The 64,005-nt window shown below is 58.3% G+C and overlaps 3 protein-coding genes across 3 annotated transcripts in view; 1 reads left to right on the plus strand and 2 right to left on the minus strand.

Moving 5' to 3' along the window:
- Positions 1-277: 277 nt before the first annotated feature.
- Positions 278-15,307, minus strand: SHE (Src homology 2 domain containing E). Its single transcript, XM_080824415.1, has 6 exons — positions 14,674-15,307; positions 12,111-12,237; positions 5,255-5,539; positions 4,217-4,373; positions 3,511-3,630; positions 278-2,282 (listed from the first exon to the last, which is right to left on the minus strand). The coding sequence occupies exons 1-6, from the start codon at positions 15,136-15,138 to the stop codon at positions 2,096-2,098; spliced, it is 1,341 nt and encodes a 446-aa protein (XP_080680541.1). The 5' UTR covers positions 15,139-15,307; the 3' UTR covers positions 278-2,095.
- Positions 15,308-49,547: 34,240 nt separating this feature from the next.
- UBE2Q1 (ubiquitin conjugating enzyme E2 Q1) lies at positions 49,548-56,954 on the minus strand. Its single transcript, XM_080823759.1, has 13 exons — positions 56,485-56,954; positions 54,251-54,355; positions 53,825-53,929; positions 53,369-53,419; positions 51,934-52,074; positions 51,678-51,762; positions 51,404-51,464; positions 51,168-51,258; positions 51,001-51,059; positions 50,858-50,906; positions 50,661-50,756; positions 50,424-50,490; positions 49,548-50,034 (listed from the first exon to the last, which is right to left on the minus strand). Exons 1-13 carry the CDS (start codon positions 56,809-56,811, stop codon positions 50,003-50,005), a joined length of 1,269 nt encoding a protein of 422 aa, XP_080679885.1. The 5' UTR covers positions 56,812-56,954; the 3' UTR covers positions 49,548-50,002.
- A 6,741-nt stretch (positions 56,955-63,695) lies between these two features.
- The window catches only part of CHRNB2 (cholinergic receptor nicotinic beta 2 subunit), a gene marked incomplete at both ends in the record, with an annotated part of 8,030 nt that continues 7,720 nt past the window's right edge, over positions 63,696-64,005 (plus strand). The window contains one exon of the mRNA XM_080825039.1: positions 63,696-63,759. Coding sequence (XP_080681165.1) covers positions 63,696-63,759 — 64 coding nt within the window. The remainder of the gene's footprint in view (positions 63,760-64,005) is intronic.

The following is a 64,005-nucleotide window of genomic DNA, read 5'->3' on the forward strand; positions in this document are numbered from 1 at the left end:
CTTTCATCTCCACAAAGAACAGGACACAATGTCACGGGAAAACAGTGCAGGGAAAGCACACGACGGAAGCTTCATGAACATGTAACGCGTCAGGTCTGCCTTCAAGACGCCGTCTCATTCTACGTTCATCACGGCTGCTGGGCGTCTGCCGAAAACCATCGAGCGCGCACAGAGAAAGGCTGCAGAGCTTTTTGGCACCAAGATTAGGATAACTGCTATATTTTGTAGAATAGGTTTTTTTTTGTTTTTTTGTTTTTTATTTTATTTATTTACTTGACAGACAGCACAGGTAGGCAGAAAGGCAGGCAGAGATGGGGGGAAAGCAGGCTCCCCGCCCGAGCAGAGAGCCCGATGCAGGACTCGATCCCAGGATTCTGGGATCACGACCTGAGCCAAAGGCAGGAGCCCAACCCACTGAGCCACCCAGGTGCCCATGTAGAATAGGTTTCAGTAAAAAATCAGGTTTCACTTCTAGAATGCTGAACTAAAAATAAGTTTAATAAATGAATTATTTGTATATGGAAGATAATAAATATTTGTTGAATGGAATTGGAACTATAGGTGCTAAAAATGCTTTTGAAAAAAATCTTATAATAAGATGTCACACATGAACCAATGCACATTTAAAAAATTCTATCAGAATTTAAAAAAGACACTCTATTAATAAAATCATTGAGATTCAGTAGGAAAAGTTTCCCCTCCCATTTTTTAAATCAAAGATCACATGACCATCTGGCTACAACCTTAACAGAGAAGCAAGTGTCTACTAATGTGTAAATCGTAACAGCAGAACGGTGGCTAAGAGCCGGAAGGACAGGCTTTCCTAAAATTGAACCAAATCAACCTTTTGTGCGTCTGTAGCAGAGGCGACAACAGTGAATCCTTCAGGGATCTTGTGGTCCAGGCCTGGAGGCCACCGGCAAGGCCAGACCACAGACGCCGCTGCTTGGGGGACTGTCAGCCGCTCACCGGGCGGGGGCCCCTCCCGGAACGCCATTCTCATGGGTTCTTACTTATTTTTTTCACAGTAGGTAAACTGGCAACCAAAGTTCACAATAAACCATAAAGAGAACGCTACTATAACTATTAGTGTAATATGTGAAGCAGAAACCACCTCTTTAAGACGGTTTTGTGCGGTGAGAACGGGTCTGATCGGCACAGGACAGGCTGCAGATCTGAGCCCCAGTTCGGGCACTCAGCTGCGAGGGGCAGGGATGTATGTACTAAAAATTAACCCCAAAAATACAAAGCAAATCTAACCGGGGGCACAAGTTAAAACTCGTTCCCTAGCCACAGGAATGCCTGAAGGTGAACCCTGAGGACGTCCGAAGTTCCGAATGATTGTCCTGGAAGGAAACGGCTGCTGAGCTTCGCACATTTTTCAGATTTTTAAAAAAATCAGAAATGAAATCATTATTTTATTCTATAATTCAGAATTATAATGATGCCGATGTTTAATTTCTGTTGCTGATTCTTAAACTGGGGGCATCTTCCTTCCTGTTTACGTATATAGTAAAGATGATGGAAAAGTCCCCAGAGATTGAGAAAACAAAACTTTCTCTGAAGGCTGACCACCCAAATATTCTCGTCAGAGCTGTGAATTTTCGTGGACCTCGGAGCTGAACCAGGACGCCTTCCCCGAGTCCTCCATATCCACGTGTTTTCCACTATTCGTCCTTGTCCCCAGGAAGGGGTCCGTGGTGCACGCTCTTCTGGTCCATGTGATCAAGTTTTATTGCCCCGCATAAAGCCAGCTGCATTGTTTGTGGGTTTGCTTAGCGCCTGGGTGTCCCAGGGAAACCTTAATATTCTGGACTCCTGACTTACCTTTCCTGAAAGTCCCCCCGCAAACAGAACGCCTACTCCAGAGAGCAGAGGCAGCTGGTGAATTAGGATTTCTTATTGTAGAAAAGCAACAGGTCAGTAACCAAGTGTCGCGGAACGGCTGTCAGGCCAAAGATTTTTGCCTTCTAGGTCGAGACTCCCGCTTCCCACCGATCCCCGTGAGGAAGTCCAGCCCTGTCCCCCGGTGCCGGTTGGGGCTGACGCCCTGCTCAGGAGGAGGGGCCTGGCCAGGGCTCTTGCTGGCTGGACCTTAGTGCCCCTTGCTGTGCACGGGGTAGAGCAAGGTCATGTGTTCTGCCCCCTTGAAGGGCAGCTTCTCGTTGGAGTAATAGTGCACCACCTCGGGGATGCTGTCGAAGACGGCGCTCGTCTGGTCCAGCGTGTACTTGTTGTCTTTGGTCTGGGCCACTATGATGTGGACGCACCCTTGACTAGTCCTGAAACAGAACGGGATGGAGGACACAGGAGTGAGTGAGCGGGGGTCCCCGCCCCCGACAGCACGCCCAGCCAGAGTGACAGGCAGGCAAATTCCTGCCCGCCCCGGAACTGCTCCAAACTCCGCTCTCCAGGGGCTCTCAGAGGCCCCGAAGCCCTTGGTTCAGTGTGGGTCATCCTTGGGGTGTTTGTCCCTAAAACACACAAGTCATCAGGTCCTGGACAAGAAAGAACCAAAAAAAAGAAAAGAAAAGAAAAAGCCCAATTTCCCATCTCCTGTCTCCTAGATCACCAACTAGCGCTTACGCCGTGAATGAGAACACTGGGGTGCGGTTTAAACTCCCCCCTCGTCACGGGACAAGGACATATGGAAGGTTTCCTCTTTCTTTCCTCCCCAAAGAATGTATTAATAATAATAATACTACCCCTGGTTTCCTCCTTCCTCCCGCCCCACCCCCCAAGCCGTGAAGCCTGCTCCCGCTGTGGATAACGACAGCCGGCCGCGGGGGCCCGGGATCCCAGCGGCCCGGCTGTCCGGGCGCCGCGCATCTGGTGGCCGGCCCGGCCTTCCGAGCCACGTTGCTCAGACACCCCCAGCCTCTCCTCCCCTCCAGCCTGATTGTTTTAGCTGCTGGGGCCCGGCTTCCTCAGGAAGGAAACGCTGCCTGGGCCTGACAATGACCCTCCATCGTGGCTCCCCGGAGCCCGCGGAGCAGCGGAGCAGCGAGAATTTCCATGATACAAGCCCCACCAGGCCCACCGGGCAAAACGAATGTTCTGGCAGAATCAGGAGGGGGAGGGACAGCGAGTCTTCTCCTTCCCCAGGAGAAGCTGGTGTCCAAGGTGCGGTGGCATTTTGACATCAAGGGATCAGACTTAACTAAAGTCCCAAACACTAGGGAACAAGAGAGTCACCGAATTGTCCCGCTGGAAATTCTCCCTTTTGTCCGGGATTACGTCTGTGCTGGGCCTCGCAGAGGGCCTGGGCTAGGTCAGGTCACGGGCGGCACGCACTGAGTCACGCGGGAGGAGAGAGGCCCTCCGCGTCACAGGAGACCGGGCGTCTACCAGGACCGGCCCTGCATTTGGATCCGAGCCTCTCACATCCTGTGGTCCGAGCGAAAGCACCCTACCTTCCGGCAATGCGTACCCCGCGGGCCACCCTGAGATCAGCTCTTTTCAGACCCGTCCTCCACCCCTGGGGGAGAGCCCACGGGCTCTGGTACTCACTTCAGGGCGATGGAGTATTTGCTGTTCCCCGACTCACTATTTCGGACCAGATAAGCAGCTTCTTTGCAGGGCTGGAGTCGGCTCTCGGCCTCTGCGCGGGTGATGGCGCCGTGATACCAACTGTGGGGGGTTGATACCAACTGTGAGGGAGGCGCCCACGTCAAAACACAAACCCAGGTGGGGCCTCGCGTGGCGGGGAGCAGGCTGTCCTCCAAGCAGAGAGCCCGATGCGGGGCTTGATCCCGGGACCCTGGGATTGTGACCTGAGCTGAAGGCAGACGCTTAACCCACTGAGCCACCCAGGAGCCCCTGGATGGTTCTTTTCAACGCACTTCTCCCGGAAGGTCAGTGGCCTGATCCAGACCCTGCCTCACGCTCAGGAGAGACGGGGACAGACACGGGTAATCTGGATCACCGAATCTGTCAGTCCTACAAGCGGGCGTTAACATGACTAGGGTCCTTGAAAAGTTTTCAGTCGGTGCAGGAGAATGTAAAATCAGGCTCGTGGGCGGCAGCGTGCTTTCTATTCCGCACAAACGCAACGGGCTTTGAACATGGGTTTTCATTAATAAGCCCCACCCAGACAAGAATTCATGAACAAAGATAATCATGCAAAATGGGTGAGCGCCCCCCCGCCCCCCTTCAACAGGCTCCTAGTCACTGTCTGTTGTGCGAGGACGCAACAGAGGACGCGGACGGAACTCACGGCTGCTTCCCCAGCGGCAGGCCCGGGTCCACCTTGTCGCCCTCGCCGTGGTCCGGGCCGGCCGGCTTCAGGACCTTCTGGGTCCAGCTCTTCTGCCGCTGGTGCTGCTTCGCCACGTCCTCCTTGACGGAAGGCCGGTCCGAGCCTTCAAACTGAACTGGAAAGAAGGCTCGTCGGGCCCAGAGCCCACGGGGCCACCTGCCGGCCTCACACCCACCTCCCCGCTGGCTTCACGACAGGGAGGGTGCCTGCCCGACCCCGGACGGCGGGCGGCACTGCAAGGGTCCCCGACGACCGCTCTCCTGGGAGACGCTCCTCTGTGCCCAGTCGTGTCGGAATGGGCCCGTTTACTGTGACTTCTAAAAACTGGGAGTTTCAGTGTATTTAGAATAAACGATGCAAGAGCGTATCATTCTACGAAACCAAATAAGCTGTTTCCACCAGGAAATGATAAAACAGAGAAGTGCGCTTGGAGACAGAAACTCCTGGGCGGTAGGCGGCACCCGGGCTGGACAAACTCAGATGTTCAGAGCCGGCCCGAGAACGGACCCGGGGGTTTGCGGTCACGCACCTCACCCTGTCCGCCCAGCCCTGACACGGCCGGCACTGCCCCTCGCCAACCTGCTTTACTGGTGGGGGAGAGACCCCCGACGTCTTTAATTTGAAGGAAGAGGGGCTTCTGGCTCAGCCAGGCCACAAACTAGGTGCCGGATGCCCTTCCCATCTCCCGCCCCCCTGAGTCCCTCCGCGCATTAAAAGGGCGGATTCCTGGGGGAGGGTGACCGGCAGAACCGCCCACTGGCTCCCCCCAGGCCTCCCGGGCACCCCTGTCTGCCAGGCGCCGGGCCGGAGCTGCCGGCGGACTCACGGGGCCTTCCACAGGCGGGAGCGGCCTTGGTCCCGCTGCCCGGCCCGGCAGCCCGAGTGACTGCGCAGGGAGGCCGCGGCCGGACCGGGATTCTTCAGCAGCGCCGTGTCAGGGCCTCAGCCGGGGACCCCGCGCACGGGGGTCCCCAGGAGCCCCGGCCGGGCCCTCACCTGACAGCGCCCGCGCGATCTGCTCCTTCTTCCACTCCCACGGCTGCTCGTACTCGGCGGCCGGCCGCTCGTCCTCCGCGGGCAGCCGCGCCCTCCGCTCGGGGGCCCCGTCGGGGGGCTCGTAGGGCGTGTCGTACAGCTGGGGGGGTTTCCCCACCAGCTCCTTGGAGCCCCGTCTCTTGGCCACTGTCTCCGCTTTCGTGCTGTTCTCGCCCGACTCGCAGGGACCATCGAGCAGCTGAAGAGCCTTCACCAGGGGATCCTTGGAGCCTCGGCGCCGGATTTCTGGAAGACGCGCGCGGACAGGAGCTGGAGCGCAGCGGGCCCCGGACGCCCCTCCCTGCCCGGCCGGGCCTCTGGCGGGCTGCACGGGCGCCGCAGGGAACCTGCTTGTCCCACAAGCCCGACGGGCGGGGAGTCCCTGAAGACCCGTTCCACAGTCTGTGGAAAGCCACGAGGCCACGGGCACCTGCTCCCCCGCCCCCAGGCGGCGTGGTTTTCACCTGCCCCGTTTCTACACGTTGGTGGAAGGCTCAGACCCCAGGACGCTCAGGGCCGCCGACGGACGGCTCACTCTGTCCCCAGCGCCGGCTGCACACGCGGCGGGACTCTACGGCCGCTGGACGGAGTTCGGGGCTTCAGGCATTTCCAGACCGAGGAGGCCAGACACGGTCACAGCTAACCCTGCCGGCCGCCGGCTGCGGCACCGACGCCAGCAGCCAGCACCCCCAGCGGCACCGGCTGTGGCCCCAGAGCCCTCCTGCGAGGCTGTGCCGCTCCTTCCCTAATTTACAGAAGGGAGGGCTGAGGCAGACGGTGAAGGACACCGTCCTCACCCTGGCAGGCACCCTGGCAGGGAGCCAGGCTCCTGAGGCCGGGCTCCACACGGCTGCCCCTGGCCGGACTACAAGTGGCAGAGAAGTGGGAGATGGCGTCCCCCTGACACGGGTCCCTTCCAGCATAGGAAGCTGAGCAAGTGCAGTGCACGGGGGACCACAGAGGGCTTGTTCCCATAAGGGGGAGTGAGAGGTGAGTTCAAAGGTCAGAGGCCAGGAGGGGCGGGGGTGGGGGCTGGAGCGTGGGCACACTGGGCTCCAAGGCAGGGCCACACGGGCCACACTCGTGGGCGTGCGATGCGGCTGGGCTAACAGGTCCCACCGACCGCAGCCCTGCTTCCCCGGGAGTTAAGGGGCCCGAAGGCACCAGCAGCGGAAAGGAGCTGGCAGCCTGGGACCCACCAGAGGTCTTGGTGGGGGGCGTCTGTCCCTGCTGTGGCCCTTCTAGAGGCCCTCCGGGAAGCCCTCAAGCCCCCGGACACAGTCAAGAACCCTTCGAGCACAAGCATCTCAGGGCACCACCCAAGCCCACGAGCCCCCCAGGGTCTCCGCATGGCCTGGGACGCCCGCCATGCCCAGACCGCCTCTCTCTTCCAATTTATTCTCTTCACACCAGCCCGTCTCACCCCCCTCAAAATCCACTTCCTGACTCCAGGCAGGTGGCACTGCGGACGTTCTCCGTTCATGCTGCCCTGCCCTGTGTCCCGGGGACGCCCGTGGAAGTCTCGTCCTGGGCTCCTCGACTCTCCGGACCAACCCCCTTCCATGGCCACACGTGCCCGTGGCTCTGGGCCTGCCCTTCTCTGGGCGCACACACTGACCACGGCTATGTCTGCCCCTCCAGCACGGTGGGACTGTCACGTCTTACCTGGGGAGGTCACGCTGTCGCACTAAGGAGGAGGGAGGGGAGGAGGCCCCCGGCAGTGGGGATGTGGGCTCAGAGATGAAGGTCGCAGGGGCGCCATGGAGCTACTCCCAAATCAGTGAAGGGTTAGGGTGTGAAATGAAAAGTGACCAAGAGAAACGGAGAGGGTCAAAGGCAGAGTGGCGCTGCTTGAGCTCTAGGCGGGCGGATGGGGGCCAGGGGAGCCGGAGGGGGGGGGCGGAAGGGCACAGTGTCAGTAACGTACAACGGCACGGTGACACTCGGGTGCAGAGCAGCTGACTTCTGTCACCAGGAGCAGCGGGCAAAACACTCAAGGGAAAGTGGGAAAATCAGGACACTAAATTAAAAAGAGTGAGATCGTATGAGGCCCCGACCGTAGCTCCAGCCCTGCGCCCTGCGTCAATGGTGTCGGAGGCGCCCACTGCCCGGTCCCGGCGCCACGGGCGAGCTAGCCGGTCTGGGGCACGGGATTCTCACGGGACGTGAAGGCTGAGAAGCCCTTGCACACTCCCTAGTCCCCAGGGCCCCCGTCTGAGATCCTCCTGTCCCCACAGCCTTCCCGTCACTGCTAGCTCCCGGGCAAGGAGAGGGGTTCTCCCCTGGTCTGAACCCCCACATTGAAGGGTGGGAGGTCCCGCCCCGGGGCCAGGCTGGTGCCGGGGGCCGTGTGAGGTCCTGCGGGGCTGCCTGTCCGTCCATACCCCTCCTTTATGTTATTCTAGACGGGGTTACGGGGAACGAGAAACACAACCTGCTCCTGGCTCGGGAAGACAGGGCTGGAACTTAACAAGAGCGTCTCTGTAGAGCTAAGAGGAAGGAAAGAGAGGACACAGGGGGCTTCCGAGGGTGAACTTAGAAACTAAGTTTCTGATCAAAACCTCAGGGTGCCCTCAGTTTGGGTGGCCTGGCGCAGGCAGGGTCCGTTTTCCCATGGTCCTGCCCTCAACTCTGTCCCAGCGGACTGAAACTGAGGGTCGATTCCAACCTTTAGATGTAGGAGTCCTGCTCACAAGGAAAGTTCCAGGTTTGTGTTGTAATAAGTACAATAACGAGGGTCCGGAGTCCTTACCATGCGTGTCTGTGGGAGGCAAGGGCCCGTCCCCCCGGGACTGGGTGGGGGAGACCCGGGGAGCGGGCAGGCAGCCGGCCTCAGGTAGCCCCTCTCAACAATGTGTTGTCGGGGGAAACCAGGGCTTGCGCGGCCCTCCGCCCCCCCCCGGCCCCCTCCTGCCCCCCACCTGGGGCGCTGTGGACGCAGGAACAATTGGGAGCCAGGAGCCGGCCTCACTGGGGGAGAGCCGCCCGGGACGTGCAGGGCCGGCCCCGGGAGGAAACGGCAGAGGAGGAGGAAGCAGAGAGGAAGCTACGCCCCGGCCCTGCCGACAGAGGCCATTTACTGCGGGGACAACAGAGTGCAGACAAACGCCACCGCCCGCCGCCGGAGCCCGCGCAGGACAGAGCCGGTCCCTCACTAAGCCGGCTGTCGTCGCAGATGCGGGTCCTCTGCGCTCGTCCGGAATTCCCTTGGAAGACACAAGGCTCCCTGCAGCGTCTGAACAATGGCTAAATGCACGGGGCACGCGTGCACGAGGCGTGTTACACCAGTGTCAGGCACGGAACACGCGTGATCCCATTTTCACAGGTGACTAAACCGAGGCTGGGCACAGTGGGGGCCCTTGGAGGCCCTGACGCCCGCGGTTCACGCAGAGCGTTGGTCACCAGGCTGCTAAAACCATCAGCCCACTTAGAGGCTGTTTCTCCGTCAGAATCAGAAAAGGGCTGTTCCTGGTCACATCTTTTATTCCTACTCTCACTTTTGATTTAAAATGACGAACGGGGCACCTGGGCGGCTAAGCATCCGGCTCCTGATTCTCGGCTCCAGTCGTGGTCTTGGCTCAGGTGATCTCAGGGTCGTGAGATCGAGCCCTGTGTCGGGCTCCAAGCTCGGGGGGAGTCTGCTTGAGATTCTCTCCCTCTGCCGCCTCCCCTGACCTCTAAAAAATAAGTGAAATGACTTGAATATTTTCGTATTGAATAAATCTAAATACCTGAACAAAAGCAGATATAACTCAGGAGCCTGAAATCTAAGTTTTACCAGAAAGTAAAGACTAATTACATAAGTCAGAAATCTTCTGTATTTTTCCATAATGGTTTCTTTAAATGGGCGTCCCAACACTGAGGTTCTCCTTTGGATCTATTTGAACAAGTCAACAAAACCATCTGCAGGCAAAAATAAAACTGAAACCCCCCCGAGACAGGATATGGACCAGTATAAGTGGACGTGGAAGGACCCAGCATTTCTGCTGTCCACGCGGACACGGCCCGGAGCGGTTCCGGACTTGGGTGCCCTCGCTGCGGGCCGGGCGCTTCTAACACCCCCGCACGGGGCCACGGGGCTCAGGCAGGGGGCCGGTGGGCCTGGCGCCGACTTACAGGGTGCCAGCCTTGGAAACGGGTCTCCCACCGAATGACGTGGTCTCGGAGCCGCCGAAGACCCTTCCCCTGGGGCTCTGGACGCTCCATTAGGTACACTTTCTGCTAATGATTCCGCTAAAATGTTCCTGCTAGTTCAGCAGAACTGAGAGGTTTACGCTAATACTGCCTGTATTCGTAACCCTATCCTCCTGTAAACGATCCTTTGGGTAAACCTAAGGGAGAATTTATTTATAAACTTAGCAATTCCTAGCTTTCAAGGTTAAGAGTAAGGTTTCGGAGGGATCCCTCCAGTGACTGGGCCATCGGAGAGGAAGTAGTGCCTTTTCCGTTTCTTCCTCTGTTCTGATCCTGACTTCACGGCACTCACTGCACTTTCCAAGGACCCATTTTCTGGTCTCTCGGTGTTAGGTCTGTTTGCCTCTTGGGTTGTAAGAGGCACGTCGGTTCTCCTGTCGGTCCATGAGGACACGGGTCAGGTGGGTCTGGTTTTCCGGATGCCGGAGCCCAGCACAGGGCCTGGCACCCGGTGAATGAATGCCCGAGGAGCGTCTGCTGGACGGTGCAAAACAACACCGCCAGCGGCGTTCAGTCAGCTGGGCCACCCCACCCTGCAGGGACCAGCGGGGCCGGACAGGGCCCGGGGTTCCCTAGCGCCTCATCATCTCCTGAAAAATGCAGAAAATAAAGAAAAATCCCTAATATTTTCAAGAAACAAACATTTCTGAAGTGGGACATGACCACCAAGCATACAAGGAGCCAACTGAACAAAAAATGTAGAAGGTTTAAAACAAAAACAAAAACAAAAACAAAATGAAACTCCAGTAGCAAATCTCTTATTTCCAGCTTCCGATCACCTCACTTCCCGCCACTCTGTCCAGCTGCGGGCTACGGAGAGGGTCAGGGGTGTGGTCCCTGCACTGCTCAAGAAGGTGCTTTTTGGCAGAGGTTTTAAGAGTCTTTAAAATTCGTGGATTTTCTTAAGACAAAATAAGCTATCAATTTTTTAAAAGTTTAATAAATTTGAATTTAATCTCCAATTGAATTAATCTTATATTCCTAAACAACTGTATTCACGTAAACTGTAAGCAGAGGCTCACACTTAATAAACCCTCAAATATCAAACACTATTATTATCATCGCGTTTATTTCATGTTGGACAATTCTGATTTTTCAACACTACCCTCTTTGCGGGTCTGCGTGGAAAGACGCCTTACTCAATAAAGTGCCTTTGCACCCATCGTTTCAAAGGGGTCCATCCAATCTGGAGGGGGAGATCCTGGGTCTACTTTTTGCTGTTTCTTAAAAAGTCTATGAGCACAGACAAGTCCGGGTCTCTGTGATTTTGTACCAAGAGGAGAGGACTGGAGTCCATGAGGCCACAGTCTTGTGAGGAGTTTATGGGGGGGAAAGCAGAGCCTTTCCCCCCTATTATCAGTGAGGCCCCACGAATAAACAGCTGGGACGGTGTAGATAAATTACTTATTCCGGTTAATGAGAAAGAGAAGAATAAAAATTAAAGGACAAAAGAAAGATAAAGATAAGTCAAAATTATCTTTTTTTTTTTTAAAGAATATCTTTTTCCTCAACTTTAGGTAAAAGTAAATCTTTCCCCCTATTTCTTACATGCCTCTGATATTTTTTAAAATTCTGACTAAGTTCATTTTCACTTCCTTTCATTCACAGATTTCGTTAGAGGTCACAGTCCAGTGACCTTCAGGGTCACAGCCTGGCCAGGGTACACCCTCCCCAGCCTTATCTCTGCGCGCAGGGAAGCAGGACACAGCGCCCCTTTCCTGCTGTAGCTCATGTTCATTCTGAAGCCTGTCCTGACCCTTCCAGGATGCTGAGTCCCCTGTGCTCGCCTCCTCTGAGACCAAGCCCGCGGGGCCTGTGCCTGACGGCTTTTCAATCTGTTTCCAAACAGGGGACAGTCCGGAACGTGTGGCCAACGAGTGCCTCCCCAGGCACGGAATGCTCAGACAAGGGTGCCGTGGGTCAGTGCTCAGAAACACGTTTTTTCATTATGGATTAAAGAACATTAAAAAAATTGGGTGAATAAATTACTCTAAGTTTCCCAAATAAATCTAAATAACTTAGTTCATGATATTTTTAAGTATCGTTTATAAGAACTTAAGAGAATTACGAATAAAAGGGGAAAACTGGACACTGAAAACCATAGAGCGAGTGCTTTGCTCACGTTAGAACTTCGGTTTTAGGCGGTGTGCGGGGCCCGGGCTGGCTGGGACCAGAGCGGCCGTCCCTGGTTTTGGTACCGGAGAGCTCCCTGCACCGTAACACAGAGGATCTCGTCATGGGCACACCTGCTGACCACGTGAAGGCCCTGGCTAGAGATTCACGACTCCCCTTACCAACGTCAAAGCTTTCAAAGCAGCCAAGAAACGCACATGACCAGTCTCCACCCTGAAGGTCACGTCTGCAAACTCACAAGCGTCGTTTCGCACAGAATTAGGAAAACACTGAAGACCCTGCAGATTCTCACACCGAAGGATATAGAACCAGAAAGGAAGTTCACTGGGTATTCTGATCCTGCTTTGGGTCTGATTTGTTTCTTCCCGTCAGCATGGCCTGATTCAGCCCGTCATTTCTCTCCCGCACGCGCGCTGGTCAGGACCGCGCCCCGGCAGAGCGTGAGGCTCCGCCCCCTCGCGCCCCCCACCCGGCCCCCCCTTGCACACACCTGTTATCATCTGCTGCGCATCGTAGGGTTCCATGTAGCCGTCATTCTCTCCTGCCCTCTCTGCGTCCCTTTGGCCTTTCGTCCTTTTGGCGTCATAAGGGTCAGCATAGTCTTCTAAAATGATGACCTTGAAAGAACCAGAGAGGGGAGCGGCCAGGGTTAGCACACCCGGATGGCCACGGTGTCAGAATGGCTACGAATCATCTCAGACTGACGTCGCGGTCCCCCCAGTTCTGGAGCGTTTGCTCGGGCTCACATCACCGCCCACGTCACCGGGGGACAAACTTCTGATCGGTCTTGGCGGCGTAACCGACCGGCAACGGTTCACCCACACACTCTTGCCCATCCCCCAGCACTGCGCGGTAGTGCGTTCGGGGTGCGGGGGGGGCCCCTGTGGCAGGACGGGGGTGGGTGGTGGGACGTGGAGGGTGGCGATCACTGCAGAGCAGAACAAAATCAACGCTCCACCCCCTTCCCTGGGATGTTGATCTTTCTAAGGCCAGCCTGGTGGGCCACACGGACCTAAGTCAGTCGGTCCCCCCGTGACACCGAGCGTCCACCAGCGCTGCTGAGACACCGTGATGGGGTCACTGGAAGACCAAGGCTGCCTTTGGTCCTCCGGGGATCTGTGACGCCCTCGGAGGGGAGGGCTTCAGAAGAAGCCTAAGGGATAGCCCCAGACAGGACTGGGGGGTTCTGGGTTCCGGAACTCCCGGGGCTACAGTCAGAGTTCTGGTCGGTATCCGCGGCAGAAAGCATTGACTCTTCAAGAAGAGAAAGGGGCCCGAACGGTGGTGCGTGTGGTCGGTTCTGCTCTGCGGCTGCTGGCTGACAACGGAGGCCCCGCGGCTGAGCCCGACAGGCTCTTCTCAGGGGCGACAGTTTTGTGGGAACTGTATGGGGACAGAAAGCACACACTTCCCGATAGCAGTGTGCCCCCATAATATACACTCTTTACTCCAGCTGAAGAGGGAGACGGGGGTAAGAGCCAACGAGCAAAGAAAGGTGAACCAGATTCAAGGCAGGAAGCGCCCGGTCCGGCTCGGGTCTCCAGAGTTTCCGGAGAAGCAGAGAAGCATCAGCAGCACCGGCAGGAAGAAAATGAACAGAGAGACACGGGGGGAGGCAGCCTGAGGAAGGGTGGACCTCCACAAGTGATGCCCCAGCAGCCTCCGCAGAGCGCCCCCCGCTCCGTTCTCACTGCCCCCCCGGTCCCCCCCTCGGGAGCCGCACTCCCAGGACAGAGAGGATCGCCGGGTGCGGCACTCAGCCTGATCTGTGTAGACGGGGTCAGTCAGGGAGACCACTGGCTAGTACCTGGGCCAGCTGGGTGGTTGCGCGTCCCCCCCGCCCCCCGGCCGGGGGCCAGCACGGCACAGGCGTGCTGTCAGTACGGGTGCGAAGGACGAGGGGGATGAGCAGAAGGGCCCGGTGCAGACACACACGGCGGGGGCTGCGGGCTCCCCATGGCACGCAGGGAGACGGTGTGTGGGAGCCTGAGCAAGAGAAAGATGGAATTCCCGCGACAGGCAGGGGCGGCCTGGGCCGGGGCCTGGAAGCTCTGTCTGAGCTCTGCTCTCCCCTCCTCACCCAGAAGAGTGAGTTTGAGAAACAAGCCCTCGGGACGCCTGGGGGCTCGGTCAGTGAGCGTCTGCTTTCCGGCCAGGTCGTGGTCCCAGGATCATCGGGCTCCCTGCTGCTCCCCGCCTCCCGCCCCTCCACCTGACGCGTGACGTCTCTCTCTCAAATGAGTCAACAAAATCTTAGAAAAAAGAAACCAAGCAAACAAACCCCAGCTCATCTCTCTAAGGATGGAGAGGGTCTCCTCCCAGAGTCTCGCTCCTTTCCTCAAGTGCCTCGCACTGGACGGCGCCCAGAAAACCTCTGGGGTGTGAGAGGCAGGGATCACCTTCTCTCCTGCTCTGGGATTTCCTTCAGGGCACTTCCATGTCCCATTCCGTACCCACTGCAGCCCATGGAGCCCGGCTCGGCTTCTCCCCGTGCTGCTGCCCAGCCGACGTTCACCGATGGGACTCGGGCTGCTGGTACCTCGGCGAGGGGGCACCGGCCGGGGCAACCATGCCTGGACTCCCACGCTAGCAGGGGAGGGGCCGGGTGTGTGCCCTCCTCCTGGTCCCCAGGGCTCTGAAATCCTCGCTTCCCTTCTGCTCAAGAAGCATAAACGTATACACAGATCTGGTTTTGCAATCCCCCTGGATTTCAAATTAAAATAAACCACATTCATAAGGAGGTCAAGTTTCACAAAGCAGGAACGTCTCACTCACTCACTCTTTCTAAAGGGCTGACAAAATTAAATGCATGGTACATTTCCGAAAAGTCCCCCACACTCAGAGTAAGGATTTTCCAAGATGAAAACAAAAACAAAAACAAAAACCAACAACAAATGTCACGGCGTGACACGGTCCCTTAATTGTCGCCAGAAGTCGGAGGGAGGCCCACCCTCCGCTCCCCCCCCCCCAGAGAAGCCCGGGCCGAGCGCTCCGGCTCCGCGCGCTCCCCGCCGGCCCCTCCGACGGGCGGCCCCAGGGGGCTGCGCGCTCACCGTGTCCGGCGGCTTCCCGGCCTTGCCCTTGTCCAGTTCGGGGCCCAGCGAGGCGGGGGAGGAGGACGCGGAGGAGCAGCTGCTGCTGCTGGTGCTGCTGCCGTTCCTCTCCTGAGAGTCCACCTTGATGAGCCTGCTGATGTAGGTGCCGCAGCCCGCGCTCCTGGCCGCGCCCCGCGGCGGCTCGTCCTCCGCGGCCCGCGAGTTCTTGCGGCCCTTGCCCGCCGCGGCCTGGATCAGGCCCTGCAGGCTGTCCCGGGGCGGCCGGCTGTCCCTGGGGGCGCCGACGCCGGCCCTGCCGCTCCCCAGCTCGGCCGCCGAGTTCTTGCGGCCCTTGCCCGGGGCCGGCCCGGCGCCGCCCGCCTCCGAGTTCTTGCGCAGTCGGCCGCCGCCGCCACCGGGCCGGGCGCGCTCGGACGCCGTCTTCAGGTTCAGCGGGAACTCCTTGAACCACCGGGCCGCCATGGGGGGGGCCCGCGGGGCAGGCGGGCGAGGGGCGCGGCGCACACGCGGAGGGGCGCCAGGGGCCGCGGCCGCCGCATTCCCCGGGGCTGCTCCGCGTCCCCGGCCCGCCCGCGCGCAGCTCGGCGGGGTGGGGCCCGGGGCCGGGCTCTGCGGGGCGGCGGGCGCGGGGCGTCCCTGCTCTTCCCCCCGAAGCGGGACAGCCCTGCCCGCCCTCGCCGGGGAGACACGGGACGGCGCCGCGACGGACCGGGGACCGACGGCGGGCCGCCCACCCTCGGCGCGCCCCTCCCTCGGCGGCTGGCGCCTCCCGCCCAGATCCGCCGGGGTCGGCGCCTCCGCCCGGGGCGCGGGGGGTGGGGGTGGGGTGGGGGGCGGAGACCAGCGGCCGCCGCACGGGCTGGCCCGGGGCCCCCGCGGTCGCGCAGCCCCCCGCGCCCTCGCCGAGCGGCCCCCAGCTTCGCCACGAGCCCCGCGCGCCGCGTCCTCTCCCCGCGCTCGCGGCGGACGGCCGCCCCGGGGGTGCGGGCTACGGAGAGGGGCGCTCCCCGGCGCCGGTGCCGACCCCCTCCCTTCCGGCGCCCCGCCGGCCCCGCAGGCCGCGGGGAGGCGGAGCGCGCAGCCCGGGCGCGGGGCTCGGCGAGGCGGCGGCAGGTGGGTGCGCGCGGCCCGGGCCGGTAGGGCGCGGCCGTTCCAGGCCGCAGGCTTCGGGCCAGGGCGGAGAGACCCGGGCGCTGGGAGGCCGCTGGGGAGGCCGCACCCCCATTTCCACCCCGGGGCGGCGGGGCGCGCGGTTACCCCCGGGGCAGACGCTTGCTCGCGGTCTGGTGCGTCCGCGAAAGTCTGGGTGGGGACGGTGGGTGGGAGCGGACCCCAGAGACCGGCCCTCTGGGGAGCTGGGGGCGTTTTACCTTGAAGAGGCCTCTGCCACCGCCCTCCCGTGGCGAAGCCATTACAGATTTTTTTAGCTTAAAAAATGTAAACGCTCCGCGGGGGGCTGGCGCGCTCCGTCCGAGCCGCGGGCGCTGGTGATCCCGCTTCTCCGTGTGCGCCAGCCGTGCCCGGCGGTGGCGGAAGGAACGTGTGCTTGCGGCCATTCAAGATCGGAAACACTCTTGACTTATTTTTTAAAAAAGCTTTACTGAGATGTAATTGACGCACCATAAAACTCACCTGCTCTGAGCGTCCAGCTCGGAGGTATTTAGTATATGAGGGTTCAGCGGGCACAATCTAATTTTGGAACATTTCCACCACCCCAGAAGGAAACCTTGTGCTCATTAACAATCATCCCCATCGCCCGCAGCCACTAATCTACTTTCTGTCTCTACAACTGTGTCTGTTCTGGACTCTTCGTGTAAGGGGAACCGCAGAGTCTGTGGCCTTTTGTGTCTGGCTTCTTTTCCTTAGCGTCATGGATTTTGTTTGTTTTTAAGATTTTATTCATTTGAGAGACAGAGAGAGAGAATAACAGCACAGAGCGGAGGGGAGAGGCAGAGGGAGAGGGAGGAGCAGACTGCTGAGCAGGGAGCCAGACTCGGGCTCAGGATGGCGGGATCAGGAGGACCTGAGCCCAAGGCAGACGCTTAACCCCCTGAGCCCCCGCAGGCGCCCCAGAGGGAGACAGTCACGCAGACTGGGCACGGAGCTGGGCTCCCCGCTGGGGCTCCCACGACCCTGAGATCATGACCTGAGTCCAGACCAACCAAGAGTCGGCTGCTCAACTGACGACACCACCCTGGCACCCCGTTTACCCACTTTTTAAATAGTTCATTGTCTTCTTTTTATTGCGTTGCATAAGTTCTTTGTAAATTCTTTGTCTTCTGGAAACACAAATAGGGTGCTGCTCCCGACCAAGCATTGGAACGGAAGCTCACAACTTTGAGGTTCTAAGACCTAGATTCGAACACAGGCTTCTCCGAGTCTGAGCAGAGATGGCCTGACCTTGGCCCCTTGCCAGGCCGTCATCTCCGAGCTCCAAGGCCTCACCGGCCCCGCGAGCAGTGTCGCTTAGCTCTGAGTTTCCATGAGGACTGTATGAGACCACTAGGGTTCACAGCTTGGAGAAGCCCCTGCAGACCTTTAAAGGCCTCTCTGAAGACTTAGGGCGCCTTTGCTTGGGAGGGGTGGATGCCAGCCCTCTTCCGGCCCACAGGCTTGTCCGGGGATGACTCGGAAGCTGGTCCTCACGCCGCAGCCCCGGTTCTGCCATGAACCTCTGTCCACCCGTACCGCATCTCCTGCTCGCCATAAGGACCCGGGGCTCCGTTTCCGTGCAGTTGCCGCCAAGCCTGCACTTTCTCCCATGGCTGGGAGCGATTTACAGGAATTACCGTTTTCTTTCAAAATTTAATGTTTTAATTTATGTTTCTCCTAATTAAATAAAACTTTAAAAATGACTTTGACAGCCTCGTTCTCTGTAGGAAAAGGACCTAGTCTTTCCAGTCACAGACCCGGTTACCTCAGGCTCTTATAACGAGCAAATCGTGTGCTGTCCTTGAGGTTTGCCTCTTCCAGCTGCCAGATGGGGAAACCGTCCGCCCCGAGGCCACGGGAACGTGCCCAGGAAGTCCGCAGACGCACAGTGACTGCTCCGAACCGCGGCAGGTGCTTCGAGCGCCATCTCTCAGGCCCTCGGGACCTCCGGCGTGGGAGGTCGGATTCCTGTGGCCGGGCGTGGGGTCTGCTAAGCCGGAGGGCCCGGGGCTGCGGCTCCGCGGTTCCGTGGTTCCGTGGGCCGCCGTGCCCAGCGGACTGTGGTTTCAGAGCTGCTCAGGGGTTTCCACTTGCTGCCGTAGCAAATAACCTCTTCTTTAGTAGTTTCAGCAGCACAAGTGACACATCTGTTGTTCTGAACTCTGACACGGGTCTTGGGGAAAATCGATGGTCGCGATGGCCTTGCCTTTCCAGCTCCCGGAGGGGCAGGACCGCGCCCTTCTCAGCCACACCTCATCACTGTCCAGCCCCAGTGACCCGCTAGGCCCACCCGATGAGATCAGCTGATAAATGACTCGATTGCCGCTTGTCATGTGACCAAACATATCCGTGATGTGATATTGTGGTTTATAGTAAGAAATACATATTTGGTCTTCATCCTCCTGCGGGCACAGAGCTCCTAAAATCTATGGAATTTCCTGTGATAAGAGCCCTAAAGCTGTCCTTTGTTATGCTAATGAGGCGGCGCGGAAGGCCCGTAGGTCCCCTAAGGATGGAGGCGAGGCCGGTGGCCAGGGCCCCAGCCCCGTGATTGGAGCCCCCCCACCTCCAGGGAGGGGAGAGGGGCTGGAGGTCAAACACCTCCCCAGTGGCCGATGACTTTATCAGTCATGCCTGTGTAAGGAACCCTCCATAAAAACCCCAAAAGACGGGCGCCCGGAGGAGGGCCGGGTGCTCTCCGCTCCCTCCGCACGTGTCCACCCTCTGTGTCTCTTCCGCCTGCTCCTGAGTTCTGTCCTGTCCTAATAGGCCAGCAGCCCCTAAGGACACTGCTTCTCTGCCAGCCGGGAGTCGCTGTAGCCAATTACCTGCACCCACGGAGGGGGTGGTGGGACCCTCCAGTCTGCACCTGGTCAGCCAGAGGCACAGGGGACAAGCCGGGCTTGCAGCTGGTGTCTGAAGGTGCGGAGGCCGTCGTGTGGGACCGAGCGCGGCGTCTGTGGGATCTGACGCTGTCTCCGGGGAGGTGGTGCCGGAATGGAGCGGGAGGGTAGGCCACCAAGCTGGGGGTCTGGAGAATTGCTCGCGGTGCGAGCACGCTTCTCCCCAGACTGGAGTGGTTGACTGGACGCCTTACTATCTCCCAGAGGTTAGGACATGGGCCATTTTGTAGGGGGGCTCTTCTGCCAGCCCCACGACCCGTGCAGTAGTGATGAGACCGTGAATTGCCCTGGCCTGTCCCACCGGCTTTGGGGGAGAGCCTGCTGGAAGAAGCCACAGCACCTGCGGTGCCTCCTTTGTTGATAAGCAGTCCTTTTTCTACCCCACACCTTGGCTTTCCCACGCCTGCCTCACTGTGCTGGAGCTTCGGGGTCACCCAGCCTTTCCCTCAATGTGCTGTAACTGTGGGCGACAGGAACGCTCAGTGGGGGGCTTCCTGGCTTGGAACTTGGTCTGGCAGGAGGAAGGGGCGTAGAGGCTCATGGAGGGTCTGGGCTGGGGGTATGGAAGCCTCGCTCCCATCCTGGGACTGGGACTCTGTATCTGTTCGGGCCTGAGACGTGGGATCTTCGGCTTCTGCCCCCACCCGCAGCTGATTTACCGCGGCACCGGGCCCCCGCCGCGGCCCCGGAGCAGACCCCCGGCACCGGGCGCCTGCTCCTGGCTCGGTGCTTCTCCCGCGCTCTTCCCTCCTGCCCCCCTGCCACCCTCCGGTGTCTCCGGCGCGGTCTTCCTCAAGCCTGGCAGGCTGGTGTGGCCTCCCTGGTTGGAGCCTTTGAGCACAGGCAGAGCTGGCGGTGAGCGCGATGGGACAGCCTGGGGCTTCCTGGCTCGGCCCCGCCTGCCCGTCCTGCTTCCTCTCGCCACGGCCCACGTGCGACACGTGCGACACGCAGCGTCCTCAACCCGCCTTCGCAGGCGCCTCTGCCTGGGTCTTCAGCCTCCCTCCCGCACCGCGCCCTTCCTTCCCTCTTCCTCACGTTAGCTCCGAAACGCGCTGCGGTCCTGAAACCCGTCCTAGTGATGCAGGAAAGGCGTTAGGGCTTGAAGCCGACGGCCGGGAAAAAATCCTTGAAACGTCTTTGGTGCAAAAAGGTGGTTTTAGTGAAGCACGGGGACAGGACCTATGGACGGGGAGATCTGCACCGGGGTCGCGCAGAGGGGCCCATTATGTACTTTCAAGTCGGGAGGGGCTTAGGGAGAGGGTAAGTCTGTAAGGAATTTGGAAGCAAGGTTTCCAGGGGCGCGCGGCTGTCGGGAGAAGCCATTTAGTACCATCTAATAAAACCTGAGTCACGAGACCCCTCAGATGTCCATCGGTGCGCATGTGCTTGGGGGATGATTGCCAGACATATCTTGTGGGATTTAGAGATAAAGGAAGTTTCCAAAGGAAATTTTATATGTTAAAATAGACTTAACCGGATCCTGGGGCGGGGAGGGCGAGGCTAGGATTGCCTTTTGCCCTCAGCGAAGTGTTAGCCTCGGGGCCGCTGAGTCCCTCAAGGAAGGTTCCTCTGCCTGTTTCAAGAACTTGTCAATGGGCCGTGGGTCGTTAGGAGATTCCATCATTCTTCTGCCGTTGTTGCCCACGTCACTCAGACGTCGCCGGGAGCGCTGGGTCGCTGGCGTGCTCCGACCCCCAGCCTTGCCCATCCGCTGGAAGGCCGTGGTGTCCCCCGCGGCGCTCGGCGCCCAGCTGCTCCCCGGACTTGGCCAGGTGTCTGCCCAGTGGTCAAGCACGGCATAGCGGTACTGTTCCCAGGGGAGGACTGTTTGGGGGTGTTCCCACTGAAACGTGTCACTTACACACGCTCTGACCCTCCGAAGCCCCTGGCCTTACTCCTCTAGACGCTGTTTCCCTTCTTGGGCCCCAGGGAAAGAGGGAGCGAGGTGCGCGTCGGCGGCTGGACGGCTGCGGGGCTCGGCTGCGGGGCTCGGCTGCGGACAGCTGCCCTCGCTGCTCGCCCCCACATGGCTCATTAGGAACTGGCCAGTAACTTGATGTCACCAGATTTAAAAGCTGTTTGAGACGACGTCGCTGGTTGGCGACGAGGCTCACAAATCCCTCCAGGTCTGCCCCGGACTCCGCCGGTTTGGGGCCGAAGGTCCCGTGTCCCGCCCCGTCCCACGTAAAGCTGGGTGGGGGCCGCCCTCCCTGTTGCTTTGGGCGGAGGGGCCTTGTGGGGTGCAACGGCCCGGCCTCAGGTTGGGGGGGGTTGCGTTTCAGCCAGAACACCGCCCCTGTTTCGTATTGGAGCGAACAAGTTCCGAGGGTCGGCCGCGGCTCGGAGAACAGTGCAGCTGTGGTCTTCGACCCCCGGGTCTTCCTGTCTGTGCAGGAGGCCAGACCGCGGAACCCGCAAAGGCCGCAGAGCAGCGCAAGTGCCCGGGATTTGTAGTAAGTGCGTCCGAGGTGCGGAAGGATGGAAAACCGGTGTCACCTCCTGAGTTAACCTGCCTGTGACCGTCTTTTTGAGCATTTTTATTTTGCACAGGGTCTCAGCCTGCTTATGACAAATAACCTGATTCTCGCCCCCAAGTCCCAAGTTCAGTCTGGGAGGTAGGATAAGAGGAGGCTTCGCAGGGCCCCGGCTGCCGGCCAAACCTTTGTCAAGAATTTGCTGGTCTCGGCACCCGGTGGCCAAGTGCTCCGCCGGGGGGCACTCGGTTCCTCCGGCGCCGCTCACTGTGCCGTCCCGCCCGCTCCAGGAGACGGGCCCGTCGCTGCAGTGCTGTTCCTGAAGTCCTGTGACGGCCCTGGGGTGGCTGGTGTCCCCGTCACGGGGATGAGGCAGCCAGAGGCTGAATCCTCAGCCAAGGGTTGATGCCTGTCCCGTTGCCCCCCAGTACCAAAGCACATGACCAGTGGGTTGGCCAAGTACAGGGTGGACCTGTCGTGGCTTCGTCTGACGAAGACGGACGCGGCACAGAGCACGAAGTGATTCGTGACATCACACTCAAAGGTGTGGCTTGGGGGACTCTCAGCACCTGATCAAGTGCTGGGCTGGTTCCTCCTCCCTTCTGCTCAGGCTGGGACCACCTGTTACTTGACAGCGAGAGTGGACGGAGCCCCTGTGGCATCTGTGTCTGGGTGGGGGCCCCTCCGGGCGTCCTGGTTCAAGACCTGGCTCCCGGGCCTCGCTAGGCCCTGCAGTCCCACATGGCGGCCTAGGGGACCTGTGGTCTTCGTTGCCTCACAGGAAGGGAGCGGCCTTCCGCACAGAGCTTGCCGCTGACCGGCGAGCACAGAGCGGCCGCACCATTTTACTTTTATTTATTCATCTTGGTCATCTCTGCAGCCAACGCAGGGCTCGAACTCGCAACCCCGAGATCAAGAGTCTCACACTCCACCACCTGAACCAGCCAGGCGCCCCCAAAGCCGTAGGATTTTATTTATTTATTTTTAAAGATTTTATTTGTTTATTTAACAGAGAGAGAGTGAACACAAGCAGGGGAGCAGCAGAGGGAGAGGGAGAAGCAGGCTTCCTGCCCAGCAGGGACCCCTACACGTGGCTTGATCCCAGGACTCCGAAGGCAGACGCTTGACTGAGCCCCGCTGGAGCCCCGGAATCGCATTTTCTTAACAACAGAGCATCCTCTCTACTTGCTGACCCAAGAGAACCTCCTCTTCAGGCCATCGCTCTGGCCTCACGGGTTTGTCTGTTCATCACCGACTGGGGAGAGTTCGTGTACTTTTGGGCGCGAGTTTCTCACCAGACCTGCGGCCACGGACCTTCCGGGCGGTTGTGTGTTCACAGCCTTCGTCGCTGCTCCGCGGCGCGAGACTGTTCAGTTCTGACCGATTCTGGCCTTTCTGTGTCTTCCTCAGGGGCTCGTTCGTCAGGCGTCCTGTCCACAGTCTGTTGCCTAACCCGAGATCACCGAGGTTACTCTTCTTTTTCCTTTTTTTTTTAAGAGATGGAGGAATTTTTTAAAGATTTTATTTATTTATTTATTTGACAGACAGAGACCACAAGTAGGCAGAGAGGCAGGCAGAGAGAGAGGGGGAAGCAGGCTCCCCGCTGAGCAGAGAGCCCGATGCGGGGCTCGATCCCAGGACCCCGAGACCATGACCTGAGCCGAAGGTAGAGGCTTTAACCCACTGAGCCACCCAGGCGCCCCACCATCCGTGAGTTTTAACCAGACACGGTCATTCGTATTTTCGGAGCTCGAGTGCCCCGTCTTCATCTCGTGCGGCCTCCTCTGCGCTAATTCTTGAGTCTTTATTTTATCTGGAAACTTTCAAACATATACAGCAAATAGTAAGACAAACCCTACCTCCCCGTTCTCAACGTGGGCAATTCTTGTGGGCATCCCACGTTTGCCTACACCCTCCCACCCCCGGGCCATCCTGAAACAAAGCCCCGGGCCCCACACCACTTCCTGTGCCACGTTTTGGTTCCCAGCTCCGGGGACAAGCATCCTGCCACCATCTCAGCCTCCCGTCCTTCCCGTGAGGCCCAAAGCTTTCTAGCCACTGCAACAGCTCCAGGCCCCAAGTCAGCCGTTTCTGTGAGAAGGCCTGTCTCCCCGCAGGGGACACGCTGTTGCAGAGGGCACCAGCCGGGAGACAGAGACATCCGAAGGTTTTTAGCCTGTTTTGCATCATGCGTGCCCCCGTATTCTCAGCAAGGAGAGACTCAGAAAACCAGGGAGGGTAGGAAGCTCGCCCGTGGTTACTCGAGCAAGTGGTGATCAGTTCCAAAGCTCACTGAGAAGGCACAGTTACCAGAAGCTCACTCGAGGACAGACGTCTAGATCAACGGAACAGAACGACAGCCCGGAAATAAACTGCTACGATGATGGTCATTTTTGACAATGGTGCCAAGGAAGTTCCATGAAAAGTTCCATGAAAAGTTCCTGCCCCCGTGTAGGAGAAAGACGTTGGCCCCCACCTCACACCACACACAGGAGCAGATTCAGAAAAAAAGTCATAGGCCTAAATATAAGTGCTAGATCTATCAAAACTCTTGGGGAGCCTGGGGGCTCGGTCGGTTGAGCATTAACTCCTGCTTTCAGCTCTGGTCATGAGATCAAGCCCTGCATGGGGCTCCATGGGGAGTCTGCTTGACATTCTCCCTCCCTCTCCCCTCCTCCTGCTCGTGCTCACTTGCGCACGCTCTCTCTCTCTAAAATAAATGAAGTCTTTAAAAAAATACAACTATAAAACTCTTAGAAGAAAATATAAGTAGGGGTGCCTGGGTGGCTCAGTGGGGTAAGCCTCTGCCTTCGGCTCAGGTCATGATCCTGGGATCCTGGGATCGAGCCCCACGTCGGGCTCTCCGCTCCACGGGGAGCCTGCTTCCCCCTCTCTCTGCCTGCCTCTCTGCTACTTGTGATCTCTGTCTGTCGAATAAATAAATAAATATTTTAAAAAACAAAAAACAAAGCAAAACAAAACTCACAGATGGTAACAAAGCAGTAATTTGTAATGACACCTAAAGAAACGGAAGGAGGTAAAGTTCACTGGCCGTGATTGGAAGTGGAGGAAAATAGTGTATTAATGTTAAACTTGGTAATTATAGGGGAAAAATAAGGATCCTGGTTTTCCAACACAAATGCTATTTTAAGCCAAACTCTAGCTCATAAATGCAGAAACCAAAGGGTTAGAAAACCCTCGTCTTGTGAACCGTAACAGAATCTGTGTTTCCGACAGCGGCCGCCAGAGCACGGTGAACTCGGGTAAAATACTGATGGCGGCTTCACAAGGAGGGGCCGGGCTGTTGCCCTCCAAACCTGCTGATTAATTTAGTGTCGCTCAAAGCGAGACCAGGTGTAAGCCCCCCCGCGGAGTGGTGCGGTGTTCCTGAGATCACACTGTCCGTACAGTATTCCAGCCAAAAGGTCACCCGTGTCCAGAGCTGTGTGGTTACTGTCCAGTCTAACGGGAAGAGGGGCCCTGGACATTGGGGTAAATGTCGCCAGTGGGCCACGGCGCTCTGTATGGGATGGCGAGCCAGTCTCGAAGCAGAGTCACTGTCACGGAGAAATCTGATGTAGATTCAGAGACGAAGAGAAATGACAGCCAAATACAATGAGTCGACTTTTGGACAAAACCAGGAAAAGGTATTTGTCTTTTTTTTTTTTTTTAGAGAGAGAACATTCGAGCAGGGAGGGGAGGGGCAGAGGGAGAGGATCCTCAGCAGACTCCCTGCTGCTGAGCGCGGAGCCGGATGTGGGGCTCGATCTTGTGACCCTGAGATCATGACCTGAGCTGAGATCAAGATTTAATTTTTAAAAATTGAGATTATCTATTTATTTATTTGAGAGAGAGAGCACAAGCAGGGGGAGAAGCAGACTCCCTGCTGAGCAGGGACCCCGATGGGGACTCGATCCCAGGACCCTGGGATCACGGCCTGAGCCGAAGGCAGACGTCCAACCGACTGAGCCCCTCAGGCGCCCTGAAATTTTTTAAAAATAAACTGCGGGACAGAAAAAAATGTCAATCAGAAGGGCCTGCCTTCTGATTTGAGGAGCTCCTAGTGGTCCTGTCAGTGTGAACAGCTTCGGCGGACGGGCTGACCTCGCTGGTGACATTAGCTGGAGTCCCACAGGTGGAAAGGTGTCGTTGGGCTTTCTTCTGGGGGGGTGAGTAGTGCTGATGGCGGTTCTTCCCTCCTCCCTCCCTCCAGCACGTCTCCTGGAAACCAGAGTTTCCTGAATCTACGTGACACCACGGAACAGTAGCTTTGACCTTGGCTGCATATGAAAACCGCCTGGGGAGCTTTTGAAAAACATCGATGCTTCAAGACCGGCCCCAGAGACTCTGCTTCTGTCCATCTGGGCCAGGCCGGGCACCGCAGTTTAGAGAGGAGTGAAAAAGTAACTTTTCCGCTGCGTCTCCTTTGCCGCCAGAAGCGAGCGCCACGGCCTCAGAGCCAGGTCTGCCGAGCGCTTTCCGTGACGGCTCCGGGGCGAGCATTTCGCGCGTGGCCGGCCGCGTGGCTCCCGCAGACCCTCGCGCCTGAGCCCGTTCCGCGGCCACAGAGGCGAGGAAACGGCGGCCTGTGACTGCGCTTCAGGAGGACTGGATCGCGGAAGGCCCGTGGGCTGGGCTTGGCCCAAGCCTGTGGTTTCCTGACGCCGGCTACAGAAGAGATAAAAACGCCAGTTTCCTGTTTTATTTAATAATGGTACAGCCTCACGAGAGGCACGCTGTGGTCGTGCACGGTACGACGAAGAGAAGGTAGGATTTGAAGTTAGAAGCTCTGAATTCAGATCCTGCTCTACATTTGCTGTGGAATCTGAGGGAGGTCGCTTAACCTCTCTGATCCTTATGCTTCTGGGAGAGGACGTTCGTGGTGTGAGCCCCACAGGCTGGTTTTAAAGATCGAACGGAATACGGCGCGCGCGTGGGCTTTGTGAGTGGCGGGCGCCGGACTCGCACCGCCTGCTCTCTCAAACTGCTTGTTGCGCGGCAGCTTATAAATTTGTGTGTAATAAACATTAAATATTTAAAAGGAAAGCAAATTAGAAAATTTGAATTTAAATGTCACATAAACATGAAGACTGAGGGAAATGAGTTCTACATCATGCATTTCTATTTTCTTAAGCCAGCAAAGTGATTTAGATTGGTAAAGACTGCTTTTAAAAGAAGATGGCGTAAATATATATTTTTCCAAAATGGAATTTTCTAGGGAAAATTGGTTTTCATCATGGCGGGGAAATCTACAACTGTAATGTGCCGGTCGGAAGGTGGGTAGGGGAAGCGGAGGGCACAGGGAGGAGCCGGGAGGAGGTCCAGGAAAAGCCTCACGGAGGGCACTCTGACATTCGAACTCCGGGGAAGCCTTTTTGGGAGGGCGGGAACAGAAGCCGGACTCGGGAGGGAGTGGGCCGAGAGGAAACGGGCCACTAGGCAGGGCAGCCCTTTCTACAAGTTTGGCACAAAAGAGGAAAAAATAGGGTGTAGCCTCAAAGGGCATCAGGGCGGTGTAGACATTATGTCAAAGCAGGGAGGGCGGTGTGTGCAGGGTGGGAAGTGGTGGGACCAGGGACCTGGGATGCGGGCAGCCTGGGGGCAGCCGGGCAGAGTCCAGCGGGCAGGCGGCCCGCGCCCTGGGCAGTAGAGGCAGGAGGGGTGCAGTGGGGACGTGGGGAGGGCAGCCTGCCAGAGGCAACGTCTGCTTCCCTCCCCGCCCTCCCGTCACCCCTTCCCTCCAGAGCACAGGAGATCGGCAGTGTGTCCCCACGGAGCCGAGCCGCCAGCTCCCGGAAGCCAGGCCTGTGTGCAGGTTGGGCCCGGCCGTTGTGTGACGCTTCGCGGGAGGCCTGTGCGTGTGCTGGGGCCGCCAAGGCGGGAGGCTTCAGCGAGGGTTAAAACCAGCCTCCCGCCCACCTGGAGATGAAAGGGACTCAGCCCACATTCCTCCTGCATTACAAGCTGCCTCCTCCTGGGAGCCTGTCCTGACTACCTCCTCTCCCTCCACATCTGGGTCAGCCTCGCGCACTGCTCCCTCCGCCCGTCAGCCCTGCGTGGCCTGCGTGGCCTGTGCGGCCACTGGCCGGCTGTGCTCCCAGGAGGGCTGGGCTGGGTCTCTGCCAGCCGCATCGCACGCGGGAATTCCCAGTAAGCGCGAGTTCAGGAGCTTACAGAGCGGCCGGCCGAGGACCTGAGAGCTCAGCGACGGGCCGTGAGTCCTTGTGCGGACGCTGCCACATGGGGGGCGGCGGGAGCCTCCTGAGGCACTTCGGCCCCTCGGGGTCCACGGACTCTAGAGCTGCGGCCGGAGCCGTGGCCGCCCTCGCCTTCTCTCCTCGGGACGCACCTCCTCGCCTCCCTCTTTGTCGGTTTGCCGACGCCCCGATGGCCCCTCGGCCCCCCCTCGGCCGCCGCCGCCCCAGCTTGGCAGGGGGACCTTGGGGAGCCTTCCTTGGCAGCTCGCGCCGTCTGGTCCGCACGGCCTGGCCTCAGGGGTCCGGAGACCTGGGTTTGTTTTGGGGGAAGTCCTCGCTCCGTGTTCTTCCAGGACATCCCCCTGCCTTGGTGGCCCCAGAAGACGACCCATTCACTTTTCCCCTTTCCCGTTTTCAGAGCAGTAAAGGTGCTTTGAACTTTTGGGGAGCGCGGTGCGAAGGACGTCAGGGCTGTGGCCGCAGGGAATAGGCAACCGGGCCAGGGCTTGTCTGCTGCTCCCCCGACGCCCGGCGGCCGGGGTCTGGATGTCAGGGCGGCCCCCTCGAGGCCTTGGAGCGGCCCCTCTGCCGTCCCCCCCCGCCGACCGCCTGAGGCGTGAACCCCAGGCCGCCGGCCAGGCTGGTGCCCCCCGCCGCGCCCGCTTCTCTGGCCTCGCTCCTTCCTTCGCAGCTCTGGTCTGGAGACCCGGGCTCCCCACGGAAAGTGGCGCTCGCTGTCCGGGAGCTGAGCGGGAAGCGCGTCTCCAGAGGGAAGCCGATGTGGACCCGAAGGAAAGTTCTCCCAAGAGGACCGCTGACGTGGCCGTCTGTGCTGTGGGCCGGGGGACTCCGTGTTCGCTCCTGTCCTCCCGCTGCCGTCCGCGCCCGCGTGGAGAAGGCAGGGGCTCGGGTGGGATGAGGGAGCCTGGGCGACCTCTCACAGGAGCCAGGTCAGGTACAGAAAACTCAGGATTTTTCCCTAAAGGGAAGCCTGTCTTTTCGGCAAGGACCAGAAGTGCCGTCGGGCAGTTGGTCGTGGGCGATGGAAGTCAAGGGTTCTGCTGTTCCGTGTAGCGCTGCCTGTCGCCGGCGTGAGTCCCGTCAGGTCTTTCCTGACAGGAAGCCCAGCAGCGCCAGAACTGCATGGGGTGGGGCTGGGGAGCTGCCTCCGCGGACAGAGCCGGGAGCCCCGCCGCCCACCTCCCCTCGGGTGAGGTGGGCCTGTCCGCAGCAGGTCGGGGTGACCTGGCCACGGAGGACCCCACACGAGAGCGGGGACTGTCAGGGCCCAGCTGGGCCTTGTCTGCGAGGAAGTCACAGGATGACCTCAACCGGCTCGCGGTCTGTGCTGGCGGAGTGGGGGGTGACAAGGCAAGGAGTCCACGGCCGGCTGGGAACTCCGCGATGGTCTCAGGGTCCGGGGGGAAGATGGCAGAGGCAGAGGAAAGGGCCTTGGTGCTCACGCAAGGTGCTCTCAGAAGCTGGGACCGAGATCGGGCTTCTGTGCTGTTGGAGAGACTGGCCGCCCAGGGTCTTAAACGCAAGGAGGCTGGAGAGGGGGGCGTCACGGGCTCCTGGCTGCCAGCTGGGGCCGCTGGCCAGGCGGGAGAGGGTGTGCGGGCCGTGACGCTGCAGAGGGGCACCGAGGGGCCGTGGGCCACCACCTAGGACGGTGGTCAGCTGTGGCCTCTGGCCTCTTCCAAACTGGTTTTCTCCTTTTCTCTTTAAAGTCGGCGCTTAGGGACGGCGGCTGTCAGGTCGGCCTCGCTGGCCTGTCTGGTCGTAGCAGCCGCCTTCCCCATGGCTCAGCTCTTCCCTTCGAGTGGGCTGCCCCTCTCATCTGTGGCCGCTCACATTCAGTGGCCACGTGGACAACCTGCCCTTATCTTGTAGACCACTGCCCCCTTCAGCCCCCTGCCCTCCCTTCAGCCAGTGTCCCATTCCCCTGGCTGGGTCTCAGGGCCTGCTGGTGGCTCTGCGAACCGTCTGTGCAACGTCCCTGCCAGCGGTGACGCATACTGGGTCCAAGTCCGCCACCCCCACACTTTCATCCCTACCCGACCCCCTCGACCTGCTCAGTCCCTTGTTAGCTCAGGTGCCGTCGTCGTAACCACCTTAGTTCAAACACCTGTAACTCACTAGGGCCTGGCGAACCCCAGCCCTCTGCCCGGTCCAAAGTGGCCCTCGGAGCGCCTGAAGACATGCACACGGCCTTGCCACGTGGTCTTGACCTCTGCCTGGCTGCAGCTTCCCCACTCGTCCCGCTGACCTGGCTGGGGCTTCTGGGCTCGTAGGGGAGGATCTCAGGGCGCTAACCAAGGTCTCCCGACTCGGGCTGGGTTGGAGGTGCATTGCGTCTCCAGCACACCAGCGGCCCTCCCCCGCGGGACCTCTCGGGACCTGCCCTGGACAGGGGCCGCTTGGGGTTTGGCTGAGGACCCAAGGGCCTCACCTGAGGGGAGCCGCCAGACTTCAGGGACTTTTCTGTGGCTCCTTCCTGTCCGGCACCCCGTCCACAGATTCCTGGCACCTGAACTGTCATCCGTGTTTACCTCTTTAGTCCACGCCACACATGTGGAAAAACACATCCCGGAGTCAACAACCATGGCTCACAGAGGAGGTCACGGCAGGAATGTAAAACTCCGGCGAACTGAGCAGCGAGGAGGACCTTCGCCGTCCGGGGGTTTGGGTCTGTCCGAGAGGGACGGCGGGGCAGAAGCTGAGAGTGGATTAGAGAGAGAGATAAAAAGTAAAAATAAACCCAAATAGACAACAGACACAAACTTTAAAAGCAAAATTTTTCTAAAATTTAAAATTTTCTACACGGAACTGTAGCTGTGTGCATCCTACCCCCACGAAGCCGGGCGTGGGACAGAGGAGATCCGTGAAGCCGCAAGGTCATTCTTTGAAGAGATGAAGGAAATGGAAAAAACTTCCGCGCGACTAACCGAGAAGCAAAGGACGAAAAAAGAGATCCTCACTGCAGATGCTGCAGGTAAAATGTAAGATCTTGTAAAACGCTTGGAAACTGAGAAGAAATATACATACTTCTTAAAGTGTATCATTTTCAAAACTAATATGAGGGGCTTCTGGGTGGCTCTGTTGGTTGAGCGCCTGCCTTCTCAGCTCAGGTCATGATCTCGGGGTCCTGGGATCGAGTCCCGAGTCGGGCTCCCCGCTCAGTGGGGAGCCTCCTTCGCCCTCTGCCCCTCACCCCGCTCATGCTCTCTTGCTCTCTCTCAAACAAAATCTTAAAAAAAAAGACGCTTCTTTCTGAAAAGGAAGGTGGGAGGCCGCGCCGTACAAGAAGATGCGGTATTAGCCTAGAATAGAGGGTTGGACCAGTGAAGGAGAACAGCGAGCCTGGCAGGCGCTCACACAAGCGCAGACGCTTCTCACTCTCGCCGAGTCGCGGGGGCCTGGTGAACGGGCGAGCGCGTCAGTTGTTGAGCGGGGACAGCTGAGTTTGCAAGTAGAAAAATAAGAGATTATATCCTACTTGACTTCCGCATGAAAATACGCTAGATTGACTAGAGACTTAATAGGAAAGGCAAAACTCTGAAACTCTCAGAAAATGACATAGAAGAATGTGGCCTCAGAGTAGGGTAAGATTTGTTAAAGCGTGAAGAGTTGCTGAAGAAGAAAAGTTCGTGAATGAGAATGAAGAGCTGGTCTTCTGAAAGGTCACATAAAGGAAGATAAATTCAAGCCCGAAGCTGGGAGCACATATTCGCGAAAGCGTGACCCGCGGAGGAGGGGAAGGAGGTCTGCCAACGTCACTGCCCGGCCCAGTCCTTACGTGGCCGGCAAGCTAAGAAGGCTTCTCTTTCTTTTGGGTAAACCTTTTAGTTTTTCACTTTTTCTTTCTTTCTTCTTCTTCTTTTTTTTTTTTTTGAGATAACTGTAGATTCACATGCAGGTGTAAGAAACAGTACAGAGGAAAAGAGAAAGGTGACCGGTCCCTTCCAGTGGTAACATCTCGTGAAACAGTATCAGCCCCAGGACGCTGAGTGGATGCAGCGAAGGTTACCAAGCCCGAGCCCCGGCCCCGCAGGGCTGCCCCCTGCTGCCTTTCTAAACACACACCCCCTCCTCCCTCCTGTCCCCTTCCCCACCCTGACCCCAGGCAGCACTAATCTGCTCTCCATTTGTCTAATATCATCACGTCAGGAATGTTATATGGATGACCGCCTACAGTATGTAGCCTTTCGGGATGGGCTCTTTTCACGCCGCATCATTTTTTTTAGAGTCGTCCCAGTTGTGGCAAAAGCAATGATAACTCCTGCTGATTGCAGAGTCGCAGTCCACGGTGCAGGCGGACCGCAGTTCCCGGCCATGCCCCCCACCGAAGGGCGTCCAGACGGTTTCCAGCTTCGGGCTATACAAGAAAAGCTGCCACGAACGTTGAACGTTGAACGTTCGTGTAGAGTTTGTGTGTTTCTCTGCTGCAAATGCCCCGAAGTGTATTTGCTGACGGTCGTTGAATGTTTACTTTTTTAAGAAACAGCCAAACTGCTCGGGGTGGCTGCAGCGTTCTCCATCCCTGCTGGGATGAGGGCTGCGTCCGCCGTCGCTGTTGTCCCTGGGTTTTATTCCGGCCGTTCGGACGGTGTGCGGTGATACCTTCCTGCACTCTTCCTCGGCACTGCCCTGGTGCCGCTGGGGTTGAACGTCTTTTCGTGCGCTTATTTGCCGTCTGTATGGGCGTCCTCCTTGACAAAGTAGCTCTTTGTTTCTTCTGATCACTTGCTAATTGGATTGTTTTCTGTTGCTGAGTTTTGAGAGTTCGTTATATATTCTGGATTTATATTTATTTTTATAAATATATATATTTATAAATATACGTATTTATAAATGTATTTATATTTATTTATATATTCGGATTCTTTTTTTTCAAGATTTTTTTATTTTTATTTTTTTCACAGACAGAGATCACAAGTAGGCAGAGAGGCAGACAGTGAGAAGGGGAAGCAGGCTCTCCGCTGAGCAGAGAGCCCGATGCGGGGCTCGATCCCAGGACCCTGAGATCACGACCTGAGCCGAAGGCAGAGGCTTTAACCCACTGAGCCACCCAGGCGCCCCTGTATTCTGGATTCTTTGTTGGATAGGTGGTTTGCAGATATTTCTCTCCCACTCTATAGCTCATTTTTCATCCTCCTAACAGGGTTGGTCGGTTGGTTAGTTTACAAATGGAAGGTTTTAATTTTAACGAAGTCCAAGTCGCTTTTTTCCTATTATCAATGGTGCTTTCATTGGCAAAACTAAGAACCTTTTGGCCAGCTCTAGATCCTAAAGAGTCTGTTATTTTTCTCTAGAACTTATGCTGTTTTATATTTTTTTAAGCCCACAATCCATTTTGAGTTAATCTTTGTACAAGCCGTGAAACTTGGGGTGAATTCCTGCCTGCCTGCCTCCCTCCTCCCCTCTGCCCCTCCCTCCCTCCCCCTCTTTCCGTCTGTCTGTCTGTTCATCTGTCTGTCTGTGGTCTCTAGATGCCCAGCCGCTCTAGCGCTGTTATTGATTGTATTTCCTCCGTGAAGTTGTTTTCCAGCTGCGTCACGAATCCGGCGGCACGGCTGGGGGGCGTCTGCCCGTCGCACTGACCTGCGGATCCGCGCCTTCAGCAAAACCACAGACGTTCGGTTGCTGCGGTCGTTTGAAAGTGTTGGAATTGGGAAGACTGATTCCTCGCACTCTCTTTTTCTTTTTCAAAATTGCCTTGGCTGTTCTAGTTCCTTTGCCATGCCTACAAAGTTTTAGAATAACCTTGTCCTCTGCCTACGGAAATGTGGCTGGAATTTGGACAGGAATTGTGTTAAACCTGTGTGTCAGTTTCCCTTCCTTCCTTCCTATCTAGGTTTGGTTACTCTAGGGCTGGGGCATGGGGGGCAGAGGGTGAAGGAGAGAGGCAGACTCCCCGCTGAGCACAGAGCCCAACGTGGGGCTTGATCTCAAGACCGTGACTTGAGGGGAAAGCAGGAGTTGGCCGCTCAGCCGACTGAGCCCCCGGCGCCCCTGTGTGGCGGCTCCTCTATGTGGACGATCACATCATCCCGTCGCTGGTAAATCGGCCAGGGTGAGGGTTTCCTCTCTGATCTGTCTGCCTCCTGCTGGGGACTCACTCGGGGCTCTGTGCCCGAGGGCAGCGGTGAGCGTGGGCGCCCCGATCTCTCCTCCCGGGCGCGGCCGGTCCCTCACCACGCGTAGTTTCGGTTGACGTTCTTTATCAAGTTGCAGAAATTCCTCTCCGTGCTTGTTTTCCAGAGGTTTTTGTTTGTTTGTTTGTTTGTTTTTAAAGTCACAAATGTAGTTTTTACTTGTTTCTTAGGACTGCTATTTAAAAAATCACCGAGAGGGGCGCCCGGGCGGCTCAGCCGATTGAGCGTCTGCCTTCGGGTCAGGTCATGATCCCAGGGTTCTGGGATCGAGCCCCACATGGGGCTCCCTGCCTGGTGGAAAGTAGGCTCCTCCCTCTCCCTGTGCCCCTTCCCCTGCGTGTGCTCTGTCTTGTGTGAATCTCTCTCTCTTTCACTCACATAAATAAATCTTAAAAAAAAAATACCACCAACTGGGCGGCGTAGAACAGAAATGGATCCTCACGGTTCTGCAGGTTGTAAGTCCAAAATCAAGGCGTCAGCAAGTCGCGCGTTCCCCCTGCAGCCGTGCGGGAGTCATTCCTTCCCGCTCCCTGGCTGCCGGCCACCGGGCCACCCGGGAGCGGTCTCCAGGGCTCCTCGTGTATGGGGCGTCGTTCTAGTCGAGTTCCACGTGGAATCTCATTTGTCTTCACGTCGTCTCCCCTCTCCGTGTCTCTGTCCACATTTCCTCTTTTCGTAAGGACGTAGTCATGCTGGATTAGGACCTACCCTAGTGACTTTGTTTTAACTTGATCACCTCTGTCAAGACACTCTTTCCAATGAAGGTCACATTCCAATGTGCCTGGGGGTTAGGGCTGCAACGTATCCTTTTGGGAGGACATAATGCAACCTATAACGGATGTTGAATTTTGTCAAATGCTTTTTGTGAATTGAGTGATATGATCATGTGATTTCTCTTCTTCAGCTGGTTAATATGGTGGATTACAGTGGTTGCTTTTTCAAATATGGAAACTGCTTTGTATTCCTGAAATAAACCCCACTTGGTCATGCTGTATAATTATTTTTATATATTGCTAAATTCCCTTGGTTAAGAATTTTTAATTCCAATACTTTGTTAAGGATTTTTGCATTTTTTTTCATGAAGGATATTGATCTATAGTTTTTTTGTTTTGTCTTGTACTGTTTTTGGTTTTAGTATTATGGTGGTACTACTTACCTAAAATGAATTGGGAAATGTTTCCTCCACGGAGAAGAACTGTGTAGAACCGATATTAATTAATCTCAGATTGTTTAGTAGAACTCTCTAGTGGAACTGTCTGGGCTTGGATATTTCTTTTTTGGAAGGCTTTTAATTATGAGTTCAATTTCTTCAACAGTTAAGGGGCTAGTCCAGTGATCGATTTCAGATTTGGTGAGTTGTGAGAGTTGTGAATCCTTGAGGAAGGGGTACGTCTTGCTAAGTTGTCTAACTTTGCGTCTGACATTTGTACTTGTAGTCATGTGTGTAGAGGTGTTTGGTGTCTGTGGGGTCTGCAGGGACATCTGTCCGGTTCTGTCCCTGCTATTGGTAATTTGTGTCTTCTCTTTTTCTTTTCATCCAGTCTGGCTGGATGTTTGTTCATTTTGTTGACCCGTGCAAAGAGCCGGTTCTTTGTTTCACTGATTTTCTCTATTGTTTTTCTGTTTTCAATTTCATTGATTTCTGCTTTTCTTAGTTACTTGCTTCCTTTGTTCTGTTTTCCTTGGGTTTTGTTTGCTTTTCTTCCTTTGTTTCTTCTTTAGGGTCAAAGCTGAGGTCATTAATTTCTAAACCTCCTTATTTTGTAATAGAGGCTTTTGATGCTATGAATTTCTCTTTAGGTGATGTTTTACCTGCATCCCATAAATCTTAATATTGTTTCTCATTTTGTGTTGTGTTTTCATTTTCATTCAGTTAAAATATTTTCTAGTTTTCCTTGTAATTTCTTCCTTCTGTGGGTTGTTTTGAAGTGTGTTACTGAGTTTCCAGATATTTGGAAATTGCCACGTATTTTCTGCTGTTGATTTCTGGTTTAATTCTATTGTGGCTAGAAAGCATACTACATATGCCTTGGATTCTTTTATTGTGACTCATTTCACGGCCCAGGATAGAGCCTTCTTGGTTCATGTTCTGTGGGTGCTTGAAGAGGTTCATGTTCTGCTGTTGGGTGGAGTGTCCTTGATTGGATCACACTGGTTAACAGCATCATTGAGTTCTTCTGTATCCTTTTCTAAATTTTTTAAAAAGTTTTTTATTATTATTTATTTATTTGACAACAGAGATCACAAGTAGGCAGAGAGAGAGAGAGGAGAAGCAGGCTCCCTGCTGAGCAGAGAGCCCGATGCAGAGAGCCCAGGACCCTGGGATCATGACCTGAGCCGAAGGCAGAGGCTTAACCCACTGAGCCACCCAGGAGCCCCTTCTGTACCCTTTTCCATCCAGTTGTTCTGCTGGTTGTTGAGAGAGGGATGTTGAAGTCTTCAATTATAATTGTGGATTTGTGTATTTCTTCTTTCAGTTCAATTAGTTTTTGCATTGTATACTTTGCAGCTCTCTTGTTAGGTGCATACACATTTAGGATTGCCGTGTGTTCTTGCTGGAGTGATCTATTATAGTTATGTGGTATCCTCTCTCTGTGATTTTAGTGATTTTATTGTGAAGTCTGTTTTTTTTTTAATTTTTTTTAAAGATTTTATTTATTTATTTGACAGACAGAGATTACAAGTAGGCAGAGAGGCAGGCAGAGAGAGAGAGGGGGAAGCAGGCTCCCCGCTGAGCAGAGAGCCCAATGCGGGGCTCGATTCCGGGACCCTGAGACCATGACCCGAGCCGAAGGCAGAGGCTTAAACCACTGAGCCAGCCAGGCGCCCCACTGTGAAGTCTGTTTTATCTGATACTAACATAGCTATATTTTCTTTCCCTTGATTAATGTTTGCATGACATAGCTTTTCCTATCATTTTATTTTATTTTCCCATCTTTTTACTTTAAAATACATCATTATATCTGAAGTGAGTTTGGGTAGACATATCGTTGGGTCGTGCTTTTTAATCCACACTAACAATCTGTGTCTTTAAACTGTTTTTCTTTTTTGACCATTTATATTTAATGTCATTATTGATAGGTTAGGGTTCAGGTTTGCATTTTATTTTTTGTTTCCTGTTTTTTTTTTTATTTCTCTGCTTTCCTGTAGTTTACTTGGACGTTTTTATAATTCTATTTTGATTTATCTGTAGTGTTTTTAAATCTTGAAACTGAATATGTTACATTATTAAAACTTAACTTAGCATGGTCTATTCCTGTTGACTTTCTTCATTTGAGTGAAGTGTAGAAACCTTACTTCTCTTTACTCTCCTTGCTTGTAATGTAATTGTCTTAAAAATTTTCTGTGTTGGGGCACCTGGGTGGCTCAGTGGGTTAAAACCTCTGCCTTCGGCTCAGGTCATGATCCCAGGATGATCCCAGGGTCCTGGGATCGAGCCTGCATTGGGCTCTCTGCTCAGCAGGGAGCCTGCTTCCCCCTTTCTCTCTGCCTGCCTCTCTGCCTGCTTGTGATCTCTGTCTGTCAAATAAATAAATAAAATATTTAAAAAGATTTTTCTGTGTTTATTTTGAACCATATCAGACAGTGTTATAGCTCTTGTTTCAACCGTCAAATATAATTCAGAAAACTCGAAGGAAGGAAAGCCTATTGTATTTACCCATATTTTTCCCTACCATGTTTTTTCTTATTTTCTGATGTTTCAAGGTTCCTTCTTTTATCATTACCTCTTTGTTTAAAAAACTTCCTTTGTCCTTTTTCTTTAGGGTAGGTCTGCTGGTGACAAATTCTTAGTTTTCTTTCATTTGAGAATGCCTTAATTTCCTCTTCATTCCTGAAGGTATTTTTACTAGGTATACAAATCTTTTCTTTTAGCACTTGAGAAATAGTGTGCCACTTTCTTTTGGCCTCCATGGTTTCTGATGAGAAATCCACTGTCATTCAAATAACTTTCTTATATAGGGTGTCTTTTTTCTCTGTGCACTTTCAAGAAATTTTCTTTGTCCTTGGATTTCAGAAGTTTAATGATGATGTGTCTTGGCATGGATTTTTTTGAATTGATGCTGCTCTGGGTTCCCACAGCTTTCTGAATGTGTAGGTTTTAAAAATCTTTCTGCTGTTCAGATTATATAATTCTGCTGTTCTCTCTTCTAGTCACTGGTTATTTCCTGTCCCCTCAAATCTATTGTTGAGTTTATGTACTTTTTAAAAATATCAGTTGTATTTTTAAATTCTAATTTCCCCACTCTTTTATACCTTTGTTTTGCTGAGACTTTCTGTTTCTTTCCTGATGGTTTTTATTTTTTTCATTTGTTTTAAGAGTATTTGTAATTATTTGTTGAATTATTTTGTCATGGCTGCTTTAAAATGTTGTCGGGGACATCTGGGTGACTCGTCAGTTAAGCATCTGACTCTTGATTTTGTCTCAGGTCATGACCTCAGGGTAATGGGATGAGCCCATATTGGGTTCCCCCCCCAGTGAGGAGTCGGCTTGGGTTCTCTCCTTCCTCCTCTACCCCTCCCCCACCATAATAAATAAATAAATAGATAAATAAATAAATAAATGAAAAGTTTTCTGCCATGTGAGGTTTCCCCATTTCCAGTCCTTTAGCTGGAGAGAAGAGACTTTTGTTGGGGCTTTTTTTGGCCTGTGCCTGTTGATGCTTGTGGGTTTTCGATTCTAAGTCTAGGATGTAGGAGGCGAGAAGAAAACCAACAGAATTTATCACCATGTTGTCCCTTGATTGCAAGGTCACAGTTGTCTTATGTTTGATTTATATTTATTTATTTATTTATTAACGATTTTATTTATTTGACAGACAGAGATCACAAGTAGGCAGAGAGGCAGGCAGTGAGAGTGAGGGGGAAGCAGGCTCCCCGCTGAGCAGAGAGCCCAAGGCGGGGCCTGATCCCGGGACTCCAAGATCACGACCCGAGCCGAAGGCAGAGGCGTAACCCACTGAGACACCCAGGCACCCCTGATTTATATTTAATAAACAGGTTTTTAGCAGAAGGAATGGAAAAAGGCCCATTTACACCATCTTCCCAGAGTAGAAGTTCTAAGAATGGTTTTTACATTAATGGTTAGGGGAAATTTTTTCAAAAAAATATTGTTTTATGACACATGAAAATTATATGAAATTCAGATTTCAATGTCTGAAAATAAAGTTTTATTGGAAAACAGCCTCACCCATTTACACACTGTCTCCTCTGCTGATCGGTAGCAGAACTGAGTCGGGCAGTGGAGACCATATGTTTGCAAAGCCTCAAATATTTATTCTCGTTCTTTACCAAAACATATTTCGGCCTCTGGATTAAGATCTAGAATGTGTTTTAAAAACAAGGAAAAAGAAAAGCAAAGCAACATAAAAGCTCCTGAAAATTGATGAGAAGAGGAAACAACCTGATGGAAGGTTGGGTAGGAGCTGGGAATAGGCATTTCTTAGAACAGGAGGCGTGAGAGCTGCTGGCACGTCCGCAGGTGGCCAAGCGGTCCCTCCCCTCCGCTGGCCTCTGAGGGACAGGCTAGTTCTGACCACACCATGGCTCGTGAAGTTTCTCCACCCTCTTCCCCAAAGCTGCTGGTTTGCAGGGCTTTGCCCACGTGGTGTGGCTGTCAGCCGAAGGTTCGAGGCTGAAACATTCGGACCTGCTTCTCACCGAGGGGTTGCAATATGCTTCTGGTCAACCTCCAGAATTCTAAGATGGTGGTTTTTTTGACAATTTTGTGAAGTTTTATTACTGATTTTTGGGGAGAGGTTGTATCCGTTGAAATATTTTTGTAGTAGAATTGTTGTAGAGAAGAGAAAAGTGAAATGAAAGGGTCAGCTTCAGTGGGCAGCACATCGGGGGGGCGTGCGGGTCAGCACGGGGGAGGAAGTACCAGGCGAGGACCAGAGTCTCAAAGGGAAGGGTAGGAGCTTTCAGACTGAAAGCAGCCGGCAAGTACGCAAGATAATAAATGGTAAAATGAAAAGCTACGCCAAGGCATACAGTATGGAAATACCGTACCAATGCTGGCTACAGCCTCAGAGAATCCACACGAATAGGTATGGGATTGGGGTGTATCACTGAATTTTGCCCAACCTAATGTCCAAACCCAAATCTGTTCTTAAATTACTAAGATTAAATAAAGGTAAAATGAAGACTTGCTCAGAAAGGTAGGGTCTCAAAGAATGTGTGACCCACATACTTGTTCTCAAAAAGTCATCGAGGGTCGTGTCCAATAACACGAACCAGGAAGCCCCGAAGTGAGGGGTCAGAGAGCAAGAGGGGCCAGCAGCTGCCCTGCAGCTGGCCAAGTGTGGAGCGCTCAGGCGGCACCCAGTGCTGGACAGAGCGGGCTGGGGTGGGACGCCGGGGTGGCGTCTGCACAGAGAAAAGTGGACGGATCGGGGACGTGCTGCCCGAGATCGCAGGAAACCCAAGCGGGTGGAGGAAGACAAAAAGCAGTTCCTGGAGAAGTCTGCGCGAGAGCAAAATGATCAGGCTGCCCGGGTGGCTCAGGTCACAATCCTGGGGTCCTGGGATGGAGCCCCACGCTGGGATCCCTGCTCAGCGGGGAGCCTGCTTCCCCCTCTGCCCCGCCCACCTGCTCCTGCTCTCTCTCTCTCTCGCTCTCTCAAATAAATAAATAAATAAATAAAATCTTAAAAAAAAAAAAAAAACCCAGCCGTAAGGACAACTTTATAAATATTACAACTTTCTTATTTTCATGACAGGTAGTGACTCGGCGGCAGCAGGCTTTTCCGTAGTCCTGTCACAATGGGGGTGCTGGAGGGTCTGGCAGGGACAGGCCACCGGATCCAGCCAGCCCACGGATGACACCAGCGCCGCGGCAGCACCGAGCATGCGAGGCCAGTGCATCGCCTGAAGTTTGCTCTGCGTGGAGGACACGGAACCATCACTGCAGGGACGTGGTCCCCAGCCCCGCGCGGACGGTTTCGGCCGTGCAGGAGGCTGTGTGTCCGCAGCCTGCCCGGCCGCCCCGCTCCATGGCCCCGGGCGGATTCTGGGGGATGTTCTGCCCTGGGGGTGTGCCACCGCGTACTCAGGACCCATCCACTGGATTCAAAGCTGCCCCGAAGAATGGAGCTGGGACGGCGCGGAAGCAGGAAGACCCGCGACCCTGACGGGGGGTCTGCGCCTGCCGCGTCAGCCCCGGGGCTCTTCCCCGCGTCTGTGGGGTTTGCCTCCTCTCTTCACTCAGGTCTGTGTTCTGCTGTCACCCCCCTGCCCTCCGGGGCACCCCCGGTTCCCTCTCCCTGCCTCGAGTTTCTCCATCACCCTGTGGTCCCCCGACATCGTGCTGCGCCTGTGACAGCACGTGCCTCGCCATGTCTGGGACGCACGCGTGCGGAGTGACTAAGTGTGGACTCCCCGGGACAAGCGAGGCCTGTGAATGGCGTCTCGCGCATGCGGGGCCCTTCCCTGGCTGACAGGGAGAGAGAGGTTGAGGGTCGCCACTGGAAATGGGAAACTTCCCCAGGGATGTGCCGGGCAGGTGGCCTCGCGTGCTGTCCCCGCCGGCAGACGGGCCTGCAGCGTGGGTAGCGCTGTCCCGGGCCTGGTGGTCCGGGGACTTGGAGGCTGCAGGGGGGCTGCCGCCGTGCTTGGTGTCGCCTTCGGCTGTGCCCCTGCCCAGGCTGACGGGAGGGTCTGTCCCCGGGCTGTGTCAGGATGGGGTGGCCCCTGAGACCCTAGAGCCTTCTGGCCGCCGACCTTGCTGTCCTGCGTCTTCTCCCGCACGGTTCAGACTCCCCAGCGTCTCTGGGGCAGGGCTGTCCCTCCGAACACTTGACCGGTCAAGAGGCTGTGGGTGGCTGTCGGGAGCCCGGGGCCCGAGCGTCACTGGGCGTCCGCGGCGGCGGGATGGAATCCAAGCGGGCCAGGGCGGCAGCTGGCGAGGGGGCGTCCTGGTGTCGGAAGCTCCCAGGGCCGCCTCGTGTGAGGGGAGCCCCCGAGTTCTGGGTCTTGTTCGGGTCCATGTGCTGTGCTGGTTGGATGATAATTATGTTGATTTTCTTCTGAAACTTAATTTCACAAACTGTCAAAATGGGATTGTTATATTTATCTCTTTTTTTTAAATTTTTTTATTTTAATAAACATATAATGTATTTTTATCCCCAGGGGTACAGGTCTGTGAATCGCCAGGTTTACACATTTCACAGCACTCATCATAGCCCACACCCTCCCCAATGTCCATTTCCCCACTACCCTCTCCCGTCCCCCCTCCCCCCGCAACCCTCAGTCTGTTTCTTGAGATTGAGTCTTTTATGGTTTGTCTCCCTCCCAATCCCATCTTTTCATTTTTTCTTTTCCCACCTCCCCCCAACCCCCCCCCCCGCCTTGCATCTCCACTTCCTCATATCAAGTTATATTTATCTCTTAAGCCATTAGGGAATAATAATTAGACCCAAACTGGATTTAAGTGTTTCTGAATTAATAATTTCTAGCTCGGAATCACAGCTGTGAATGGGTTCCGAGGCCGGTCTCTGGAGGGTCGTAGGAGATTAATGCTCTAGGCAGGAGGTGGCCGGCTTGGGCTGTCGTCCCTGCTGGGCTGCCGTCGAGGCTCCGAGTGGGCGGGCGCGGGACTGGCTCTGGGGCTCACTGGCGGGCAGCGGTGCTTGGCGGGCGTGGAGGCCTCCCCCTGCCAGCCCCGCCCCACCGGCTTCGCTGCCTGGACGTGTTTGGGGACAGCAGCCGTGTCCATCGGCGAGTCCCCCGGCCTGCCCCCAGCCTGAGGGAGCCCGTCGGCTCTCGGACCAGGACTGACCCCACAGCCTGCGTCCACGTGTAAAGCGTCTACGGCTGTCCTGTCCCACACAGACGCTAGCCAGCTAAATCCGCACATCAGCTCAGGTGGGCTTTCTGCTATAGCAGAGGAAACCCGGCTCGGAGGATGGAGAATTTGCCCCAGGTCATGTCTCATCCCTCCCTGCGCTCTGTGTCCGCGGAGCCCAGCACGCCCCACACAGTTTCTGGGGCCGTGGGGCGCCCTCAGCGATCAAGGTAATTGTCAGAGGACAGGACTCCTAGTCTCGAGATGCTTGTGCTCTCGTGGGAAGAGCCACACGGTAAACCGGTAAATAAATAAGAAAATGTCGGATAGCAAGTATTAGCCAGAATTAAGAGGAGGTGATGTGATGGGGAAGTGGTCACTTCTCTAGATGACTCGTAGGACAGCATATGTGAGAAGTGGCATCTCTGTGGAGGTCTGGACAATAGGTCAGAGTCAACCCTGTGGAGAGCAGGGGAAGAACATCCCAGAACATTCCAGACAGGTGGAGCACCTACAGAGGCCCCAGTGTGGGGCACAGCAGGGGCAGTGGAGGGCAGGCACAGAGGACGTCTGTGGAAGGAGGATCAGATCACAGGGGCCTTGGTGAGTCCCAGCAGAGACTTTGGGTTTTATGTGTGAGCACGGTGGGAATGGTCGGAGGATGTCAACCCGGGGAGTAGTGGGATCTGAATTTGGTGTGTCTGTGGGGGGACGCGGTGGGGGCCCGTGGAGGTTCTGGGGCAGCAGGGAAGTGTCCGGATGCTGTTGCCTGGCCCGGGTCGGGGAGGGTGCCGGCTGGTACCGGGGGGATGGGCTGGGCAGAGAGAAGCACGAGAGCCCCTGGCTGGCTTGCCGGCGGCCGCGATGCACAGAGCTGGTGGGGAGAGGACGGCAGCCTCAGCCAGCAGGTAGGTCGTGACACTGTTTGTGCAGCTGCAGGAAGCCGCCCCGTGGTGGACGTGCTGCGTGGGTGCGGGGGCCCCTCCGCGCTCCAGTGCCGTCCCGGGGATGGCCGGGGCCGGATCCCTGCAACGCTGCGGGTACTGACTGCACTGGAGGTCCGGTGGGGGGTTCGAGGAGAGAGGACCGGGTAGGGAGCGTCCACTGGGGGAGAAAGAAAGTAAGTGTCTAGGGCTTCGTGGCGGGATCGTGGCAGCAGTGTCGGCAGGTGGATTTATGGGTTTCACCAGGGCTGGGGGTTTTCGGTCCAGAGCAGTGGAGAAGCCACATGGCTCAGGGGAGGCCAGGGGCGTCGTCGTGAGTGGCAGGGCTCCAGCCTGGCCTCCAGCATGACCATCGGCCCCCTTCCTCCCTCTGAGGGACCAGCGCACCTCCCAGGCCAAGCATTCCCGGACTAATGTGGCTGCCAGTCTTGGGGGGGCCCCCTGGCAGCGGCTGCCCTCCCCACCTCCCCATTTCTGGATGCCCTTTCTTGGCTCAGGACACTGACAAGAAAGGGGACGTGGGAGTGGGAGTCCCCGGAGGGAGCGCGGAGGGAGCTCCGCCCTAGCCCCGCAGTGGGGCTGCCGGTGCCATCTCCAGAGCTACTCGGAGTGAGTCCACGTACAAACCAATGAAACACCACCGTGCCAAGCGATGCGTTTTCTTGCTCTAGGTTTTGGAGAAAGCTTTTGGTCAAGGACTCCCCAGACCACCAGTGAGATTCTGAGCTGCCCCCTGTTCCCAGGACACGTCTTTCCAGCTCCTGCTCTCCCTGGCCCAGCACCCTTCCAGCTGGTGCCACGTTGACCCCTCCGTGTAGGACGGGTCTGTCCTCTAGGAGACGTTCTCCGTTACAGAAGACCCACCCAGCCAAGCGTCTGCACGCAGCGGTGGTCTGCAGGCTGCCGCACGGAGGGACCAGTTTCACCACCCGCGCTCTCCTACCGCTGAGAGGGGGCCGGAGAGGGGGCCGGAGCCTGGCGGGGGCAGGGGTGCGGCGGTCACGCGATGGCCCTGGTGCCTCCAGGACTCCGGTGTCTGCTCTCCAGCTTGCACACGGCTCACTCCTAGCGCTCCTGTGGTTTCGGGGAGCCCGCGGCGTGGAGGACAGCCTTCTGTGTGGTTCCCATGGATGAGGTTCTCAGAGGTGCGGCGAGGACAGCAGGACAAAAGCCACCGCACATGTGGCTCAGTCCCTGGCAAGTGGGGCAGGGACGGTACTGGGCTGGGAGTGTTCCGGAAGTCCTTGGTCAGACCCGGCTGTGAGGCTGGGATGCACGGAGACCTAACCCGTCTGTTCTCTGTTCTGCCTGGGGCCGGCCTGGGACGCCCCCGCAGCAGAGCCCCAGGGGAGATTTGGCCGGTGCTTAGCCCTGGGGGCAGGGACTGGGGCTGAGACCTGTGTCCTGGGTCATGGAACATGCACACCTGCATCCTTCGGGAGCCCACAGGTCATGGTGGCCGGCTCAGAGTCCCCCTGGTCTCGTTTCTGCCCGGCGCGCCCCTTCCCACCCTCCCGGCCCTGTGCCCCAGCATGGCGGTCACCAAGGGCCCTTGTCCCTCTTTCTGCTGGGGCTGGGGCCTGGCCCTCCTGCTCCAGCGACTGTCCTGCTGCGTTCGACTCCGTCTCCGGTGCCTGCCCTCCCCCAGAGGCTCCTTCCTTGCACTGCTCGTGATGCTTCCGAGCCCTGAGCTGGTCCCCACACGTAGTGTTGGCGGGAAGGTGGGGCTGCTCGTGTCCAGCATTGTCCCCCAGACCCCTTTCCTCTCGGCTACTCAAACCACCGAACCATGGGCTCGGGGTCTTCTCATGGGGCCTTCCTGGATGAGCCTGGTGACAACGGGGGCCAGTCCCCGGCTGTGGCCTCGGCTCGGTTCCGTGGGGCAGATCTGCAGCACCAGCTCTGGGCGGCCTCCAGAGATGGATGGTCATGGAATGTGGTGCAGAGGGTGAGGCCCGTGGCCTTTGTGCCCCCTGCAGACTCTGCATGGGGCCCCGGGGGCACCGCGTAGCCCTACCCGGCTGACCCCGCCGCAGGGTGCCGTCTGGGGGATGACGGCCGGCCTGGGACAGGTGCATGCCTGGCAGGGCTGGGGCCTGGGCGTGCAGCCTGGACTCAGAACCGCTCCTCTCTGCTCCCTCCTTCCAACTCTGCGTTCTCGGCAGCGTATGCTCTCAAGATCCCGCCGCTCAGTGCTCCAGGAAGGGAGAAGCTGCTCGGCCGGGCCCTGCCTTCCAGCCCTCCTGTTGAGGGTGCTGTGACCACCCCGGGAGCAACGACCACCCCGGGAGCAACACCATCCTCTCCTCCCTCCCTCCCTCGGCCAGGTGCTGGGTACTGGACCGGGTGGGTGCCTGTGGTCATTCTCAGCGACTTTGGTCGGTGGGCTCCCCTCCCTGCGCGGTCCCTGTGCAGGCTGGACGGACGACTTCTGAGCCAACACCCCCCCCGACTCAGCCTATCGTGCTGGAGAAAGGGGGTGAGCCTCCACCCTTCTGAGACTTGATGGGCTTCAGCAGGACAGCCAGGGGACGGCAGAGGGGCAGCAGGGGACAGCAGAGGGGGCAGCAGGGGGCAGCAGAGGGGACAGCAGGGGACAGCTGAGGGACAGCAGAGGGCAACAGCTAAGGGACAGCAGGGGCAGCTCAGAGACAGCAGAGGGCAGCAGAGGACAGCCAAGGGGCAGCAGGGGGCAGCAGGGGACGGTAGGGGGCAGCAGAGGCCTCAGGGTGCCTCTCAGTGTCTCTTCCCCCCCCCGTTTTTGGAGCTGCCCCTTGCATATTTGCTTTGTGCCGGGGGGCCTCAGTGCTGCCCGAAGTCTGCGGTCTGTGGTACAGAGCGGGGAGCGCAGCCCCCCCCCTTCTGCCAGAGCCTCTCCGCTTTCCTGTGTCACGTACGTTGAGTTTTGCTCAGTTTCCCTGGGAAAGGAATCCATTATGGAAGAAAACTAGGATCTGGAAACCACTGATGGACGTGGGCTCTCCTGACCAGCTGTTTCTTCAGATCCGAACACCTGTCGGGGCATTTTCACATCCTTGAGAGGGCGCGGCCTCTCCTCTGCTCCGCCTTTTGTCTGGGGTGGGGTTCAGTGGGGTGGGAAAGGTAGCGTGGGGGGGGGGTTGCGAGGAGGGCAGGGGTGGAGGGCACACAGGAAGAGGGAAAGGCCCCTCCCCGAAGCACCCAGGTGAGGGCGAGGGTCCCGGCGGCGGGGTGCCCCCCAGAGGTCATCTTGGGTCACTGCATGCAGAGGGCCCCAGCGGCCTAGCATGGGGAGTGCCCGGCTGCGGCCAGGGCCTAGGAGCTCCCGCCAGGCGCCTGACTGCTTGGGGTGGGAGGAGCCCAGGCCCGGAACAGCAGCTCCCAGACGGGCCGAGGGGCCGGGGTGCCTGCCCCAGGCTGGGGGCGCTCAGCTCCGGTGTGGATGTTGAGAGGGCTCGGAGAGGTCAGGCGGACTGACAATTTCCCCCCTCAGGGAGGAGGACAGCGAGGTTCAGAAAAGTGACAGGAGCTTATAGCTGGGGACGGGCCTGAGGGCCGACTCTGTGGGGCCGGTTCCGTGCATTCACGCGGCCCCGCGTTGGGGGCCACGCGGCGGGACCGAGCGAGGGAAGGCCTCGGAGCAGGGTGCCTGGCCCCGCTCCCCGCACAGAGGAGCAGCTCGCTCCCGGCCTCTCTGCTTTCCAGCCTCGGGCCCTCCAGCAAGGGCGCTCAGCCCCGAGCTGAGGGAGCACAGTCCGGGGCCCCAGACGGCCCCACCAGGCGGTGTGCAGTCCCGGATCCCTGCCGCGACTGCAGGCACAAGACTGAGGCCTCCTTTGATGGGCTCTTCCTGCCCTCCCCTCCCACGCCCGCCGCACGGACATCTGGGGTCAGGCCGCCCGCGGAGCCTGCCGCGACTGGCACAGACTTGCCAGTCCGCCGCTGCCCCCCTTTCTCCCCCACGGCCTCACCTCGGGCCACCCAGCTTTCCTGATGTGCTGTGCAGACACTTGGGGTTCCCGCTGGGTTTCCCCTCGCATCCTGGTGTTTGGACCTTGGAGGTAACTGCCCACATCTAAGGTTGTCGGTCCATCCGGCCCCCGGCGCTCTGGGGCAGGTCACCTGGGCCCAAGGGCACACCTTGACCTGGAGATCCCCTAGAGACAAGCTGAGGTCATGGGGGGGGTGGGGCGGGGCGGGGCTTCCTTCCCACTGAGACTCTCTCTCTTCAAGTCACACATCCCCACGGTCAGCATGCGCCTTCCCCATCCCATTCTGTGTCCCTGGTCCTTAAGCACAGGGCACTCTTGAGGCCTTGGGGTGAGAAGACCACCAGTGCCAGGATTGCTCCGACCCCCATTTGGCCCTGACCCCCAGCTCACCTCTCAGGAGCCGTGTCCCCGCGTCTCAAGCTCCGGCTCAGCCTCAGCGCCTGAGCCACACCCGGGAGGCTTCCGCGAGTCGGCGCCGGAGGTAGCCTGTGGGTCCTCCCCATGTCTCTTCTGGGCGCCCCCAGAGCATGACAAGAAGTTGCCCTGAGATTCCGGAGAACGGAGGGGCCCACGTTCGGTCTTCCTGGCATTCCAGGCGAGAATCGGGAGCCTTGCAACAAGCTGTCACCTTGGTGAACGAACAATGGCAGGTTTCAGGGGTTGGGGTGTTGCTCCCCGTGTAGCCGCCCTCCGAGCCCCTCCTCCGGACCCACTGTGGTGGGTCAGAAGCTGCCGCCTCCCGCGAACCCCGCCTCGAGGTGTCGTGCGGTGACCTGAGGAGCACGGTTCATCTCTCCTTGTCTTCCTAGCGGAGAGAACATTGATTCAGGGTGTTACGAAACTCTCTGTGCTTAGGAACATCGCTACAACACTTCATGCAGGTCATCATGGAGGGGAGTGTTAAGTCTGATGGGAAAGGTGGAGGGTTCTCTCCCGCTCGGTGCTCCCGGCTCCCGGGTGCGGTGCCTCCCTGCACACCAGTGGACACGGACCCCACTGGCCCTTCAGTTGTCGTCGGGGGGCGGCCGGCTGGCTCTGTCGGTGGAGGGTGTGACTCTGGGTCTCGGGGTCGTGAGCTCGAGCCCCTCACTGGGTGTGATGAGTTAAATAAATAAATCTAAAAAAAAAATTTTATCAGAGCCAAACTATTTAAATAATTTTATTTGTTTCATCCTTTGGTAGATGAGAAAATACATTACAAAATACATTGTACAGAGAACAGCTCACAGTACACATTACTAGAAACACCGACTACATCCCAGCCAGGGCTGGTGTAAGTTCAGAACAAAGCCACAGAGGCCTCGAGACCCAGATTCCAGCTCTATGGAGTGTTTCCCCCTTGATCTCAGCCTCCGTGGGCATTAGCACCTGCGGCAGGTGGGTGTGGGCAGAGCTGGCAGCCTCTCCCTGCGCCCGAAGCAGCGACACTTAGGGTCCCAAAGGGAACGGAAGGTGGGGGGGAATGGCCAGGGTCTCCGACAAAGCGGGACAGTGTTGGCGTCCTGCAGGCCCCTGGTCCTCAGCCCGGGCTCCCCCACTTCAGCCGTCGCCGGCCTTGCCCGGCCCACCCCCCAGCCTGCAGGCAGACGGCCCAGGGGCAGGCTCACGGGTGGGTGGCAGGCAGCGTCCCCTGCTGGTCCGCACAGCATCACACGGCCTCCCCACCTCCCTCTCCCCTGACCAGCAGTTCCCAGAGCCGGGGTGAGGCCCCGGGGGCTCAGAATGAGCTCCTGGAAGCTAACCTTCCCAGCAGGACCCACCTCAGGCCAGCAGCTTCAAAGAACCCCCAATTCTCCGGGCCAGACAACCTGCTTCGGAGCTCTGCCCATCTTCCCGTGTGAGCCTGACGGAGCGAGAGGTCCGAGCCGTCACTCTGGGCCGGGGCAGGCCCGTCCGAGGCAGGGGAGCCGGGGAGCACCACACCCCCCACCCCTCCATTCATTTTGAAGCAATTCTCTGAAGCGGCCTCTCCAGACTCCGTCCTCACTTTCTCTTAGAAATTTGGAAACATCTGTGACTAGTAGGAAAAGTCGTCGCATCGACCGTCAGTGCAACCCGCCCTGTCGTGGCTCAGCGGGCAGGCTCTGCGTTCCGAGGGGACAAGTGCTGGTCGCTCCAAGGGGGCCTCCGGGAGAAACCTGGGGGCGAGCCAGGCAAGCCTCCGCAGCAAACTGCAGCCTCTCCTCCAGCCGCCGGGCCCTGCCCCTCCCCCACCGCCCAGACAGCGGGGGAGGGGGGGATGGGGGGCGGGAGGTGGAAGAAAAAGAAAGATGAGTCAAGACCAGCATCTTCAAATTAACAAACTGTAATTGTTTTCCCAAAGATACATTTTTTTTCATACACATCCATCATACACTGTAACCAAAAAAAGCAGTGTACATGAAATAAGAGAAAATAAATTAAAAATCCATAGCATAGGTAAGGAGGCTCTAGTCTGGAGCACGGCTGAGTTTCCAGCAATAGAAGGAGGCTCGAAAGTCTCTTTTAGAAGAATGCCTGCTAGCAGGGGTTCCAGCCAGGTGGTCGTTGGTCTGTCAGTCAGTCTGGAGCACTTGGAACAGGTCTGTCTGCTGTTTTCCTTAGCGTTTAGAATAGCCGTCGCTGTCCTGCATCAGGGCAGAGCTATCACGTCCAGGAAAAACGAGGGAGGGAACCACAGAGGCGGCGTGAGATCCGAATACAGCATTCAAAGGGAATTGGTCCAGTGGCGCCTGGGGAGGAGGGAGGGACGGTTCTCCGGGTTTAGCCATCTTCCTTGGGGGGTGTGTACCAGCCTGCAGAGAAAAGCCAGGGGACAGTCACCGGGCGTAGGCCTGAGCCTGCCCTCCCAGCCCCGTCCCCGAGGGCACCTCCAGGGTCATGGGTGAGAAGATCCCACCAAGGGTTCCCAGTGTGGGGACTGGGAACCTGCCCGCCGTGAGAGGACACCGCGACACAAGCTTTCTGGAAAGGTGGTCGGGCGGAGGGCAGCACTGAGCCCCGCGCCAAGGACGGGCAGGCGCTGCTCCTCTGGGAACGGAGGGAGTGGAAGTCGGCACCGGCAGCCCTTCTCAGGAGGACAGGGCGGGCACGGGGCTCGCAGGGAGTAACGCCGCAGGAGCCAAAGACAGGGTTCTTGAGCTCTGGCGGGGAGTGACGACCCGGGGTCCTGGCCGCAGCTCACCGTTCTTCTCGTGGATCTGCACCAGGGACTTGTAGGACTGCTGTGCTCTCGTCAGGCTGTACTGGGACTGGGACAGGAGGCCACCATCAACGTGGCGGGCCAGAGACCCCGGCCCCCGGCCCGGCGCTCCGTGGACCCCGGCGCCCCCTGCTCCCGGCCCGCTCGGCAGGGCGCCAGCCAGAGGCCTCGCCGCGCGGTCCGGTCCCGCGCGAGCGGCCCCGCGACCCGGCTCCTCACCTTGTTGGCTCCGAACTGCACGCGCGCCTTTCCCTTCACCAGCGTGGCGCTGATCTGCATGATCACGGACTCGATGGAGTAGGCGCTGCTCCAGCCCTGGGGACGGGGGGTGGGGGTGGGGGGGGTGGGGGTGGTCAGGAGGCCGTCTAGAGGCACCGGCGGGTGCAGGCCCGGCCCGGCCATAGGCCCCCGCTCACCTGCTTGGTGAGGAGCTCCATGCAGATGGCACCTCCGCCCAGAACGTACCTGCAGACGAGGGTCCGTCAGGCGGCTGCGGCCGGCCACAGCCCCACGTCCCCGCCCCCGCACCCCCCCCCCCCGCCCCCGCCGAGCCACTCACCCTCCTGAGAGGACAGGAGACACAACCCTGACAAACGGCGGGTCGAAGGGGAAGTTATCCTGCGAGAGAGACGGAGACGCTGTCAGGGGGCGACGTGCCCCCGGGCCTGCCCGCCCGAGGCGAGGACGGCGCCCGGCCGATGGAGGAGCCGCCAAGGCAAGTCTTACTTTGAAGGAAAAGTTGAGGAGAATGAAGTCTGCTCCTTCCTTCTCTTTGAGAATCTGGAGATCGTTGTGCAAAGCGCTGTCCTGGTCGACTCTGAGAAGCAAGGAGTGTGGGCTCAGACGCTGGGCCCCGCCCAGGGGCCCCGCCCAGGAGCCCCGCCACGGCTCTGTGCCCCCCAGGCCGCTGCCCCCCCCCAGGCCGCTGCCCCCCCCCCAGGCCGCTGCCCGGCCGCACTCACTTGAGGAGTTTCACGTTCCAGTCGTACAGACTGTCATTCACGAGTTCGACTGCATAGTTTCCTGGGAAGAGGAAGACCACGGGCGGGTCAGGAAGGCCCGACGCAACCCCGCCCAGGCCGACGGAACGGAGACCCGAGGCTCCAGGTCCACCCCAGGCGGACACGCGTACGACCTAAGCTGCGGACTTGAGGCGCCAGATTCGTGGCCCGAAAGGCTCCCGTAGCCCCCGCGTACCCCAGCACTTCTCGGGGCCCCTCCGTGACACGCACTCACCGCCTTTGAAACTCTGTGACCGGTATATATCCCTGAGCTCCTTCATGAGCCGGTCAGTGGCCTGCACCGAGCCAGACACCGCGCCCTGCACGGGAGAGCACGCGCGCTGGAGACACGGGGCCGGCGGACCCGCCGCAGCCCGCCCGGGGGAAGCGTCCGCTCCCCACCCCGACGTGCCGGGCCTCCCCCGCGCCGCCCCCCGCCCCGGCCAGCACCCAGCAGCCCCCTGCCCACCTCTCCCGGGGAAGGCACGTACGTTTAAGTAATCTTGCCTCTGGTTCTTCTTAATCTTCTCCAGGATGGCCAAGTTTTCCTTTCCGATGCCGTCGTCCTCGGACCTCCTGCCCTCGGCCGGCTCCTCCTCTTTCATCTCGTAGTGGTCCAGGTCTTCCGCGTCCTGGGGCGGCGCGGCCGGGCGGCAGGAAGGAAGAGAACCGGCTCGAGCTGTGCAGGGGCCGCCGTCCTCCCTGTCCCGTCCCGGCCCGTCCCAAGCCACGGGCGAGGGAACAGCAGCGCGTCCGTCCGGCTGGGGACCGCAGCGCCCCTCCACGGCTGCGGCGGGTCCCGGCCAGACTCCCTCCGCGATCTGACGGTCTCGGGCGGCAGAACCACACAAGGACCCAGGGAGGCAGGCAGAGACTCGGCCGTCTTGTTCCCTAGAAGGACCCTGCTGCAGCCGTCCCTAAAACTCTCCCTTGGCAGCGACAGTTCCTCCGGGAGTCCTAGAATGACTCTGCCTGACGCTGTGACTTGAAGCTCACATCTCACTGGGTCCCTAGGGTTCCCAGGAGTTCTCAGGGCTGCGGCTCCCGCCAAGACCGGGTCAGAAGACTCCCACCCGCCCTGTCGGTGCGAGGGCTGGGCCAGGCTGCTGACACGGTAATGAGGGAGGGGTTGAGGTCAACAACGGAACGAGCCCCTCACCCCACTCCGGAGGGGGCGGGGAGACGCACAGGCTGCCCGCCTCGTGCAGAAGCTGCGACCCCAAGGCCACGGAGCGAGCAGCTCACTCCAGCAGGACGTGGTGACTGCCAGCCCCTCTAGTTGCCCCAGCGGCTGCCCTCCCCAGAATGCCCGCCGCGTGCTGGGTGCTGTCCTCGGCGCCACACTCTGGCTCAGCCACTTCTCCCCGTCCCCACAACGCTGCGCGGTCGTCAGCCCCCCTGCCCAGCCCAGATGGCAGCGGCCAGGGAGGCTCCCTGGCGCCCACAGTGACAGCGGAGCTACGACCCGATGCTCCATGGGCCCCGAAGCTCAGGCTGCTGACCACTGTGGAACGGCCCGTGAGGGCCCGTGACTGCGGAGACCGGGTCGGGGGGTTCCGCACTTGCCGCCCACTGCCTGGTGCACCCCACGCACAGCAGCCGGGCCCGCGCAGGAGCCACCGCGGTCCCGGCCCACAGGCGAGAAAGCCGCAGCCCAGGGAGACACGGCGAAGCTCCCCAGCAGGACACAGATGCGCGTGGGTCCCACGGCAAGGCCCCGCAGCCGTCCTGCTGACCCCGTGGCTCAAAGGCGCGGGGGCGGGGGATGGGGGCGGGCCCGTTTCCTACAACACCGACTGCTCCTCTGGGTCAGTAAGTCTGTCCTTAGTCTTCCCTACTCTAGACTGCGGCGCCGTAAACAGTGGGTGCTCAGGACCGCCAACTGCAAGGGCTGCCCACCACCGCCGCCCCGGGGGGCGCCCCTACCTCTGGCATCTCCTCATCTTCGTCTTCAGAAGACAAGTCCTCCTGCGTGCACTGCGGAGGGGTGAGGGCAGCGGTCAGAGCCCCGGGTCTGGCGTTGGGGTGCCTGCCCGCACACCCCGACCTCTCCGCCAGCCAGGTCAGAAAGGAAGCCACAGCCCAGGGGGCTGCTAAGAACCCCCCTTCTGCCTCCAGACTGAGGCCGTGCTCTGGGTTCTTAGCGAGGGGTCTGGGTCCCCAGTGGCTACCCACTGCTGCCCCTTCCTCTCAAACTGAAGACGCTGCCCGTCGGTAAGCGTGACAGACAAGGCCACTGGTGCCTCAGTGGGAGACGGAGCACCGAGAGCCACGACCCGGTACGTGTCCAGCGGGGCCGGGAGGGGAGAGACCTGGGGCGGGCGCGCGTCAGCGGGCAGGTGCTCAGCGAGCGCGGTCCCGGGGCCGCCCCGTGCCGCTCACCTGCTCTGCCGGCAGGGGCTGGTCCAGCATCTCCACGTCCGGGTGCTGAGGGAGATTGTAGAGCTTACACAGGTCGGAGATGATCCGCTTCAGATGCTGCAGCAGCTGGGGTCGCGACCGTGGGGGTGGGGTCACACGCCCGTCCCCACCCGCTCCGCACAGGGCGCGCGTGAGCTCCTAACTGTCCCCCCGCCCCCGCGGTACCTAGTTCTCTGAATCCTGGGGAGCAGGTGCCTGTGGGGGGCCTTCACGGGACCCGTGCCGGGTCGGGCGCAAGGCTCTCCCTCCAGCTTCGGAAAGCACCTCTCCTGAGGAGTCTGCCCCCAGGTGTGCCCTTTCCAGGTCCGTCTCCCTGTCACAGGGCGTCTCCGTAACAGGGGCCTCCCAGCAAGAAAGAGCCCCCCGCCCGGCACCCTGGCCTCTCACCAGAGTATTCCCTTTCTTTATGTCCACCAGCCTCTCCAAGACAGCGGCCAAGTTTGGGTCATCGGACTCCACTGACCAGATGGGGGGCACAGCAGGGTAGGACTCCTAAGAGGAGAAAGCAGCGACAGTGGTCAAGACGGGAGACCCCGGAAAGGGCTCCATTTTGCCTGCCTCCTCCCCACATTTCTAGTCCCTCTGTCCCTCCTGCCCCCAACAGAAGTTCGGTATAACCAAACACCCTCCCAACAAACCCCAGACCAGAAATCATCCCCGAGGGGACCCTTTCCAAAAAGCCTGAAGGCTTTTCTCTCTTCTCAGGCGCAGGCATCTGAGACAGCGCCCATGGTGGGGGGGTCTCCTCTCCACAGCGCTGCCAGGGCAGGCTCTCCCACCCCCCGCACAGAGCCCTCCAGCCCCGTCGCTCCTCAAATCCCACGGTCCGTTCAGGAAGGGGTTCCCTCATCACAACCACACTAATGTGGAAACAAGCAAAGGTTGCAGATCACTTTCGCTTTAGCTGGGGAAAGAGACAAACTAACTAGACTGCGTCTCCAGAACCTAGGAGAAAGAAGCAAGAAGACTCTTCCCCACCTGGGTCACCCCCAGCAGACGCCCTGGAAGGCTGGTTCTCCCCATGGCTCCCTTGGGAGCCTGCCACCCTCTCCGCCCAGCGTAGGCTGCAGGGCTCCGCACGGCAGGCTGGAAGAAGCCTACGCTGCTAGCATTCCCAGCATTCCTGAGCCACGGTGCCAAATGCAGCCTGACCAGACTCCCCCTCTGCCCAAACCCAGGGGCCCAGGTCAGGCTGAGTCTCCCTTGCAGGGGCCACGGGGAGTCTGCTGGAGAACCTCCTCACGGAACTTCCTCCCAAGCACAAAGCCAGGTGATGGCCTCTGGCCGCTAAAAGGGGGCAAACCTACTCTCCAGGAGCTGAAGTCCGATATAGGAAGAGAAGTCAGCTCCTGGGGCGTCCACCCACATCAGGGAAACCTACCCGCTTTCTACTGGGGGACTTAGCCCCGTCACGGCGCTAACCCTCGATGCTAGAAAGACCGATCACAAAAAAGATGATCAAGTCTTCACCCAGTCCTTCAATCTCAACTTTTTAGTGCGAAAAAAGTGGAGGAAGGAAGAAATGGGACGTGCGTTTTGGTGGGGCACCGTCCAACCCAGGCCAAGGCTTGCCATACCCCTTGACCTGGTTTGATGGAGGAAAAGGGACAGAAAAGAAGAACCACGTAAATTGCAATCACACCCCCAGGTACCCAGACCACTCCAGTCTACAGTCAGCCCGCCTGCCCCCTGGCTCCCTAGCGCCCCTGGCAGGGAGGATGCTATCACGGCAGGTAAGATCAACCAGTATCAACCCATGCCTAGCACGGAGAAACCTCCCCAGATTATCCCTCGCTGACCCTCCTCCAGGGGCATCTGAGGGTGCACAGGCTGGGGACACGTAGGGTGTCTCCTAGATGAGCAAGCCTAGCACAGCATGATGTTCACTGGGGAGAAAAGGGGCCGTTACTGCTCAGAACCAAGGGGATGGTCCTCCCACCTCATCACCAGGAAAGGCAGCCACCCGGGACAACTGGAGATACCCCAGGGCACAGGAGCGGAGTGGCAGATCTGCCACCAGCGGGGGCAAGAGGAGAGTTAGAGGTTACACTGGAATGGAAGGGGAACCAAGGGGGGAAAAAAAAAAGACTCCACGATCTGCGGATCTCCACTTGGTCATATTCAGGGAGCAAAGGGGGTTTCCTGAAAGGTGCCCGGGCAGGGATCCCACAGGTGGCAACGGCCTAAGTCAAAGGTACGACCGGCCAGGGGGCATCCCTGAATCGTGCGGGACTCCAGGCCAGGGAGGTCCCTGCGGCTGAGCTCAGGGCAGAGGCCTGGAGCCCCGCGATGACAGCAGGGGAAGAAAGGGCCTTCGCAGGCGGCAAGGCGAAGTCGCGAGGGCCCAGATCACGACCCTCGGGATGCGGGTGAGCGGAAGGGGCCAGTCGAGGCGCCATATGTCGGGGCGCCCCTCGCCACCAAGGGTCCGTGGCCGACTCCGGGCGCACGGCACAAGCTCCAGCGGCGGCAGCAAGTGGGGCCCGCGGGGACGGGGCCGACCCCGAGACCGGGGGGGGGGGGGGCTGGGCCTCCCGGGTCCTCGGAGAGCACGAAGCTGTGCGGGGTGGTCCCGAGTCCCTGACAAGGGGCCCCGCACGGGCGCGCCGAGGGGTCCTCACCGTGATGTTGCAGTGGATGCGGACGGGATCCCCGGGCACCGGCCCCCGCGGGGGCAGATGCGGTCCGGGCGCGGCCCCCGCCCCGGCCCCTCCAGCCCCGGCCAGCAGGAACTCGCAGCTCAGCTCGTCCAGGCAGGCGCTGGCAATGCGGAAGCGCTCGTGGCCGCGGTGGAAGATGGACTCGAGCAGCTTCAGCTCACGCCTCAGGCAGGGCCCCGGCCCCGGGCCCCCCCCCGGGCCGCCCCCGGCCCCCGGCGCCGCCCCCTGGCCCCCCAGCTGCTGCCCCGGCCCCGGCTGCTGCTGCCCCTGCGGCTGCGGCTGCTGCATCCTCCGCTCCGCTCCGCTCCGGGGCCGGCGGGCCGGGAGCCTCCGGCCTCCGCTCGGGCTCCGCCGCCGCCGCCGCCGCCGCCGCCGCCGCCGCGGTCCGCACTTCCTGATCCCCCCTTCGCCAAGATGGCGCCGCCGCCGCCTCCGGGACGGGGCCCCCCCGCTCGCCGGCCCCCAGCCGCCGGAAGCCGCGCGCCCCTCCCCCTCCGCTTCGGCGGCCCGCCCCGCCCCTCACGTGACCGCGCGGCGCCGGCCTCCCTCACGTGACCTCTCCCTCTCGCCCGCCCCCTGGCGCTCGCCCGCCGTCCTCCGCACGTGACCTAGGGGCTTCGGGCCCGGCGCTTTCGGGGCCTGGGCGCGTGCTTACGCACGTCGTGCGCGCGCGCTCCCGTCGGCCCCGCCGGCGCTCCTCTGTCACGTGCCCGGGCGCCGCGTGCTCCCGGCGCCCCCCACCCGCTCCCCGCGCGGACCCCGCCTCCTGCCCCGGCGTGTGGGTCCCGCCCGGGCCTGCGCGCGCGTGGGGCCCTCCCGGCGCCCGTGGGGACCGCGTGGCGGCTGCGGCGGCCGGCGGGGCGGCGGCTCGGGGGCGGCCACGGGGGGGCCTGCGGCCTGGTCCCCGCCCCGCCGGCCGCGTGACCTTGGGCTCGTCCCCGCCCCTCTGAGCCTCAGTTTCCCCGTCTGCGCGGAGGCTGCGGGCCGGCTGTGCGCGCCGCGCCTGCCCCGAGCGACTGCGGGCGGCCCAGGGGAGACGCCGGGGCGGGGTCCGGTCCCTGCCGTCCGCGGCGAGCTCGGCCGCTGACCCTCCGCCGCGTGCGCCCCGCGGGCGGGGACGAGGCCGGGCGCCGCGTGGGCTTCCCTCGGGGCCTGGGCGCTCGCGCCGGCCTGACCGACCCCCGCGGGGCCTGGGCGGCGGCCGCGGCCGGTCGCAGTGGCCCTCGCCCTCGCTAGGGGGCGCGGTCACGAGGCCCGGGCGCCCGACGCCCCGGGGCCCGCGGCCGGCCTCTGCGCCCCGGGGCCCGGCTTAGCCTGCGGCGGGGCCCGCTCTGCCCGCCTCGGAGCGCGCCGGCCGGCCGCCCCCTGCCCCCGCGCTGAGAGGAGCTGCGCTCTGCCGGGGGCGGGCTGCGGACCCCGGGCCGGGCTCCTCGTCCCCTGGTCGGCGGCGGCGGACACGTGGAGCTCGGGGCGTCTGGAGGCGCGTCCTGCCCCTCCGGGCCGTTTGTCTCCGTGGGGGAGCGCGCGGGGGCCTCCATGTCCCCTTCGTGTCCGGGGCGCAGGTCGGTAGCGTGAGAGGCTGTGGGAGGAATCCCGCTTCCCGACCTCTCCCCGGGCCAGGGCCTTTCGGGTCCCCCCAGCAGCCTGGCGAGGTCGGCGTCTGTCCCCCCGATTTACAAGCGGGGAGGGAGTGGCTGCCCAGCGGCGCGGCCGGTAAGCGGCGTGCAGGGCCTGTGTCCGGCCCGTGACCCTCTGCCCCGCTCGGCCTCCCTCAGGCTCCCTCGGAGGCGTTCTCGGGAGGGTCTCACCTAGCTTGACGCCAGGCCTTAACCAAGAAAGCCGCACCGATGAAGCCGTTTCGAAACTTCTGAATTCCATATTTATGTATTTAATGGTTTTTAAAAATTTCTTTTTTTTCTTTTATAATTTTTAGAGAGAGTGGGCAAGAGGGGAGGGGCAGAGGGGGAGGAGAAAATCCTATTAGCAAGCTCGACGCTCAGCCCAGCGCAGAACTGGATCCAGGCCTGAGGTCATGACCTGAACCCAAACCAAGAGTCAGACCCTTCAGCGGCGGAGGCACCCAGTCGCCACTGAATTCCGAATCCTATAAAGGGTTTTAATAGGAAAAAACAACCCACCGGGACACTCCCACCGTGTTGCCCAGACTGCAGGTTCCCCAGGGAGGAAACTCAACGTCCTCAGGGAGGGGGGGGCGCGGTCTTCCTCGGCCGCGGTGTTGGGCATCGCGGCTCTCAGGCCGGAGAGCCCTCGGGTCGAAGCCGAGGGCGCAGTCCTGTCCGGGTTCTGCTGAAACGGGGGCGCAGGGGCGTTCGACGTGGACGGAGGTGATGGGTGCAGTCCTGAGTGGACCCTCGGGTGCTAGGGAAGCAGGAGTGAGTAAAACGAGGCTGGGCACTTGGGTGGGGCCTGCGCTCCCCTGGGAAGCAGACGCGGCAGAGGTGGCGTGTGGGGCCCCGGACTCCCCAGGCTGAGCGCGGATTGGGGTTCGGGAGAGAGCCGGCCCGTCCTCACCTCTCCCTGCCCGCCGAGGTGGGGGAAGGAAGGGCCAGAAGGAGCGACGCCGCTGAGGCGGGCAGCGCCTTGGGCTTGGTGGACCCTCGAAGCCGGTCGGGGGACGTGGGCGCTCCTTGAGGACCGAGGAAGAGCGGACCCGGGCGGGTGGCGCAGCTTCGGCTTCTGCTCCTGCGGCCGGGGGTGGCGGGGGGATTGGGCGACGAAGCAGGAGAGCAGCGCTGAGAACGGCGGTTTTGGGGACGTGGCGGGTCAGCGTCCCTGGAGTCCAGGGCGAGGAGAGGGCAGGACACGGGGCGGTGGGGAGAGTCAGTCCGGCTGCTCTGTGGAGCACGAACTGTCGAGATTTCTGTTTTCTCCCAACGGCCTTGTGTTCCCAGAGTGAGCAGATGCCCTGTCCGGCCGCGGCGAGCCGCTCTCCCTTCACTTGCTCCCGGGGCCCTGGGGAGGCGGTGGCTCCTGGCACCCAGGGCAGGCTCCTGCCGCGACAGCGGGTATCTCTGGGTCCCGCCCTCAGGAGCACACGGTCACGGGCGAACGGCAGGTGGGTATAATCAACTGTAACACAGCGGGACGAACCCAGGTCTAGGGCTCACAGCGGTCAGGGCCTTGAAGGGTGATGCCAGTCAGGGTGAACTCCCGGGGAAGAAGGTGAAGAAGTTACTTCGGTGGAGATGGGAGGACGTTTTGGAAGAACCGGGATCCGAAGTAGAAGGAGATCGGGAGGAAGGGTTCGGGAGAAGGGCAGACAAGGGGAGGGCTCAGCGCAGGCAGGAGGGTAGGGGTGGCTCAGCAGAGGCAGGGTGTGTTCATGCTGTGAAAATTCAGTAGCACGCTTGTAATTTAGGTTTTGTGTGTGCCGTATCTGAGTGCACAAAGTTTGGAGATACACGATACCTACCTGTGTAGGCATCTGCTATATAGATAGCTCCTCTGTAGATGTTATTTTATGTTTATTTAATAAATAAAATCATTTTATTTTATTTAATAAAAATATCTTTTTAATGTACAAATTAGATATTTATATGTGAAGTGTTAACAGTCTTTTCCTCTAGGAGGTAGGACCATGAATCTTTTTTACTTTGTTTTGCTAATCTGTCTTTTCCAGTTGGTTTTCATGAGTACGTATTACTCTGGTAATAGTTTTTAACAGTTAAGTAGTTTTTAAATTTAAAGTAACTTGAGATGCATCTGCTTTGGGCTCAGGTCATGATCCTGAGGTCCTGGGATCGAATCCCGCATTGGGCTTCTTGCTTAGCAGGGAGCCTGCTTCTCCCCCTGCCTGCTGCTCCCCCTGCTTGTGCTCTCTCTCTGGCAAATAAATGAATAAAATCTTAAAAAAACCAACAACACGTAAATAAAGGAAAGCTGCATTAATTGTAGTGCCTCCCAAGAGAAAAAGTTCCTTACCATCAGAGACAATGGGAGTGTACCTGCAGAACTTTGCCCACCATTTTGCCTCAGGGCTGACCCTTCTAGATCTATCGCCCTGCATGGTTTTGGCCCCGTTCTCCCTGACTGCCTTTCTTCCTGGTGGGGTGGGAGGACTGTGTGAGGGAGACATGAGGGGGGGGGGTCCCGCCCTCCTGGGCACCAGTGGTTGTACTCAGAGGACCTCTGCCGAGCTGGAATTAAGCTTGAAGGGGAGCTCGCTTCTCAGCACATAGACTGCATTTGGACCGATACACAGAAGGTGAGCATGGCCCCTGTGCAAGGCTGACCTGCGAATTCATGAAGCATTTCATATTTTACTTAAAAATAAAATAAAATAAAACTGGAAGCAAAAGCTGGGGGATCTGAGAAGACAGAGGCCAAGCGGAGCAGCGCAGGGCTTCGAGCAAGCACGGGACCCTCCGGTCCGCCGTCCCAGAAATAAGAAACCACTTCGGAGAGATTTTCTCAAGAGGACACTCACAGCCTTCCTCAGTCACCCCGCATCCACCAAGAGAAAAACCTGAGTCCTAAGTACATCTTCGCGCACAGTTCCCTGGTCCTCTTGTTGAGGACTTTGAAACACCTTTAAGCCACCTTGTCTTGCCGGCTTCCTCCTCTTGGAAATCTCAGTTTCGGCTGGATTTCCCGCAGAAGCTTGGGCACTATGACCTTCCCCTCCTTGTAGCACCTTGTTCACATCCCTATCACACTGAGCAGTAAGCCTTTGCCGCCAAACTGTGACCTCCTTTGGCCGGGTGCTTTGATCACTGTATCCTCAACACCTGTACATCCTTGAAAAGCAGCAGATACTCAACCAACATCGATCCGGGCTGTTGAAGCTGAGTCTTCTTCCCACCTCCAACCCTTCCGCCAAATGGAATGCTTGCACACATTTCTTCTCTTTTCTTTTAGGCTTTATTCTCCATACCTTTCCTCACTTCCAAGATTTAATTCTCAGGAGATCGTTACACATAGGCATTGGTCCTGGAGCCTGTGGTGCAGGTCTGTGCCCACTGTCACGTGCATCACGGGGCCCCTGGCCACCCACTTCTTTTCTGGTACTTGTCTTGTTTTCGCCCTTCGATTTCAGGAACTGAGGACGTGTTAAATATGTTCCTTTTAGCTGAGTTTTAATTTATTTTTTTAAATAGCAGTTTCTTGGATTGATTTATTTATTTTGGATTATGTATTTAATTTTTTTACAATAAACATAGAGCATATTTGTAATGAAAATAAACACGAAATCAAAAATTTATAAAAGACCATGCAGTATAAAGCCAATGTGTAAGCCATCATTGAGAGTAACAGGCAACAGCTGATTAAAGCATCAGGTATTAGCTGATAAGAAGAAAGGGTTTTAAAGGACATAGGGCCATTATGGACAGAACAGCTAATACCTGGTACAGAGAAAGTAGTCATTGGTTGTGTCAAGGCAATGGGCTGATGGAGGGAGCTTTTTCTTGGAAACCATGCCCTCGGTAACATTTTACTTTTTTTTTTTTTTTTAAGATTTTTATTTATTTATTTCACAGAGATCACAAGTAGGCAGAGAGGCAGGCAGAGAGAGAGGAGGAAGCAGGCTCCCCGCTGAACAGAGAGCCCCATGCAGGGCTCGATCCCAGGACCCTGGGATCATGACCTGAGCCGAAGGCAGAGGCTTTAACCCACTGAGCCACCCAGGTGCCCCAACATTTTACTTTAAAGAAAAATAAATATCCTGATTTTCTTAAATCTTAAATTAAACCACAGTATGATTCATGTCCAAATGAGTGTGATGATACTGGGTATAGAATAAGGTTTAGCTGAACTTTAAAAGGAATTTTCCCATACACACTAGAAGATGTCAGGCCTACGCTAGCCCCTTTTCTTCTTTGTTGAGCCTCCATGACGAGCCTGGCCCCGCTCTGGTTCAGGACCTGGCCACAGAGGCAACCACTGCTTTAGCGTGGTTCCTTCAGCCACTGGACACGGTTTGCAAACAGCAGAGCACTTGTCTTAGTCCTTGGACAGATACAGCTTCCTTGAGGAAGTGACATTTCTGTTAAATGTTCAAAGTTGACTAGTTGAGGGGAAACAGGTGACAAGAGAGTCGAGGGAACGGCATGTTAAAAGGCCCCGGACTGTGGAGGATGGGGCTGAGGTGGGGCGGGTATTGTTCACGGTCTGGAAGGCTTCAGGGGAAGCTGGAGTGTGGAGCTGGGTGGAGTGGTCCAGATGAGGTTGAAAAAGTAGGCAGAGAGGGCCTTGGAGCCTGGACGTACGATAAGGTTGCTTGAGTCAGGAGTCTTGGTTGTAAGTGACAAAAATCCACCCGAGAGAGAAGGGAAGACTTAATTGGCTTTCATGGGCAAAGATGTCATCGAGTCGTGAACCCTCTGGCTCATGTTTGCTCTCCTTTGGGTTCGCTTCGTTCTTGAGCCTCTGAGAAATGGTCCTCCACTCCCTTCCATACACAGAAGCCAAAGACTGGAGTGGAAGGGAGGGGTGAGCAGAGCCACTGACGCTGCCAGCATTGAAGGCTGCCCTCTCTTCAGCCCCCCTGGGGAGGGCAGGAAGGTTGGCCTTTGAGGGAGTCCGTGGAGGTGGAGAAGGGGAGAGGGGACGGATTCTGTTTCCAGACTCCAAAGCTGTTTGCTTTTGAGAAAGAGCAAACCCACAGCCCCCCTCTCTCTCCGGAAAGGCCTAGAGGGCATTCTCCAGCGGCGTCCTGAGCCTTCCAAGGGAGCCGGGTCATGCGGACCGGTAGGGGCGAGCAAGGAGGGCGGGAGCCCCAGAAACTGCTCCAGACGCCCGCCCCTCCTTCGGGCCCGCGGCCCCCCTGCGCTGAGCGGGTCGTGACCTATTTGTCTTACTGGCGCGGCTTCTTCCCGCCCTTCTCAGAGTCCTTCAGGTCCTGCCCCAACTTCGGGGCTCCAGGACGCCCCCGTCCGGTGACCCGCTGAGCAACCAAGTCCCACCCAGGGACCCCCTTTTCTCCTGGGCTTCGGCGCTTCCGCCTCCGGGGCGGAGACTCCTCCCTCTCACCGTCCGCGTTGTGTTCCCTGGAAGAGCAGCCGGGAAAGCGTCCGCCTGCTCCGGCCGGGGCGAGCGAGAAGCCGGCCGCCTCCCGCCGCCGCCCCGCCGCCCCGCCGCCGCCCCGCGAGGGCAGGACCCCTCGGGCGGCGCGCGCGCGGCTTCAGCACCGCGGACAGCGCCCCGCCCGCGGCATGGCCCCGCGCTCCGGCCCCGCGGCGCTGCTGCTGGGCTTCGGCCTCCTCGGGCTGCGCGCAGGTAAGGACCGGGCTCCGAGCCGCGAGGGGGACCCCCAGAGGTGGACGAGCCTGCAGGGGGACGCCAGGGCGACCGCGCAGGGATGAGGACATCCCGGAAGGCGTAGGCGATGCAAGGAAGCAAGTGAGATCTGGGCAACGGTGGCGGGAAGGGAGAGGGGGTCTCCCCGGGCTTTCCGGGGCGGCGGGAGGGCTCACCCTGCGACCGGTGCCCTTGACTTCCCGTGAAACATTATCTCCAGAACTC

The sequence above is a fragment of the Martes martes genome, assembly GCF_963455335.1.
Source record: "Martes martes genome assembly, chromosome: 15".
In the NCBI taxonomy this organism is placed as follows: Eukaryota; Metazoa; Chordata; class Mammalia; order Carnivora; family Mustelidae; genus Martes; species Martes martes.

Coding starts and splice junctions, on each gene's coding strand:
- UBE2Q1 (XM_080823759.1), bottom strand. CDS start 56,811: ATGCAGCAGCCGCAGCCGCAGGGGCAGCAGCAGCCGGGGCCGGGGCAG. Junction 52,075..53,368: donor AAGATGAGGAGATGCCAGAG/GTAGGGGCGCCC, acceptor GCGCCGCCCCAG/GACGCGGAAGACCTGGACCA. Junction 51,763..51,933: donor AGAGGCAAGATTACTTAAAC/GTACGTGCCTTC, acceptor TCTCCCGTGCAG/GGCGCGGTGTCTGGCTCGGT.
- SHE (XM_080824415.1), bottom strand. CDS start 15,138: ATGGCGGCCCGGTGGTTCAAGGAGTTCCCGCTGAACCTGAAGACGGCG. Junction 4,374..5,254: donor GATCGCGCGGGCGCTGTCAG/GTGAGGGCCCGG, acceptor CCTTCTTTCCAG/TTCAGTTTGAAGGCTCGGAC. Junction 3,631..4,216: donor CTGCCGCTGGGGAAGCAGCC/GTGAGTTCCGTC, acceptor AACCCCCCACAG/TTGGTATCACGGCGCCATCA.